At 45.1% G+C, this 68,997-nt stretch overlaps 2 protein-coding genes, 1 long non-coding RNA gene, 24 other non-coding genes and 7 pseudogenes across 29 annotated transcripts; 33 read left to right on the plus strand and 1 right to left on the minus strand.

Annotated features, from left to right (window-relative positions):
* Positions 1-22,423: 22,423 nt before the first annotated feature.
* On the minus strand, positions 22,424-27,904 carry LOC125552614 (J domain-containing protein required for chloroplast accumulation response 1). 2 transcript variants are annotated; one of them, XR_007303700.1, is made up of 9 exons: positions 27,394-27,904; positions 25,982-26,616; positions 25,503-25,813; positions 25,230-25,344; positions 24,896-24,981; positions 24,099-24,158; positions 23,931-24,008; positions 23,334-23,607; positions 22,424-22,764 (listed from the first exon to the last, which is right to left on the minus strand). XR_007303700.1 is itself a non-coding variant. In XM_048716224.1 (9 exons), the coding sequence occupies exons 1-9, from the start codon at positions 27,816-27,818 to the stop codon at positions 22,726-22,728; spliced, it is 1,926 nt and encodes a 641-aa protein (XP_048572181.1). In that variant the 5' UTR covers positions 27,819-27,904; the 3' UTR covers positions 22,424-22,725. The 2 variants fall into 2 exon arrangements, 1 of the variants encoding a protein (XP_048572181.1); XM_048716224.1 differs by having other exon boundaries at positions 23,431-23,607.
* A 268-nt stretch (positions 27,905-28,172) lies between these two features.
* On the plus strand, positions 28,173-30,950 carry LOC125552615. Of its 2 annotated transcripts, none has more exons than XR_007303702.1 (2): positions 28,173-28,280; positions 30,577-30,950. It is a non-coding gene; the product is annotated as an uncharacterized LOC125552615 (long non-coding RNA). The 2 variants fall into 2 exon arrangements; XR_007303701.1 differs by lacking the exon at positions 30,577-30,950 and adding an exon at positions 29,334-30,449.
* On the plus strand, positions 28,708-28,795 carry LOC125555107. Its single transcript, XR_007304548.1, has one exon. It is a non-coding gene; the product is annotated as a small nucleolar RNA R16 (small nucleolar RNA).
* LOC125555106 lies at positions 28,867-28,950 on the plus strand. The gene has a single exon (XR_007304547.1). It is a non-coding gene; the product is annotated as a small nucleolar RNA R16 (small nucleolar RNA).
* LOC125555176 lies at positions 29,022-29,106 on the plus strand. The gene has a single exon (XR_007304608.1). It is a non-coding gene; the product is annotated as a small nucleolar RNA U36a (small nucleolar RNA).
* On the plus strand, positions 29,151-29,247 carry LOC125555070. The gene has a single exon (XR_007304521.1). It is a non-coding gene; the product is annotated as a small nucleolar RNA Z223 (small nucleolar RNA).
* On the plus strand, positions 29,372-29,486 carry LOC125555095. Its single transcript, XR_007304537.1, has one exon. It is a non-coding gene; the product is annotated as a small nucleolar RNA Z278 (small nucleolar RNA).
* LOC125555063 lies at positions 30,212-30,307 on the plus strand (annotated as a pseudogene).
* On the plus strand, positions 30,864-30,947 carry LOC125555105. The gene has a single exon (XR_007304546.1). It is a non-coding gene; the product is annotated as a small nucleolar RNA R16 (small nucleolar RNA).
* Positions 30,951-30,987: 37 nt separating the features above from the next.
* On the plus strand, positions 30,988-31,071 carry LOC125555179. The gene has a single exon (XR_007304611.1). It is a non-coding gene; the product is annotated as a small nucleolar RNA U36a (small nucleolar RNA).
* A 52-nt stretch (positions 31,072-31,123) lies between these two features.
* On the plus strand, positions 31,124-31,219 carry LOC125555071. Its single transcript, XR_007304522.1, has one exon. It is a non-coding gene; the product is annotated as a small nucleolar RNA Z223 (small nucleolar RNA).
* A 319-nt stretch (positions 31,220-31,538) lies between these two features.
* Positions 31,539-31,612, plus strand: LOC125555092 (annotated as a pseudogene).
* A 209-nt stretch (positions 31,613-31,821) lies between these two features.
* LOC125555101 lies at positions 31,822-31,916 on the plus strand. The gene has a single exon (XR_007304543.1). It is a non-coding gene; the product is annotated as a small nucleolar RNA R64/Z200 family (small nucleolar RNA).
* A 198-nt stretch (positions 31,917-32,114) lies between these two features.
* Positions 32,115-32,188, plus strand: LOC125555093 (annotated as a pseudogene).
* Positions 32,189-32,388: 200 nt separating this feature from the next.
* LOC125555102 lies at positions 32,389-32,480 on the plus strand. Its single transcript, XR_007304544.1, has one exon. It is a non-coding gene; the product is annotated as a small nucleolar RNA R64/Z200 family (small nucleolar RNA).
* A 426-nt stretch (positions 32,481-32,906) lies between these two features.
* Positions 32,907-32,999, plus strand: LOC125555103. The gene has a single exon (XR_007304545.1). It is a non-coding gene; the product is annotated as a small nucleolar RNA R64/Z200 family (small nucleolar RNA).
* Positions 33,000-33,194: 195 nt separating this feature from the next.
* Positions 33,195-33,288, plus strand: LOC125555091 (annotated as a pseudogene).
* Positions 33,289-33,702: 414 nt separating this feature from the next.
* On the plus strand, positions 33,703-33,798 carry LOC125555062 (annotated as a pseudogene).
* Positions 33,799-33,979: 181 nt separating this feature from the next.
* Positions 33,980-34,074, plus strand: LOC125555069. The gene has a single exon (XR_007304520.1). It is a non-coding gene; the product is annotated as a small nucleolar RNA Z223 (small nucleolar RNA).
* A 137-nt stretch (positions 34,075-34,211) lies between these two features.
* Positions 34,212-34,326, plus strand: LOC125555094. The gene has a single exon (XR_007304536.1). It is a non-coding gene; the product is annotated as a small nucleolar RNA Z278 (small nucleolar RNA).
* Positions 34,327-34,667: 341 nt separating this feature from the next.
* Positions 34,668-34,765, plus strand: LOC125555155. The gene has a single exon (XR_007304584.1). It is a non-coding gene; the product is annotated as a small nucleolar RNA Z101 (small nucleolar RNA).
* A 44-nt stretch (positions 34,766-34,809) lies between these two features.
* Positions 34,810-34,890, plus strand: LOC125555157 (annotated as a pseudogene).
* Positions 34,891-34,951: 61 nt separating this feature from the next.
* Positions 34,952-35,045, plus strand: LOC125555154. Its single transcript, XR_007304583.1, has one exon. It is a non-coding gene; the product is annotated as a small nucleolar RNA Z101 (small nucleolar RNA).
* A 45-nt stretch (positions 35,046-35,090) lies between these two features.
* On the plus strand, positions 35,091-35,177 carry LOC125555156. The gene has a single exon (XR_007304586.1). It is a non-coding gene; the product is annotated as a small nucleolar RNA Z102/R77 (small nucleolar RNA).
* Positions 35,178-35,548: 371 nt separating this feature from the next.
* LOC125555153 lies at positions 35,549-35,646 on the plus strand. The gene has a single exon (XR_007304582.1). It is a non-coding gene; the product is annotated as a small nucleolar RNA Z101 (small nucleolar RNA).
* A 168-nt stretch (positions 35,647-35,814) lies between these two features.
* Positions 35,815-35,900, plus strand: LOC125555169. Its single transcript, XR_007304600.1, has one exon. It is a non-coding gene; the product is annotated as a small nucleolar RNA snoR8a (small nucleolar RNA).
* Positions 35,901-36,316: 416 nt separating this feature from the next.
* LOC125555118 lies at positions 36,317-36,411 on the plus strand. The gene has a single exon (XR_007304559.1). It is a non-coding gene; the product is annotated as a small nucleolar RNA snR60/Z15/Z230/Z193/J17 (small nucleolar RNA).
* A 105-nt stretch (positions 36,412-36,516) lies between these two features.
* Positions 36,517-36,611, plus strand: LOC125555143. The gene has a single exon (XR_007304571.1). It is a non-coding gene; the product is annotated as a small nucleolar RNA Z43 (small nucleolar RNA).
* Positions 36,612-36,934: 323 nt separating this feature from the next.
* Positions 36,935-37,021, plus strand: LOC125555170. Its single transcript, XR_007304601.1, has one exon. It is a non-coding gene; the product is annotated as a small nucleolar RNA U31b (small nucleolar RNA).
* An 88-nt stretch (positions 37,022-37,109) lies between these two features.
* LOC125555158 lies at positions 37,110-37,213 on the plus strand. Its single transcript, XR_007304587.1, has one exon. It is a non-coding gene; the product is annotated as a small nucleolar RNA Z107/R87 (small nucleolar RNA).
* A 1,009-nt stretch (positions 37,214-38,222) lies between these two features.
* Positions 38,223-38,343, plus strand: LOC125555209. The gene has a single exon (XR_007304642.1). It is a non-coding gene; the product is annotated as a small nucleolar RNA SNORD14 (small nucleolar RNA).
* A 229-nt stretch (positions 38,344-38,572) lies between these two features.
* Positions 38,573-38,668, plus strand: LOC125555061 (annotated as a pseudogene).
* A 799-nt stretch (positions 38,669-39,467) lies between these two features.
* Positions 39,468-39,552, plus strand: LOC125555178. Its single transcript, XR_007304610.1, has one exon. It is a non-coding gene; the product is annotated as a small nucleolar RNA U36a (small nucleolar RNA).
* A 27,928-nt stretch (positions 39,553-67,480) lies between these two features.
* Positions 67,481-68,827, plus strand: LOC125554113 (transcription repressor OFP7-like). Its single transcript, XM_048717720.1, has one exon. The coding sequence runs from the start codon at positions 67,580-67,582 to the stop codon at positions 68,423-68,425; it is 846 nt and encodes a 281-aa protein (XP_048573677.1). The 5' UTR covers positions 67,481-67,579; the 3' UTR covers positions 68,426-68,827.
* Positions 68,828-68,997: the final 170 nt, after the last annotated feature.

The raw sequence follows: 68,997 nt of genomic DNA on the forward strand, positions 1-68,997 counted from the left end.
GTCATCGTTGCAATTAATAGGAAGTAATAAAGAAAGAGAAGTTTTCACATATAAATATACTATCTTGGACATCTTTTATGGTTGTGAGCACTCATTAAAATATGACTTGCTAAAGAGTTGATGTTGGACAAGGAAGACAACGTAATGGGTTATGCATGGATCATCCAACATGTTGAGCTTGCCTTTCCCTCTCATGCTAGCCAATTTCTTTGCACCAAGTAGAGATACTACTTGTGCTTCCAAATATCCTTAAACCCAGTTTTGCCATGAGAGTCCACCATATCTACCTATGGATTGAGCAAGATCCTTCAAGTAAGTTGTCATCGTTGCAAGCAATAAAAATTGCTCTCTAAATATGTATGATTTACTAGTGCGGAGAAAGTAAGCTTTATACGATCTTGTGATGTGGAAGAAATAAAAGTGACGGACTGCATAATAAAGGTCCATATCACAAGTGGCAATATAAAGTGATGTTCTTTTGCATTAAGATTTTGTGCATCCAACCATAAAAGCACATGGCAGCCTCTGCTTCCCTCTGCGAAGGGCCTATCTTTTATTCTTCTCTATTAGTTCATATAAGAGTTGCGGTGATCTTCACCTTTCCTTTTTACATTTTATCCTTTGGCAAGCACAATGTGTTGGAAAGATCCTGATATATATGGCTAATTGGATGTGGGTTTTCATGAACTATTATTGTTGACATTACCCTTGAGGTAAAAAGTTGGGAGGCAAAACTATAAGCCCCTATCTTTCTGTGTCCGATTAAAACTTTATAACCATAAATATCGCGTGAGTGTTAGCAATTGCGAGAGACTAAATGATGGTTGAGTATGTGGACTTGCTGAGAACCTCATATATTGACTCTTTCCTATGTTATGATAAATTGCAATCGCTTCAATGACTGAGATTACAGTTTGTTAATTTTCAATGAAGTTTCTGATTCATACTTGAGTATGTGAATGAATTGTTACTTTAGCATAAGATATCATATGACTATATATATATTGTTGTTGTTGTTGTTGTTGTTGTTCTAAGAATGATCATGATGCCCTCATGTCCGTATTTTATTTTATCGACACCTCTATCTTTAAACATGTGGACATATTTTTCAATTTCGGCTTTCGCTTGAGGACAAGCGAGGTCTAAGCTTGGGGGAGTTGATACGTCCATTTTGCATCATGCTTTTATATCGATATTTATTTCATTATGGGATATTATTACACATTATGTCATAATACTTGTGCCTTTTCTCTCTTATTTTACAAGGTTTACATGAAGAGGGGGAATGCCGGCAGCTGGAATTCTGGGCTGGAAAAGGAGCAAGTATTATAGACCTATTCTGCACATCTCCAAAAGTCCTGAAACTCCACGGGAATTATTTTCAGAATATATAAAAAATATTGGGTGAAAGAAGTACCAGAGGGGGCCACCCACCGTCCACGAGGGTGGGGGCGCGCCCTACCCCCTAGGCGCGCCCCCTGCCTCGTGGGCCCCCTGGTGGCCCTCCGATGCCCATCTTTGGATATATGGAGTCTTTCATCAAGATAAAAATCAGAAGCAACCTCACGGGACGAAACTCCACCACCACGAGGCGGAACCTTGGCGGAACCAATCTAGGGCTCCGGCGGAGCTGTCTGCCGAGGAAACTTTCCTCCGGGAGGGGGAAATCATCACCATCGTCATCACCAACGATCCTCTCATCAGGAGGGGGTCAATATCCATCAACATCTTCACCAGCACCATCTCATCTCAAACCCTAGTTCATCTCTTGTATCCAATCTTTGTATCCAAACCTCAGATTGGTACCTGTGGGTTGCTAGTAGTGTTGATTACTCCTTGTAGTTGATGCTAGTTGGTTTACTTGGTGGAAGATCATATGTTCAGATCCATTATGCATATTAATATCCCTATGATTATGAACATGAATATGCTTTGTGAGTAGTTACGTTTGTTCCTGAGGACATGGGAGAAGTCTTGCTATAAGTACTCATGTGAATTTGGTATTCGTTCGATATTTTGATGAGATGTATGTTGTCATCCCTCTAGTGGTGTCATGTGAACGTCGACTACATGGCACTTCACCATTGTTTGGGCCTAGAGGGAGGCATTGGGAAGTAATAAGTAGATGATGGGTTGCTAGAGTGACAGAAGCTTAAACCCTAGTTTATGCGTTGCTTCGTAAGGGGCTGATTTGGATCCATATGTTTCATGCTATGGTTAGGTTTACCTTAATACTTCTGTTTTAGTTGCAGATGCTTGCAATGGGGGTTAATAATAAGTGGGATACTTGTCCAAGTAAGGGTAGTACCCAAGCACTGGTCCACCCACATATCAAATTATCAAAGTACCGAACGTGAATCATATGAATGTGATGAAAACTAGCTTGACGGTAATTCCCATGTGTCCTCGGGAGTGCTTTCCTTTATATAAGAGCTCAAGCTTGGGGATGCCCAAGGCACCCCAACTAAGTATTCAAGGAAACTCAAGCGTATAAGCTTGGGTATTCCTCGGAAGGCATCCCATCTTTCTTCAACAAGTATCGGTATGTTTTCGTCTTTGTTTCGTTCACGTGATATGTGCAAATCTTGGAGCGTCTTTTGTGTTTAGTTTTCATTTTTCTTTTTTGCCCCATGCTGGTATGAGATAGTCCATGGTTGATTTATAGAATGCTCATTGCACTTCACTTATATCTTTTGAGTATGGCTTTATAGAATGCTTCATGTGCTTCACTTATATCATTTGAAGCTTGGATTGCATGTTTCTCTTCACATAGTTGTTTGTAGACTGCTCTCTTTCTTCACTTATATTTATTAGAGCATGGTCTTTTGTAGAAAGAATTAAACTCTCATGCTTCACTTATATCTATTTAGAGAGTCAACATGAATTGGTCATTTGCATGGTTAGTCATAAAATCCTACATAAAACTTATGGATCACTGAATATGACATGTTTGATTCCTTGCAATAGTTTTGCGATATAGAGACGGAATATGTGGGAGGTACTAGTAAATGGTTGTGTTTAGTGGGAATATTGGTGCTAAGGCTTGTGATTCTCGAAGCATGCACGTATAGTCTCCCGTTATGCTATGAAGTTTAGAGGTCGGGGGCGCACGATGGTTAACTCCTACCAACCTTCCCCCTAGGGGCATACGTAGTAATACTTTGCTTCGTGGGCTAATAAACTTTTGCAATAAGTATATGAGTTCTTTATGACTAATGTGAGTACATGGATTATACGCACTCTTACCTTTCCGCAATTTGCTAGCCTCTATGGTACTGTGCACTGCCCTTTCTCAACTCGAGAGTCGGTGCAAACTTCACATGTGCATCCAAACCCCGTGATATGATACGCTCTATCACACATAAGCCTTATTATATCTTCCTCAAAACAGCCACCATACCTACCTATTATGGACTTTCCATAGCCATTCCGAGATATATTGCCATGCAACCTCCACCGCTTCCGTTTTGATCACTTGAGCATTCATTGTCATATTGCTTTGCATGATCGTAAGATAGCTAGCATGATATTTCCATGGCTTGTCCATTTTTTGATATCGTTGTTACGCTAGATCATTGCACATCCTGGTACACTTCCAGAGGCATTCATATAGAGTCATACTTTGTTCTAGGTATCGAGTTGTAATTTTTATTTATTTTGAGTTGTAAGTAAATAGAAGTGTGATGACCATCATTATTCATTATTAGAGCATTGTCCCAGTGAGGAAAGCATGATGGAGACTATGATTCCCCCACAAGTCGGGATGAGACTCATTACAATGAGAGAGAGAAAAGAAAAAAAAGAAGGAAAAAAGAAAGAAAGAAAAAAGAAAACAAAAAAAACAAACAAAGAGAGAAGGGGCATTGTTACTATCCTTTACCACACTTGTGCTTCAAAGTAGCACCATGTTTTTCATATAGAGAGTCTCCTATTTAGTCACTTTCATATATTAGCGAGAATTTTTCATTATAGAACTTGGCTTGTATATTCCGATGATGGGCTTCCTCAAATGCCCGAGGTCTTCATGAACAAGCAAGTTGGATGCACACCCACTTATTTTTCGTACTGAGCTTTCATACACTTATAGCTCTCAGTGCATCCATTGCATGGCAATCCCTACTCCTCGCATTGATATCAATTGATGGGCATCTCCATATCCCGTTGGTTAGCCACATTGATGTGAGACTTTCTTACCTTTTATCTTCTCTATATTTACCCCTATCATCATACTCTATTCCACTAGTAGTGCTATACCCATGGCTCGCGCTCATGTATTGCGTGAGGGTTGAAAAAGCCGAAGCGCGTTAAAAAGTATGAACCAATTGCTCGGCTTGTCATCAGGGTTGTGCATGATAAATACTTGGTGTTAAGAAGACAGAGCATGACAAGACTATATGATTTTGTAGGGATAGCTTTCTTTAGCATTGATATTTTGAAAGACACAATTGTTTGTTGGGATGCCCGAGTATTGATGTCTTTATGTCAAATTATAGACTATTTCTTTGAATCACTCGTGTTTTAATATTCATGTGATTACTAGATATATGATCAAGTTTATGCTAGGTAGCATTCTACATCAAAAATTATCTTTTTATTATTTACCTACTCGAGGACGAGAAGGAATTAAGCTTGGGGATGTTGATACGTCTCCACCGTATCTATAATATTTTATTGTTTCATGCCAATATTATACAACTTTTACATACTTTTGGCAACATTTTATATGATTTATTGGACTAACCTATTGATCCAGTGCCCAGTGCCAGTTCATGTTTGTTGCATGTTTTTTGTTTCATAGAAATCCATATCAAATGAAGTCCAAACGTGATAAAAATTTACGGAGAATTATTTTGGAATATGTGTGATTTTTTGGACTTGTAATCAACGCAAACGGGGGCCCACAGCAACCACAACCCACCAGGGCACGTAGGGCACCCCCTGGCGCGCCCAGGTGTCTTATGCCCTCCTCGTAAGTCGGTTGGGTCCCTTCTTTGGGCGCCAGAAAGATAATTTATGGAAAAAATCATGTAAAAATCTCAGCGTAATCGGAGTTACGGATCTTCGGGAATTTAAGGAACGGTGAAGGGCCAGATCTGGGGAACATGAAACAGAAGGGAACAGAGAGACATATCCAATCTCGGAGGGGCTCCCGCCCCTCCACCGCCATGGAGGCCATGGACAAGAGGGTGAACTCTCCTCCCATCTAGGGGGCAGGCCAAGGAAGAAGAAGGAGGAGGGGGCTCTCTCCCCCTCTCTCTCGGTGGCGCCAGAACGCCGCCAGGGCAAGGATCGTGACGACGATCAATATCAACAATCTTGCTACCGTCAACACCAACTTGATAACCCACAAGTATAGGGGGTCTTTTGTAGCCTTCTTCAATAAATAAGAGTGTCGAACCCAACGAGGAGCTAAAGGTAGAACAAATATTCCCTCAAGTTCTATCGACCACCGATACAACTCTACGCACACTTGATGTTTGCTTTACCTAGAACAAGTATGAAACTATTTTGCAAGAATAAAACTATGAGTACTTTGCGAGAATAAAACTATGAATAAATTGCAAGGTAATAAAAGTGGATAGCTTTTGTCAATGAGAAAGTCATTTGTCCCTAGGCAATCGATAACAAGTACTGGTAATCATTCTTGCAATTTTACATGAGGGAGGGGCATGAGCTAACATACTTTCTCTACTTGGATCATATGCACTTATGATTGGACCCCTAGCAAGCATCCGCAACTACTAAAGATCATTAAGGTCATGAAACCCAACCATAGTATTAAGTATCAAGTCCTCTTTATCCCATACACAACAACCCACCTACTCGGGTTTAAGTTTCTGTCACTCTCGCAACCCACCATAAGTGAATCATGAACGTATTGCAACACCCTGCAGCGTGGGGGCTGAGGGAGTCCTGGACTAAGGGGTCCTCGGGCGTCCGGCCTGTTATCCATGGGTCGGACTGATGGGCTGTGAAGATACGAAGACCGAAGACTACACCCATGTCCAGATGGGACTCTCCTTGGCGTGGAAGGCAAGTGGGCGACTAAATATGTAGATTCCTTTCTTTGTAACCGAATTTGTGTAACCCTAGATCCTCCCGGTGTCTATATAAACCGGAGGGCTTAGTCCAGAAGAGGTTTAGCCATTACGATCTCATGGTAGATCAACTCTTGTAATACTCATATTCATCAAGATCAATCAAGCAAGACATAGGGTATTACCTCCATAGAAAGGGCCCGAACCTGGGTAAAACATTGTGTCCCATGTCTCCTTTTACCATCGACCTTAGACGCACAGTTCAGGACCCTCTACCTGAGATCCGCCGGTTTTGACACCGACATTGGTGCTTTCATTCAGAGTTCCACTGTGCCATCATCAAGAGGTTCGATGGCTCCTTCAACCATCTAAAACAATGCTGCCCAAGGGGGAGTCTTCCTCCCCGGATAGATCTTCATGTTCGGTGGCTTCGCTCTGCGGGCCAACTCGCTTGGCCATCTGGAGCAAATCAAAAGCTACGCCCCTAGACATCAAGTCAGATTTGGGAGCTTGAACTATGTTGCGGACATCCGTGGAGACTTGATCTTCGCCGGATTCGAGACTGCGGTTACCACTCCTGGTCACCCCGAGGGACATGACATAAATTTGTCATCGGACCGCATCCAGGAAATAGCTCCCATAACCGCTCTGACCCTAGATCCAGAGCAGACTGCGCCATCCAAGGACGGGAGGATCGACCCCACCACGGAGTCCAGAGATTCCACGGCGTTGGAGCCGCACAGAGACTTGATCTCACATGATACCTGTGCCACCGGAACTCCGGACTCGTTTCCGGCCGTAAGTTCCGAATCAGGTGAGCCCGCGGATGCCGAACTTGATCGTTTATCGATCTTCGAATTCAACGCCACAGACATCTTCCAGCACTCTCCTTTGGGCGACATGCTAAACTCGTTAAAGAACCTGTCCTTGGCGGAGGACTCATAGCCGAACTATATCCGGTTCGAACTAGGGGATGACGATGGAGAATTTTGCTCCCCACCCGCCACCCACTTCATAGCCACGGTCGAGGATTTAACCGACACACTTGATTACGACTCCGAGGACATCGACGGTATGGACGACGATGCCGGAGAAGAAGAGGCCCAGAACCCACCGTTCACCGGACGCTGGACGGCCACTTCCTCGTATGATGTATACATGGTGGATGCACCAAAGGAGAACAACGGCGATGACAAGGAAGATCCAGCTGAGGATAAACCTTCCGAAATACAATCCAAGCGCCGGCGTCAGCGGCTCCACTCTAAGTCACGCTGTAGCAAAGACAGCAACACCGGGACAGGAGAAGATAACACTCCAGGAGGTGCCGAAGACAACGAAGACCCTGTTGAAATAGCTAATGAAAAAGATGAACAGGAAGATGGGCAGGTTAGCCTTGGTAAATAGGCCACGCACGAAGACTCAGAGGACGGAAGTTATCTTCCACTCTCCGAGGATGAGGTGAGCCTCGGCACCGACGATTTCATTGTGCCTGAGGAACTTCTTGAGCAGGAGCGCTTCAAGCGCCAGCTAATAGCCACTGCAAGGAGCCTGAAAAAGAAGAAGCAGCAGCTTCAAGCTGATCAAGATCTGCTCAATGATGAATGGACCGATGTCCTAGCAGCCAAAGAATATGGCCTCAAGCGCCCAACCAAAAGTTATCCGAAGCGCAAATTGCTACCTCAGTTTGACGAGGAGGCGCCGGAATACATACCACCATCGTACAACGCAGCTGACTGACCACCACGTGGTCGGGACAAAACGGTAACTCACGCCGAACACCAGCCCGCCCCGCCTCATCACACAGGTAGGGGTAAATTAGCCCACGGCCATACATATGACCTCCGGCAAAACCTGAACAATAAAATAGGACATACTAGATCAATCTACGGATCTCGAGGACGTGCCTCGACACGTGACGACGGCCACCTATTCAGACGTGACAAACTTAGTCATGCGTGGGCTGAAAACCGCAGACGGACTCCATCAGAGCTACGTCGCGATACGGCCCGATATAGAGGCGCCGCACACCCTCATTGCTTCATGGATGAGGTCATGGATCATGAATTCCCAAAAGGGTTCAAACCCGTGAATATAGAATCATACGATGGAACCACGGACCCCGCGGTGTGGATCGAAGACTTCATTCTCCACACTCATATGGCCCGCGGCGATGACCTCCACGCCATCAGATACCTCCCTTTAAAACTCAAGGGGCCATCTCGGCACTGGTTAAATAGTCTGCCTGAAAATTCTATCGGTAGCTGGGAGGACTTGGAAGAAGCCTTCCTCGACAACTTCCAAGGTACATATGTCCGGCCACCAGACGCCGATGACTTAAGCCACATAGTTCAACAACCTGGAGAGTCCGCCAGTAAATTCTGGACTAGGTTCTTAACTAAAAAGAACCAAATCATCGATTGTCCGAATGTCGAAGCCCTAGCATCCTTCAAACACGGCATCCGCGACAAATGGCTCGCTCGCCACCTCAGCCAAGAAAAGCCAAAATCCATGGTGGCCCTCACGGCACTCATGACCCGCTTTTGTGTGGGTGAGAACAGTTGGTTGGCCCATAGCAAAAACAATGCAAGCGACGCCGGCACCCCTGAAGTTAAAAATAACAAAGACAAGTCTCGACACAACAGATACAAGCGTTGAAACAATAGTGATAACACCAAGGATATGGCGGTCAATGCCGGATTCAGTGGCTCTAAGTCCGGTCAGCGGAAGAAGCCGTTCCAAAAGAACAATTCAGGCCCATTCAGCTTGGACCACATACTTGATCGTCCGTGCCAAATTCATGGCACCCCGGACAAACCACCCAATCATACAAATAGAGTTTGCTGGGTTTTTAAACAGGCTGGCAAATTAAACGCCAGGAACAGGAAAAGGGACCGCAAAGCGAGGAGGACGACGAAGAGCCCCGGCAACCAAACACAGGGGGACAAAAGAAGTTTCCCCCTCAGGTCAAAACGGTGAACATGATATACGCTACCCACATCCCCAAGAGGGAGCGCAAGCGCGCGCTCAGGGACGTCTACGCGATAGAGCCAGTCGCCCCAAAATTTAATCCATGGTCGTCATGCCCGATCACTTTTGATCGCTGGGATCATCTGACCAGTATCCGTCACGGTGGTTCAGCCGCACTGGTCCTAGACCCAATAATTGATGGGTTCCACCTGACTCGCGTCCTTATGGACGGAGGCAGCAGCCTCAATCTGCTCTATCAGGATACAACGCGAAAAATGGGCATTAACCCATCACGGATCAAGCCCACCAGGACTACCTTCAAAGGAGTCATACCAGGTGTAGAAGCCCGTTGTACGGGCTCAGTCACACTAGAGGTTGTCTGTAACACCCACGATGCGACTATATCTCCGACGTGTCGGAGCACGACTTAGAGGCATAGCCGCATAGTAGGCATGTCGCAAGAGGGGTAATCTTTACGCATCCCATGTACTGAATAAGAAAGGGATAAAGAGTTGGCTTACAATCGCCACTTCACACAATACATAAATATAGCTTTACATCATCCAGATACAATCAAGGCCCGACTACGGAACCAAATAAAGAAATACAACCCCAAATGCGATAGATCCCCGATCGTCCCAACTGGGCTCCACAACTGATCGTCTGGAAAGGAAACATAGTAACGTCCTGAATCCTCGTCGAACTCCCACTTGAGTTCGGTCGCATCCCCTGTACTGGCATCATCGGCACCTGCATCTGGTTTTGGAAGTAATCTGTGAGTCACGGGGACTCAGCAATCTCACACCCTCGTGATCAAGACTATTTAAGCTTATGGGTAGGAAAAGGTAGTGGGGTGGAGCTGCAGCAAGCACTAGCAAATATGGTGGCTAACTGACGCAAATGAGAGTGAGAAGAGAAGCAAAGCATGGTCGAGAAGCTATAAAGATCAGGAAGTGATCCTACAACTACTTATGTTCAAGCATAACACGAGACCGTGTTCTCTTCCCGGACTCCGCCGAAAAGAGACCATCACGGCTACACACGCGGTTGATGCATTTTAATTAAGTTAAGTTTCAAGTTTTCTACAACCGGATATTAACAAATTCCCATCTGCCCATAACCGCGGTCACGGCTTTCGAAAGTTCAAAACCTTGCAGGGGTGTCCCAACTTAGCCCATCACAAGCTCTCACGGTCAACGAAGGATATTCCTTCTCCCAGGAAGACCCGATCAGACTCGGAATCCCGGTTACAAGACATCTCGACAATGGTAAAACAAGACCAACAAAGCCACCCAAATGTGCCGACAAATCCCGATAGGAGCTGCACATATCTCGTTCTCAGGGCACACTGGATTGTCCAAGATTCCGGTAGGCCAACCCAGAGTTGGTGGCCACCGGCTGCTGACAGGTTGGACCAGCACTCAGAGGAGCACTGGCCCGGGGGTTTAAAATAAAGATGACCCTTGAGTCCGCGGAACCCAAGGGAAAAAGGCTTAGGTGGCAAATGGTAAAACCAAGGTTGGGCCTTGTTGGAGGAGTTTTATTCAAGGCGAACTGTCAAGGGGTTCCCATTATAACCCAACCGCGTAAGGAACACAAAATCAAGGAACATAACACCGGTATGACGGAAACTAGGGCGGCAAGAGTGGAACAAAACACCAGGCATAAGGCCGAGCCTTCCGCCCTTTACCAAGTATATAGGTGCATTAAAGTAAACAAGATATAATAATGATATCCCAACAATAAACATGTTCCAACAAGGAACAAACTCCAATCTTCACCTGCAACTAGCAACGCTATAAGAGGGGCTGAGCAAAGCGGTAACATAGCCAAACAACGGTTTGCTAGGACAAGGTGGGTTAGAGGCTTGACATGGCAATATGGGAGGCATGGTAAAACATGTGGTAGGTATCGCGGCATAGCAATAGAGCGAGCAACTAGCAAGCAAAGATAGAAGTGATTTCGAGGGTATGGTCATCTTGCCTGCAAAGTTCTCCGAGTTGACGTAAGCTTGATCCTCGTAAGCGTACTCAATGGGTTCCTCGATCACGTACTCGTCTCCCGGCTCTACCCAAGGCAAGAACACAAGCAAAGGAAACACAATCAACCACGGTGCAATGCGCAAGCAACATGATGCAAAACATGACATGATATGCGGGATGTGATATGCAATGCATATGCGAGCTCCGGAAGGAAAAGATTGAACCAGGAATCAACTTGGCAAACCAAGTGCGCCGCTGGAAAGATGAGTTGATTTCGGTCGAAATCGATATAAAGATCACCGGAATCGGATGCACGGTTTGCAAATGGCAAGCAAAACAATAATGGCACAATTCTGCGATTAACAGCACGATGCCATCTAGAATGCAACAAGAAACTAAGCTATTGCACTCTAACATAGCAACAAAGCACATGGCAGTGATCTACTCAAGATGCTTGACAAAAGGTGAACACTGAGCTACGGCTAAATCACAACAATAGCAGGTTCAAACAAGCATGACAAAAGTGCAAAAGATATCAGCTTCACAGACTTAGTAAAAATACTAACATGCCAGAAATTAACATCAGGAAATGATGTTTAGAGCAAGATAACAACATGCTATAGGATCAGATCATAGCAATACAGGGCATGGAATGAATATAATCAAAGCATATAACAAAAGTCCCTTACTGACCATAAGCCAAAAGGGCACAGAAGATATGATGGCACCCATGTAAACATAGCAAGTTTCGTTAACAGATTCAGACTTAAGCAGAAAACTGGACATGGCAAAAACAGAATTATGTAGGCCCGTTTGCGAGCTCGATGCACTCAACACAAGGCATTGCATGACAAACTAAGCATACTAACAGCAAGAATACATGATCATGAAGCCAAGCAAAGCAATAACAAGTTCATATCATGCATGGATCAACTACAACAACCTTGGAAAAATTGATTAACACGTAACCAATCTGCCAGGAACATTTTGTAGCAAAAGTAGAGCAAGATTGAGTCATTCTAAGGCACTCCATAAATGAAAAAAGGGGCATGGATGGATAGAGCACAACCATATGTCAAAATCACCCTTACTGAACATACTCAAAAGAAGCATGGATCTCTCTGTAGCAACATGAATACATGGCATTAAAATAACAGCAGGGAAATGACTTAGTGAAATTCTAAGTCCCTGAAATCAGCAACATCACGAGAGCTACTTTGCATGCTTGTGATAGTCACCACATTGATCACAAAAATACATGTCATACACCCCTTTAAAGATGGCTTGGCATAGCCCAAAACACATGTAGGGCTCAAGTTCATATGCAGCACACATTAATCATGGCAAAATGACAAATACTCATAATCTGATAAGAATCAGGAACTAACATTTTATAGCACTCTTGCAACAGTTATTTGGGCATCAAGATGGACTCAAACAAGCATGGTGAAATGGAACAAAATGAAGAGGACAACCATATGAACAATTCGATATATTGCACGCACAAAACGGAGCTACGGATGCGGAGTTATGGCATGATGAAGGGGGCATCAAAATATTGCAGACTTGGTAAAAATACGAGGTCAACCTAGGGTTTCCAGATCTGGATCGGGGCGCGTGGATCGAGGATCACTGGAGATGGCGCCGGAGTTGGCAGGGGGCGGCGGCCGGAGTGGACAGAAGGAGCTCACCGGCGAGGAGCTCCGGATCCGGTGACGGCGGAGAGCGGCGAGGGCGCGGTTGCCGGGCGCGGTGGCGCGGCGGAGATGGCGGTGGGCGACGACGTGCGGCGGTCGGTGGACGAGGCGACACGGTGAGGGCGGCGGCCGGCGGGGTCCTCGCGTGGGGCGGCGGTGCCCGATCCGGGCCGGGAGGGCCTGCTGCGGGCCGCGGCGGGCCGGAGGCGGAGGGGCGGCGGCGCTGACACGTGGCGGCGCGGGGTTGGACGGGCGGCGGTGGCAGACGCGTCCGGCAACGGCCGGACGTGTCCGGTGGCGGCGGGAGGAGGTTAGGGTAGGTTTTGACCGCGAAATTCGGAGGGGGAGGTCTATTTATAGGTAGAGGGAGTTAGGAGAGTCTAAATGGAGTGCGGTTTTTGGCCACGCGATCGTGATCGAACGGCCGAGAGGATGGAGGGGGTTTGGATGGGTTATTGGGCCACTTTGAAGGGGTGTTGGGCTGCAACACACACGAGGCCTTTACGGTTCCCCGATTAACCGTTGGAGTATCAAACGGACTCCAAATGGCACGAAACTTGACAGGCGGTCTACCGGTGGTGTATCAAGGCCGCTTGGCAAATCTCGGTCCATTCCGAGAAAGTTTAAAACCCGCACACGATAAGAGCCAAAAGGGGGCGCCGGAAGACATAGGAGTGTCGAATTGCAAAACAGACAACGGGGAAAATGCTCGGATGCATGAGACAAACACGTATGCAAATGCGATGCACATGATGACATGGTATGAAATGCATGACACGCAAACAAATGACAAGGCAACAATAGCGAATAACTGGGAGACACCTGGCGCATCGGTCTCGGGGCGTCACATTGTCTTCGGATCTCCGGACAACTTCCGAAGCGAGGAGGTAATCTTCGATATCGTCCCCTTCTGCAACGGCTATCACGCACTGCTCGAACGAACTGCATTTGCTCGATTCAACGCAGTACCACACTATGCTTACCTCAAGCTCAAGATGCCCGGTCCACGCGGCGTCATAACAGTCAGTGGAAATATGGAACTCTCCCTCCGTACAGAAGAGCACACAGCTGCCTTAGCAGCAGAAGTACAGAGTGGCCTTCTTAAGCAGAACCTTAATTCGGCTGCCGAGCCCACGGACACTGTTAAGAGGGTCCGAACTACTCTGCAGCAGGAGAGCTCGGCTCGTCAGGAGCTCGACTAGCAATCCGGCCTCCTTCTCAGTCCCGATAAAGTGGCGGCATTCGTGCCGCACGTACATAACTACACACTCAATATCCCATGGGCATCAACGGAGGCATAGCTAGCTTGTGGTCCATAGTACGGCTCAACCGACATCGGATACACACATACTTTCACTTTTACTTATTTCCTTTGCAGGTCTCAATCCCACAGGCCCCATCTGGTGGACTGGTCATCGGTCCTTCTGAAGGATAAACACACCAAGACGGCGAGAAACGCAGACATATGGAGACTTTTTAGGTGATTCTATTAATGATAACTCTCCCTGTTTTTCAGGACCCACATGCAGCTCTCCCTTGGTTTCGGCATGTCAAATAGCCTGTTGCTTATCGCACTACCTATATCAATGCGCCTTGATGTACTAATTAAATTACAATGAGAACAGTTTGCGGCTGGAGCTTTAGGACCCCAGCTTTTTACCTTTGTACCTTTTCTGTTTTAGGACCCCAATTTGCGGCTGGATAAACACACCAAGACGGCGAGAAACGCAGACATATGTCAGTAAAGGCTATACCTTGAAAACACGAAAGAACTAACCGAATTAGCCTGGCGTTTTAAGCTGAGCCCGCGATCCTCGGTCGTAGGCGGTGGTGTCTTGCCGGCCTTGAAGAGCACATTCCAGATGTCTTCGTGTGTCGTGCCGAAGAGCTCTAGCAGCGTCTAATGCTTGGCTGGATCGAATTCCCACAAATAGCAAGTCCGGCATTGGCACAGAAGGATCCGGCGAATGAGCATAACCTAGATCACGTTCACAAGTTTGATTATCTTGGTTATCATGTTCTGGACGCATGTCTGGAGCCCAGTTAGCTCGTTCGAAGAACCCCATGTTAGCCCCTTCTCTTGCCAGGAGATGAGCCGCAGCGGAGCTCCGGATCGAAATTCGGGGGTCGCCGCCCAGTTGGTGTCGCGCGGCTCGGTGATGTAGAACCACCCCGACTGCCACCCCTTCACCGTCTCCACAAAGGAGCCTTCAGGCCATGTGACGTTGGGCATCTTGCCCACCATGGTGCCTCCGCACTCTGCTTGTTGGCCTCTCACCACCTTCGTCTTTACATTGAAGGTCTTCAGCCATAGGCTGAAGTGAGGTGGGATACGGAGAAATGCCTCGCAAACGACTATAAATGCCGAGATGTTGAGGATAAAGTTGGGGGCTAGATCATGAAAGTTCAGCCCGTAGTAAAACATCAGTCCGCGCACAAACGGGTGGAGAGGGAATCCCAGCCCACGGATGAAATATGTGAGAAACACAACCCTCTCATGGGGCTCTGGGGTAGGGACGATCTGTCCCTCGACCGGGAGACGGTGAACGATCTCCTTGGCCAGGTATCCGGCCTCTCGGAGCTCCTTGATGTCTTTCTTCTTAACAGAGGAGGCCATCCACTTGCCACCAGCTCCGGATCCGGACATGGTTGGAGTGCTTTCTCCGGCGGGGGAAGCTAGAGCTTGGGCACTGGAGCTCAAGAATGGATGGGCGGAGGAAGAAGAAGGCAGGGGTGAGTGAGGACGAATCCTTATCACCTTATAAAGGCCGCGAATGTCAAACGCCTTCCTGCTCGCCTTAAAACTCGCATATTCCCAAGGGTTGTGTAAACGACACGGTTGAGTTACCCACGCATGTTTGATGAGAATCTCGTAATAAGGGGACACGATCTCTGCTTTGACAAGACGTGCCAATGGCAACCACGTCTCGAAACGTGGAGCGGCAGATGAAAACGATTCGAAATTATGACCGGACAGATGTGATGTCATGTTGGACTCGTGTAAAATTATATTCTCTCTGCGCTTGTGTGTGGTGTGTGTTACAGGTTCGGACACGTCGATACGTCCGAAGACTATTGTGGAGTTCGGAAGGAGGAACCCGCCTTGCAATGCCGAAGATAGGCCTACGCGTCGGATACCTTGTCATTCAAGCCAGGTTCAGGGGCTACTGAGGGAGTCCTAGACTAAGGGGTCCTCGGGCGTCCGGCCTGTTAGCCATGGGCAGGACTGATGGGCTGTGAAGATACGAAGACCGAAGACTATACCCGTGTCCGGATGGGACTCTCCTTGGCGTAGAAGGCAAGCTGGGCGACTAAATATGTAGATTCCTTTCTTTGTAACCAACTTTGTGTAACCCTAGATCCTCCCAATGTCTATATAAACCGAAGGGCTTAGTCCGGAAGATATACATTATCATAGCCATACAAGCTAGATCTCTAGGGTTTAGCCATTACGATCTCGTGGTAGATCAACTCTTGTAATACTCATATTCATCAAGATCAATCAAGCAGGACGTAGGGTATTACCTCCATAGAGAGGGCCCGAACCTGGGTAAAACATTGCGTCTCTATCTCTTGTTACCATCGACCTTAGACGCACAGTTCGGGACCCCCTACCCGAGATCCGCCGGTTTTGACACCGACAGGGCCCTCACATTTGCGCGAGACAGAGGGCACCGTAGGATAGTACCATAAATAAAATATACAATCATACCAACCAAGATCACGATTAACCCATAGGACAAAACTTATCTACTCAAACATCATAGGATAGCCAAATATTATTAGGAAATAATATATGGAGTTGAGCACCATGTTTAAGTAGAGATTACAGCAGGGAGAAGTAGTGTTACACGGCTGCATAGAGGCGGCGACGACGACGACGACGATAACGACGACGACGACAGCGGCGGCGACTACACGCGGTTCTACCGCCTCCTCGGCATGTAGAACTGTAAGGGCGGCGGGCGGCGAGGAGCAGCCTAGTAGCGTTTTTTTTTCTTTTTTGTAAAATATTTTAAATATGTACGAACTCGCCGAAGTTTGGTTGAATTTGCGCCGTGTTTGTGCCGAAATTAAAATTTTCAAAAAAATATGGGCGCCGCGACTAGGGGGCATCACGCCCCCAGCACACGGTTTGCGCCGGTGCGCTTCCGGAGGTGATTTTTAGCGCCTCCTGGAAGGCCAACAACTGAAAATGCTCTTATAATCAATCGGCTAGCTAGCTATCCTGGTGCGTCCGAAGAATCGATCTACTCCATGATCAATCTTTGCTTGAGACATGTGCTACTCGCTCGAAAGTGTATTCGGCAACCATCGAGTCGATTAAAGTGTGCAAAATCACTACAAATAATTAGTGTCCGTTTCCACCCGGTGCGCCGGCCGAAACATTACGCCGGACACACGCGGGCGTAACACATGATGGGGCCGAGCACCGCTTTTTCTTCTCCCAATCCCTTTATCTCTTCCAGCTTTTCACGCTGCATGTTTGCTCTCCTCTACTCGTTCCCCTTCCTTCCTCTATCTTCTTTTCCCTTCCACTTTCCACGCCGGAGCACAAGTCGGGGTTGTTGCCGCTTTTTCTCGCTGTAGGCTAAGGCCGTCCTGAGCTGCGTCCGGCGAACTAGAAGGGGTGGCGGCGCTACAGATTTGGAGCAGGAGAGCAGTGCTGTGGAGACCACTCCAAGATGCGAAGCGAGGCTGGGGAAAGGAGTTGCAATGTTCTGCAATCGGTGGAGCTAGAAGCTCAACTAGCAGGCGCGCAACGACGCCGGCGACTCCTCGATGTTGCAACTGGCGGAGCAGAAAGCTTCTACCGGCATGCTAAAAAGCTACGACCGGCAATGGCGAAAGCTGCAATCGGGCGGCCATGTCGACCTCGCCGGCGACCACCAATATTGCAACTAGCAGAGCTGAGAGCTTCTACCGGTGAGCTAAAAAGCTACGGCCGGCAAAAACAAAAGCTGCACTCGAGCAGCCAGGCGAACCACAAGAGGCGATGCAGGGATGCTGCAACCGGTGCCAAGGAGGCTACAACGGGCACGACTGAGAGCTGGAACCAGCCACCGGGGATGCTACGACCCACGCAGTTGCAACTTTTTCGATGTGGGAGGAGGCACAAAGAGATGCTGCAACCTGCCACCGGAGTGCTACAACGGGCATCACCGGAAGCTGGATCCAGCAAAAAAATTGCTACCATCATCTTTTTTTACTAGAAACAGCTTCAGGTTTTTGCTTCCATCATGTACTGTTTTTGCTGGATGTGGTCATTGTTTTTTGCTTCCACCACGTTCTGGGCTGCGACTGTGGGGGAGTCGCCGGGCTGCCGTTGGCGAGTTGGCTGGTGCTGCAGTAGAAGCATGCGAGGATATGGGGAAGGAGGAGGTCCAGGGTGCAGGACATGGCCACGGGGGAGACGATGGGGGAGCTGAAGTGGAGAGGCGGCGACGGCGAACTCTGGCCCGCGGCGGGGGCAGCGACCTGCATGGTGGGCGGGGCAGGTGGTCGGGGATTGACGGCAACCCAGGGTGCAGGGGGGTGCGCATGGAGGGTCGATTTGGTGGGGCGAGGGGAATTTTTTCCCTACTCGTGGGGAACGATGGGAACGAAGTAGGGAAAAAGATGATGGAGAACGACGTCTATCGACAGCTGTGCGGGATTAATTAAACGGCTAGGGCCCGACCGGCCCAAATTTGGGCCGGTGCGCTGGCGCCTAGCGTTGGCCTATTCCCATCCACCGGTGCCATCTTAAATCTACTCCCTTCGTTCTTCAAAGAATGTATTTTCAACTTTATTGAAGGCTGAGTTTGTGCAAAAATTTATTAATGTTTGTGAAACCAATTAAAAGTATGATGAAAATATATTTTATTATGAATCTAATGCTACTAATTTGATGACATAAATGTTGATGTACTAACTAGGTGATACCCCGCGCGTTGCTGTGTGAATTTGTTGTGATTTTCTTATTGGTATATAGAAAAAAGTTTGAACAATGTCATGTTACATTAGCATGCCAAACTATGTAAAGATACACTATATTAGAGTTTGAGGAGGCAAAGAGAAGAAAGCATAATACAGAGGGTACATTGCGAAAGCTTTTGACCTTGTCCATACAATTGACTTTTTTGTTGAGCGTACAAACAAATAACATATTGTATTTCATCCCTCAAAAAAAAACATATTGTATTTCAAATCCATCATTCAATTTAGGGTCCCATCTATTTTCTATGAATGGCGATACAGTCAAGAAGGCATTCGACTTGTCAACTCCCCGGAACAACAACAAATGTGAAATGACTAAAAATATATGAACTTAGTTCTGGAGCAAAGTCACGCTCAAACACCTTGAGGAAACCATAAATATGCCATCTTGATTAAACCCCGAAGTAGCATGTTTTGACGACAATCTCTAACAAAGTAGTTGACACACTATTATTCAATTGCATAAATTCTTTGTTATTCAATTGGATAAATTCCGATGAGAGAAATATGTTTACCTTTACATATGAGAAGATGGCAATAGGGCCAGTCAGAAGTTATTAGTTGCTTCAGTGTAAATTTTTAAGGTATATGCTGCAATAGTTTTTGGATGCAGAATGTGCAATCATGATAAAAAACATATTGTATGCATACTTCTCCCAAATATCTCCAAAGTGAATAATTTTATTCACATCAACTGAAACAGTAATGCTAATGAAAAAATAACATCATAACCTGGGATTACCTGGCCCGGTGACTTGAGAATCAATAATGTAAAACTCTTAGAATAAACAATCTTACATCAGATATATTGATGACCTAGACTGTTGAATGCCAATGTATTTTTTCTTTTCTTGTTGAATCTAGAAAAGATCAAGATGGACTGCAATACTTTGGATAACATGTTATCAAGATAAACATGGTTTAAACCATGCACTTTTTTCCATGTCCAAAATCCTACAGCGAAAATTCTGAACACATGTCCTTCAGAAAAAACAATTACAGGATCTGTCACCTTCTCAAACTGTATATGGTCACGATTTTACAACACTACACAAAATTGCAAGAAGATTGGCAGGGGATCATCGCAGCTCCTTGCCATTGATTCTAGCGATCGCGAGGGCTAGCGAGGTCAGGTGCGGAGTCATAGCCGTCGGGTAGTGAAGATCTGAAGGCATCCGCCGATTCATAGAGGAGAGGGAGAGATGAACTGCAGACCAAGAATATCGATCAGACAAAGATATAGTTGGAAAGATTTTCAGTTGCGGCAAACCATGACAATTACCTTGTGATGAGACAGCGTTGATCCACTCGATCTCCATTAGAGAGGAATGCGTAGCTGGTGCCCCCCGTGGAAGAGATATGTAGGAGGGGGGAGAGAAAGAACCCCTTTGCGCATCTTCCTCACCGCCTTTTGCACGATCTGGACGTCACATGTGCGACGGCGTGGTCACCAGTATAGTCGACGACCTCCTCTGGCCCCTGAACATGCCCTACCCCAACGCTGCCACGCACCACCGCTACGCACCTCCACCGGAGTAATCTGGAGCGGGGAGTTGTCAAACACGGCCGGGTAGGACATGAGGGTGATGCCGCATGCAATGGCTGCGCGGCGGAGGCAGTGTCTCCCACAGACAGCCGACTGATCCTATAATACTTGTGGGAAGAACAACCCCATCTATTACTACCCCATTTATTCGGTGGAGAAGAAGAAACGGCAGCCATATAGAGACGGAGAGATTAATGGAAAATCAATCAACCGAGGAATTAATTAGCGCTCATGCTGGTTCGATTCGAGTGGCCGAACGCCAAAGAGTTATCTCTTCAATAAGGGTTCAAGTTATTACAAACTTTAATGCCTCTTCTGGTTTGGTGATTTTAGGCTGGTCGTAATGGTAATATCATAGGTAGTATCATGCATGCCAACTAGGCAAATTTGATGAGGTGGCATAGAATTAAATGAAGAAAGAAAGGGTTGAGTATCATATCATGATACCGTATATATTAAATTGTGTGCTACTATGTGTCATGCATGACAATAAATGAAGTTGGCTATGATACTAACTTAGATACTATGCACTATGGATATAGTATCATATACTAATATCATGCATTACGACCAGCCTTAGAAATGTTTCTTTTAGTTATTACAAACTTTAATGCCCCTTCTGGTTTGGTCTCACGGGCCAAGCCAGCCAAAATAATCATTGGGGTCGTCTTCATAGATTATAAGGGTTCAAGACTAATATCTCTTCAATAAGCAAAAAAAAAAGTACTTGTTTTACCTAATTTCATTGGGGTCAGCTGACCCAATGCTATAGTGCTAGCTTCACCCTGTTTCGTCTCAATTTGGTAACTACAGTTAGGTATAATCGCATAGAGATGAACTCCGACAACATTGTGTTATAGAGACAATGAAGAATGTAGGTTGCTTTTTCGGTTTATCGGCGGCAGTTTTTATTTTTGCGAAAATCGACGGCAGTTTTTGAGGATATATTTCACCATGCGTGTGATCTCCTGCATATTATTTTTGAGCATGCTCCTAAAGAGACTAATTGTGTTGTCCATGATTTAGCTAAGTCAGCTAGAAGTAAGGTGTGTGTGGGGTGGATAGAAGATCCCCCCGTAGAGATTACTGATACTCTTGTAAAAGATAATATGATGATCCTACTGTCTAGATCTGGCGATTCAAAATTCAAATGACATCAAGTCTGATATTGTATAGGGTGCAGTGTGTTGATGATGAGAATGAGGAAGAGGTTGCATTGGGTGAATTTGTTTAATTCCCTGGTGATACTTAAACAATTACATCAGGGCTATACATTTGCCTAGGCATAAGTGCAACTCATCACGACGGCCAAATACGGATCTAGTCTCGGCGTTAGGGCATCTCCAATGGTTGTAAGATAGTTGTTGATAGACTTTGCCACATATGATTTTTGATGATGTGTCATACAATAAATGAGGAAAGAGAGGAAGGTTGTATGTATATGAACCAACACCCCTTATACAAGCTCCAATGTAGAATGAGAGAGCACCTTATTTATTATCTCACATGCTATTGAGCAAACTAGATACAACCCATTGGAGTTGTTTTATGTTAAGGTGCTGGTTGATGACATGACATATTTTACCAACAAGCTAACATACAGACTGTTGAAAATGCCCTTACTTGAGGGCATGTAATACGCGTCGCCCCAGACCTAGTGCTCCATCGTCCAGCCAGGTTCGGATGCCAGCGTGGTGTTAAAGTGGACGCCTCGCAGGTGTCAAAGTCTCTTCTGCAAGAGACAGGTTGAAAAATGAGAGGGAGAAGTCGAGTGGAGGGGAAAGGTAGAAGAAAGAGAAGTGAGATTTGAAGAAAGACAACGTTGAGATGGGGTCCGCTAGGGTGCAACCCCCGTTGCCCAGGAGAATTCAGATGCGGTGGCCTGATTACTTTTTGCATAATTGGAGAGCTGAGGCACTAGGGTGGTGATGCCTCCACAAATCATGCCCGGCCATCGATTTTCGCTAGATTACCGGATGTGGGGCCTGAATGTCATCACACCACATGCCATCCTTTATGGTGGTCTGTTTGCTCATCTCAGCAGCCTCTAATCAACATTTATTGTTTTAAAGATGTGTATTACATTACATGCTTAATTTGTCAGGTTATTTTGTTCTTGTGTTGGATCTGGCAATGCATAAGATTCCGGTGAAATCCGTGAACAAATAGAATCTGCATTCACGCTCGAAATTTCAACATTTCAAGACTCAGTAATCAAGCAAGGACCAGGCTTCAGGTACATAGGCATAGCATATGGAGAATTTCAATCATCAAAATACACCAGAACCAAACACAGTTTAACCTCTAAAGTCTTTTTTTTGGCAAAGGGCAGCATTGGTCGGTTCTCCAGATTCACACTTGCATTTACACCAAAACAAGTTCAAAAGGCGCAGTTTGCCAGCTTAAAAGATGTCCTTGTGCCATGTCTACACATTATCGTAGATAAGATTATTTACGTCCATTTTGGCACCATCGCAAATAGTGTAGACATGCTGAACAAAAGAAGCTACGAAAGACTATCCAAAAGTGACTGAATTGAATTCCTTCCATGCCTCCTGCAGAAACAAAAGGGGGGATCACATAAATTATTTTGGTTAATTGAAACTGTTTTTCTTCACAACAATGAATCAGCATGAGAAATGGTCGCAGCCATCACAGAAGGTATTATTTTGTACAAAATCAACTAGAAATGAATACTACAGCACATAAGAGTGAATAATACCTGCAAAACGTTCACACAGGTTTGATACTTAACTTCAAATGATTTTGAGATGGTTTAGAGATGATTTTGAAAACCACCAACAGATTTGAGTGAAATCAGATTGGAGTAGTACGTAAAAGGCGACGACAGTGGAGCAGAATTGCACAATATCACTTTTGCCCTCCACTGTCAGTTTTGCTTGTAAACAACATACCAAACTAGCTATCCCAACCTCTAATCGAGCTCGTATAGCGTTTCACAAAAAAAGGAAAAAAATTGATATACAACTAGTGCCCTGACAAAAGTTAACCACCTGCTGTGAACTCCACCTGCTCATACCAAACTAGATATCACCATTTCTAATCAGGCAAGCATAGAGTTTCACCCTAAAAAATGATATTAAAAATGGTATAGAGCAATTACCCTGAAGTAACTTAGCCATTTGTTGTGAACTTCTAGTCAATCCATAACGTTATTTATTTTACTTTTACATGAAGGCATTTGGGATAATCCATGCTACCTGTAGAATCTCAAAAACCTTTTCTGCTATATACTTTTGATGCATGGCAGCTCCTCGCTGTTGCAACTTATCTGGATGAAGACATAACAACGCCTTCTGATAAGCTTTCTTAACCGCTGCTCCTTCAATTATGTTAACCAATGGAACTGGTTTCCATCCACTCTCAGGCCAGAGAACCTACAGAAGCACATGAAGTTAAAAAAAAAGAAGCATAACCCTGGTATCATCATGTCATACTCTAAAGAGAAAAAAGGGAGGAAAGCTTCGTTTAACAAAAACAACACCTGTTCAAGAGATATCTTTCTTTATGTATATAACTTGGCATTGACCTTCTAATGTGCCAATAAAGTAGGAAGAAGATAGTAATTTATTTTAATAATAGGTTAGTGCAGAAGACGAGTCAACAAAAAATTGCAAATGTGGATGTGAAACATTGCCCTGGGGAATTCAGAGATAGCATACACTATGAGATTACATGCAAACGATGCTCTTGCACTTACATATTGCAGTGTAGAAAGCAATGACCGAATATTTCCTTCTTTTCCCTTTGACCACTCCCGGATTTTGGATTGAGATATCTACATTGCAACAAGCAATAGAGCTAAGAAATAGAACATGAAGTACATGGGAAAGAAGCAACAAGTTGTGAACTCTATTCCGCGTGGTACCTTTATTTGTTCCTTTTCATTGTCATCCTGAAGAATCTGATCTTCATCCAAATGCTCAACCTGGTTTGTAAAATAAGAGACGGCAAAACATAAAAAAGAAAGGTTAGAGAAAACATCTAATGGGCTGAACAGCTTTCATACTTATCTTTTGTTAGAGGCACACACTTTTATTAGTCTGGTCTCCAAAATTTATGACAAACTACTCATGTCTAAATGTAACACTTAGGTAGCCAGCTTTAACTGAACAGCATTACCATAAGTTAAATCAGAAATATTTGGGTGTTACAGTTAGGCCTATCCATGCCATTATTCGCAAAAAGAAAGGGCTATCCATGCCATGTCATTCTGAGATGAGGATGTAAATGGTTATGGTCAGTGTACGTGTTGTTTGCGGATAGGCATAATGGTTCATAACAGGACCTGTTAAAAGTGAGAAAGTTTAAAACGTTGAAACAGTCAACATGGCTCTGAAGAAGAGCAAGAACTGGCCAATTCCAAGTTGTCATGGGCTTGTGTCTCAACCTTTGACAGTGTCTTGTTATAAGACGTGTAGGTTAGCAAATTAACTGGCTCTAAACTGACATGGTCAGCTTGCTTAGCAGAACAGCAGTAATACTATATACCAGTCCAATGATGGAATTTCAACTCTCAGGGTCCTTGGAGTTTATATACCGATTATAGCAAGCAGGGTTAGCATGGCTGCTCAGTATACAAACCAACAATAACAATTGTATTTTCTTATACCTACAAGGCTAGAATAATTCATATTTTGAATAACAGAAAGACTTTGCACGTACCACACATTCTTCAAGATTTTCCATGTGACTTTCCTCACGACTTGTTGTGTCACGCACCTTTTCCTCTGTTTCAACATGGAACGACTCTAGGAAACACAACAAGAAGAAATACATCACAGATGAGTTCTTGGAGATTACGCTAGCGACACCATACTGAGTATTGCAAGCCCCAAAAATGTTACAGAGGACATCCAGAGACTAGAAAGAACTATGTGGGATTTATGGGCTGCAGGATTATTGAAAAAACAACCAATGGTTTAACCAATTAAAGTTATTTCTAGAAAGCAAAAACAATTCACAGGTTTGATTCATTAATTCATTCAGGTATACTTACTATCAGAAGATGGAGGTTTAACATCTTCCTTTCCAGAGAGTTTGCCTGTTCTTGTGAGCATTTCATCATCGACTGTAAGGACGGGTTTCTCCATCCCACCTTGTACGTCTCTCATCTGAATGAAAGTAAAGGTTAATCTAACTGGTGTATCTATGTAATGTCAAACTGCTTATTGTTTAAAGATAGTACAAAGGAAAATATCACACATTGATAATTCAGAGCTTGATCAGCATTCAACAAAGTATCCAGGAAATATACCCAGATTTGACTTACTTGAGCAGCCGCAGGGGAAAATGCATTCTGATTGTTTGTTTTATCCGTCTTAATATCCTCACCAGTCTCCAAATCCGAGATGCTAAATTTATCTTCAACTCCACCTTTGCTTCCACTTTTTCCACTGGACTGATCTTGAGCCTCAACTGCCACTTTTCGCTTTGGTGAAACCTCAGGACTGAAGATTTTGATGAAATCTTTTAGCACTCTGCTACCACGACTTTTCTCTCCTGAAGGTGGACGTGAACTTTGAGTTCTGGGGCTCCCTGCTGATACATTGCTCTTTGCATTATTGATACTCTTCTTTGTTCCTGAAGAGAGAGAGCACCAGCTTCAGTAAAGTTACATCAAAACGACACGAAAACAGTTTATATTACTGTCCTAGAAAAGAGGCATGCCGTTTACTGGTACAGAAGTTACATAAGCTGACAGACTACATACTTAATGACATGCGAGCAGCGTTCTAAATAAAAGGATACCTGCTTCTTTGGATTTATCACCCTGCAGGTACTCATCAAACACTGAAGATTCCTCCTTGGTTGTTGAGTTTATACTGTGTTTTCTTTCAAAGAAGCCATCCTTCCCAGGTTTGTAATCTTCATAGTCGGTCTGACTTTTTGATGCAGGCGTGGCGGTTGACATGCTTTCTTCCTCATCAATTAGGTCAATGCCTTGCACAACTACTTGAGGGAAGCTTCTAACCCCAATAATATTTCCATCTTTTTCTTGCACACTAGCTGGCAACATCAACAAAGCTCCTTTCCCTGCCCACTTATAGAATGAAAAATGGAACTTGTCACTGCTGATGAAGCTTGCTGAGCTAATAGGAGTCCCTTCACATTCACTGTCCATAGAGTTAACATGTTGAGAGGTGTCCTTCTTATCTCCACTTGAACGGAACCGGGATAGGAAGGGATATCGATGCCACGAAAAGGGATTCTTCTTCGAATCTTGCTGGGATACCCCCTGGGCAAGAGAACTATTCGTGGATGAATTCGGTGAAGCTGGAACACTGTAACCATAAGATGTGTCATCATCATTTCTGCTGGATATATGCCGGGATGGAGAAGTAGGCACTGAACTGTCCACACCTCTGGTGAACTTCATGGAGAAGCTGCAAGAAGCAGATATAAGTAAAATAAAAATAAAGCATGATATGTAGTTCTGTGCATTCCTATGTGGAGTGAAATTTCACAAGGTGTAATCAGATAGTGGTTATTTACAAGATAATGCAGGGGAAATGGACATCAATCATTAAATATAGCATATTCGAACAAATCAATTAAAATAGAGAATAACGGCTCTGAGCAAAAAGAAAAGAAAAACTGCACTATGGCCACGAATCAAAGCAGATAGCCCAATCCACTCGCCCCAGCCGTGCTCCATAGGATGAAATGATCTTTGATCATTTGGATGACGCGGGACAGCGGCGCAGCCACATCGTTGAAGGTATTGTTTCCTTCCTTACGTCATGACATCAGAATGACGAAACTGTCGATACCATGCCTGCACACCTTATCAAACCACTCTCTGGCTGCATCCACCAATCCTTGAACACTGAGTGAAGGGAGGGCGCCCGATGAGTATAACCCAACCAGTCCATCAGAAACGATCATATAACTCCCTGATCGGCGCAGCCAACCAGGAGATGGCCAATATCTTCAGTGTCACCCCAAAACAGTGCAGTCAATTTGGAGTAGCTAGATAATAGGGTCATGTCCAAATGCTCTATCATTTCTTTGTTTAAATTCCACACTAGAGAAATAAACGGTATACAATGTCGCATTTCTCAGCGTGACAGTATCTATAATCGGCAAGAACAATCGGCACCGATATATCAGTTCAGTAGTTCAGTATGAAAATCTCGCAGAGCACTAACTGAACCAAATACCTGGACCGCGACAGCAGGCGGCTGGTGGACCCGCCGGGCGACGTGGGCGCGCCGAACACGTCCCGATCGCCGGAGGCGCCGCCCGGCCTGGGCGACGCCGGCGGCTCGGCCCCCGGGAAGATATCCTTGTAGAACTCCTGGCCGAGCTGCCTCCGCTCGGAGCTGGTGCGGTCCCCGAAGACGGGCCTCTCCCCGGGCCCGCTCTCGCCGCCGCTCCGCCGCTCCCTCGACGCGAAGCCGGAGCTGGTGCGGTCCCCGAAGGCGGGCCTCTCCTCGGCCCCGCTCCGCGCCCTGGACGCGGCGCCGGAGCCGGAGGGCGAGTCGAGCGAGGAGCGGCGCCCGCGGTCGCTCCCCGACGAGCGGCGGGGCGGGCCGCCGAAGACGTCGGCGAAGTCGACGTCGGACCTGCGCGGGGCGCCGGCCATGGCGACGGACGCGTGCGGGTGTGGCAGCGGGGAGCGGCCGAGCAGGTGGCGGGGGTTTGTGGCGGGGAGCGTCGCTGGGACTGGGAGCTTCGCATGGCTGCGGTTTTCGCTCGCTCGGACGTCGGACCCTCCACGTCGGCGTCGGTGGGCCGGACTGGGTTGTCCGTTGCGACGGCCGCCTGAGATTTCACTCGCGTCGTTTTCGCGGGCTGGCGGGTCGCGATCGGCCCAGTTCTGGCGATGGGCTTCTCTTACCTCCCAGCCCAGTTAATGAAGTTTCGGCCGAAGGCCCATATTAAGGTTTATTTCCGTTGCCACCGAAACCTAACCTCCCTCCTCCTCTATATAGCCGCTTTCCTCCCAGCCGGACAGCCCCCGCCCCCGCCCCCGCCGCCTCCCATCGAAGGGCGGAGCCGCTCCTCTCTGCGCTTCCTCCTCGTTTCTTCTCTGTAGATAGATGTGGTACGTTCGTGTTGCTTCTGAGTTTTTGTCGTGGGATTTGATGGATTAGAATCATCAGATCAGATGGTCTCTGTTCCGAAATCTTTCTCGATGACGAGAGTACAAGCAGACGGGCGGTCTGAACTGATGCCATGTTGATGTGTCTGCGTCATCCGTGCCAGCCCTTGTGGTTGGCATCCGAGAGAAAACACTAGGGTTCTGATCTTTTTTTTTTTCTTCTGTTCATGCTTGCGCTCGGCTCATATTCATCCTCTTAGACGGAGTTCAGTTTTTTACTGGGCTCGGATCTAATGGGGGCGGAGCCGGCGCGGATAGTGAGATGGTTTACTTACCAACCCTTAGCAGCGTTTGCCATTGCTCTTGGGTCAAATAGACTAACCGAGATTTTTTGTTTAAGCATAGTTTTCGAGTTCTTTTGTTTCTCCGTGCTGGCAAGTGATGAACAGATATCCTACACTCTCAATGGAAAATTCCACGTGTGGACTAATAATCTCCGCTTATTATCTGATGCCTTGCATTAAAACGCTGTATTTGTCACCTTAGTTTTTTTCCTTGCAAATTTACCAATCTTTGTGTGCAAATCAAGGGTGGCAAGTGATGTAAAACATGATATGCTAAACACTGAATCTTTGATATGTTTACAAAACTCCGCTTATTATCTGATGCCACCCATCAGTTTGAACCCACTTTACAAAACTGCTGTGTTTTTGTTTAACTCTGTTGTGAATTTTGTTTGATTGATGGCAGTGATTTGAATCTTACCCGCGCTTCTGATTAATTCATGAAGTACAAGGGAAAACATGGTTGAATTTCTTAATATGAGCCATAAAAATATAAAGTCCTTCTTTAGATTTGTGTTTTCTGGTTTGAACATGGCTGTGATGATAAACACTTTCAGCAAACATGCCAGTTCTGCTTCTGACAATTCATGACTGAAAAACCTGTTAATACAATATCTGAGCCGTTGCAGTTCAATTTTTTTTGTTTTCCTATTGTTGATAACTGAAAATTAATGATTGATTACCTTGGCCTGTTCCTTGCATTCTGAATCAGGATTAGTGGCATGTGATTTGTTGTGAAACATCTGAATTGCCGATGATGCTGTGCCCAACATTTGGAGGTGCAGATGGCTCTAGGATCCTGTTTACAGGATGAACCTACCTGGAGGCGCTGTATCCACGTGACATTGATGGGAAAGTCTGAGTTTCAGATGAGACTTTTGTTGCTGTTCTCAATTTGAGTTCTGCTATTTTTGAACTGAAAACAAGTTGAGTTTAACTATCCTCTCACAAATATCTCTGGTTTGCGGAAGAGGCTGAAATCAGCTTTGTCTCTTGATTCTATTAGACGGGAGTTAAATAATGGCACGGGATCTGCTCATACATTCCCTGCCTTAATCATCTTGGCAGCAGAACCTGCTGCAAGATATCTGAAGAAACAAACTCTGACGTTTGTCTGTTCAGAATATCAGTCTTGTTTGCCTTCAACAAAATTTTAAACACTCAACGATTTATTTTAATTTTACTTCGTAATATTTAGATTTAGCAGCTCTATCATCATTTGTGGTAAAGCTAAGTTGGATCACAACAATGATAAATGATCCACCTATGGTTAGCATATCTCCTAACATGCTGAATACAAGAACCTCTATTGGGGTGCCTTCAGGCATTGATTTCTCCCAACACCCAGGAAATCACCAATAGATCATGAACTTGCGATCTGTTTGTGCTTCATCATCTGGTCTTTGGGATGATCAGTCTCTTGAGTCTGATCGGTTCCCACTGGACTCGTTCCCTTGAAGCAAAAGTATCCTGTTGTATCCTTGGTTCGCCCCTCTTGTGTGCCCTCTGAGTTTTTTCTCCCAGGGCAACAGCGGCTCTTACATACATGCACATATGCCCGTCAACATACTTTCTTGGTATTTTGATTTTGACAACCGTGATGAGCCAATTTTACAGTTACAGACCTGTAATGACTCCTGTGGAAATGATCGCATGGTCAAAGAACATCTAAGGGACTGAGTTGTCTTTGAATTTTGGATCTTTGCTGTCAGCAGTTTAGATGTTGCTGCCTTATTTTTTATCTGCTTTTCTTCACCGTATTTGTGCTTGTATGTAAACTAATCCATATGGTTCTTGGACAATGAGAAAATGTTGAGCAGAAAGCAAACGATCCTCTCGCTATCCAGTGTGGAATTTCTTGTGATGTGATTGAACGTTGAGGAATTATATTGATATCTCTTTTGATGAATTTGATTGAACTTTGTATTGTCTTCCAATTCGAACAACCTCAACAGATATAAATTGGAACGACAAACAAAGCGTTTGACAAAAGCAGCCTATCCAGAGAATGGACTACATGGTGGTGGTGGAGGAAGGTCCAGAGGAAAGAGGTGTGGTGATAATGGAGGGTGGGGTGGTTTACTTACCAACCCTCTGCACTGTTTCCCGTTGCTCTGTAGTCAAATGGTCTAACCAAAATTTCCTGTTTCAGATGTTTTCTCAAAAAAATTGAGCCATACTGCTGGCCTCTTCTCTTCTTTTTTCCCCTTGTGAATTTATTTATCTTCCTGTGCAAATCAAGGGTGGCAAATGATGTGAAATATGGTATGCTAAACACTGAATCTTTGATATGTTTACAAAACTCCGCTTATTATCTGATGCCACCCATCAGTTTCAACTTTCAACCCAGTTTTTGAAGAGGTTAGCTGCGTTGATGCCATCATACCTGTGTTTCTGATTAATTCATGAAGTACAAGGGGAAATATGGTTGAATTTCTTAATATGAGCCATAAGAATGTTAATTCTTATTTTTGTGCTCTTTAGATTTGTGTTTTCTGGTTTGATATGGTGGTGATGAAAAACACTTTCAGCAAACATGCCAGTTCTGCTTCTGAGAATTCATGACTGACAAACCTGTTATATTGATCTTGACCCATTGCAATTGATAAAAGCTGTGTACGGAAATAACTGGAACATTCTAATGGTGCAGTTGTTTTGGGAAGTTATTTGAACCTAATCAGAGAGATGGTTTACAAAAACAATTTTGATGTGCACTATCCCAGTTTGTTATCTAGAAATTCATGATTAATATAGCTGTTAAACCTTTGTATCTTGCATGTGTTCTTGTTGATCCTAATTTTTTTCTGAAATGCCAGTGATGCTATGCCCAACATCTGGAGGTGCAGATGGCTCCAGGATCCTGTGTACTATCCCAGTGACGACTTATTCTTTTTAAGTGATAAAATTAAGCCTCTGTGTATCAAATGATGAGAGAATACTGCAACAATATGATCCATGATCTGATTCTTAGTATTTAAGTCTCTGATGATCACTTTGCCAAAAAAAAAATCTCTCTTGTTCTTTTTTCTAAAAGTTGATCCTCATGGGGTGTGATGAAGAAAAGTTGGTCCGTGTTTCTGATGTCCTGTGACTGATAACCATCTTTAATTTCCTTCTGATCCCTCGTGCAAGTGCATCTTTGTTCATCCATTTTTTTTATTGTCTTTTTAGATGTTTTCTTGTATTTGCCTAGTTTTGTGGCATTGCGTTGATGAACTGTGAATTTTCGCATGTCAGACTTCAGAGATGCCTCTGGCGTCAATGAGAAAAGTCATTTCATATTACTGAGCAATGAAATACCATCTGTAATGTTTCAGGACTGCCTTACCCTTGTCCTTGTTCCTTGCAACCGTGATTCTTAGTATTTAAGTCTCTGATGATCACTTTGCCAAAGTTGTGTTTTTTTTTGTCTCGTGTTTTCTTTCCAAAAGTGGATCTTTTGTCGGATGTGATGAAAAGTTGGCCCGTGTTTCTGATAATACTAAGTCTTTGTGTACCAAATGATGAGAGAATACTGCAACAATATGATCCATGATCTGATTCTTAGTATTTAAGTCTCTGATGATCACTTCGCCAAATTTTCTTATTTTCTCTGTTGTTTTTCTTCATTGGGTGTGATGAAGAAAAGTTGTTCTGTGTTTCTGATGTCCAGTGACCGATAACCATCTTTAATTAACTTCTGATTCCTCGTGCAAGTGCATCTTCGTTCATCCATTTTTCTTGTAATTGTCTTTTTAGATGTTTTCTTGTATTTGCCTAGTTTTGTTGCATTGCATTGATGAATTATGAATTTTCGCATGTCAGACTTCAGAGATGCCTTTGGTGTCAATGAGAGTAATTTCATATGACTGAGCAATGAAATACCATTTGTAATGTTTCGGGACTGCCTCACCCTTGCAACCATGATTCTTAGTACTCCCTCTGTTCCTAAATATAAGTCTTTTAAGGGATTACAAAATGGACTACATACGGATGTATATAGACATATTTTGCCGTATTTAGTCCATATTGGAATCTCTAGAAAGACTTGTATTTCGAATGGAGGGAGTATTTAAGTCTCTGATGATTACTTTTGCCAAATTTCTTTTTTCTCTCTGTTGTGTTTTGTGTGCAAAAGTATATCTTTGTGGGATATGATGAAGAAAAGTTGGTCCGTGTTTCTGATGTCCAGTGACTGATAACCATCTTTAATTTCCTTCTTATCCCTCTGCAAGTGCATCTTTGTTCATCCATTTTTCTTGTAATTGTCTTTTTAGATGTTTTCTTGTATTTGCCTAGTTTTGTGGCATTGCTGTGATTAATTATGAATTTTCGCATGTCAGACTTCAGAGATGCCTCTGGCTTCAATGAGAAGTCATATCATATGACTCAGCAATTAAATACCATCTGTAATGTTTTGTTACTGTGTCCTTGCTACTGTGGTTGCTTTTGCAATTTGTATTGATGGAAGGACTTTCATACGCCCTGCAATAAAGTAGAGTTTGCACAATTGACGAAAATAACAAAAAATTGATGTACATATTATTGTTTCACATATATGAAGCTACATGTAGCACTGCTCCTCAGAAATTTTTTGGATGTGAGGTCCCTTTCCCAAATTATGGACTATATACTGTGTGCAACTGTAATTTTTGTTAAGAGGATTCAAATCCAAAAGTATGATCCACCTTGCTTCGTTTCATTCTATTTAATATTCCTTTTTGGATTTTCATTTCTTAGAAGTTGAATGGGGATCCTTTCCCCCAAATTTGACTACTGGGCGCCCATGTAATACACCAGAGGGTTCCAAGGCATTTGAATTATAGGGTTACATTTACTCTGAATTTTGGGTGCTTCGTCATCTGGTCTCAACTTGCGATTTGTTTGTGCTTCGTCATCTGGTCATTGGGATGATCAGTCTCTTGAGTCTGATCGGTTCCCAATGGACTCGTTCCCTTGAAGCAACATCACCCTGTTGTATCCTGAGTTCGCCCCTCTTGTGTGCCCTCCGAGTTCTCTCCCCGGGCACTGGCGGCTTTTACATACATGTACATGTCACACACACAAAATCCCTGTTGATACTCTCTTGGCGTTTTGATTGTGACAACCGTGATGAGCCCATTTTACAGTTACAGACCTGTAATGACTCCTGCGGAAATGATCGCATGGTCAAAGAACATCTAAGGGGCTGAGTTGTCTTTTTATTTTGAATCTTTGCTGCCCCCCCCCCCCCCCCCCCCCCCCCCCCGACCCTGCAAGCGGGAGCTACATGCACCAGGCATCTTTCCTGCCAGTAGTTTAGATATTGCTGTGTTTGTTTTGATTGCTTCTCTTAACAATTTTTGTGCCTGTAAACTAATCTCCGTATTTTCTGGTTTGATATGGTGGTGGTGATAAACACTTTCAGCAAACATGCCAGTTCTGCTTCTGAGAATTCATGACTGAAAAACCTGTTATATTGATCTGAGCCATTGCAATTGACAAAAGCTGTGTCTTCCCAGTGGTGATACCTGGAAAATCATGATTAATGTTTCTGTTAAACCTGTGTATCTTCCATGTGTTCTTGATCTAAATTAGGAGCTTGTAATTTGTTCTTAAAATTGTCTGAAATCCCGATGATGTTATGCCCAACATTTAGAGGTGCATATGGCTCCAGGATCCTGTTTACAGGATGAACCTACCTGGAGGCGCTGTATCCACATGACATCCACGGGCAAGTCTGAGGTTCTTGATGATCACATCGAACTTTTCTTGCGGTTTTCAAGTTGACCTCTGTTTTTTAACTGATAAAACTAACATCATTGCTGAGTTTAACTATCCTCTCACAAGTTTGTCTGATTTGCTGAGTCTATATGCCTAGTATCTCTGATGTAGTTTCTTGTAATTGTCTTCTTAGATGTTTTCTCATATTGACTTGTTTTGTGCCATTGCGGTGATGTAGCTTCTTGTAAAATGTAAATGTAGATGTGATTGCGTTTAGCTATCTCTGAGGCTGAGTTTAGCTACCCTGAGCTGTGTTGCAAGAGCTGTCATTCTTTGCCCATCTGTCATTCTTCGGTGAGCATTGTTGATGCAAATGATCAGACAGAAGTTTTATGGGTAATTTGTGTCTGAGGCATCTCTGTGATGTTACACTCTTTTCACCTTGGAGCTCTGATGCATCCTGTATAATATTCTCACCCTTTGTTTTTCCCTAATTTGATTCTCGTGGGTGAAATGAGGATTAAATAATTTTATTGATGAACGGTATGATGTCCATTGAATCATGTATTAGCTCTATCTGATCATTCTCTACTGAGTTTTGTTCTTTCAATTTTAAGAATTTCTTCTTTGTTGTTTGAACGCCTGTTGTTGATGCAAATGTGGAAACACGAGTTTATGGGTAATTTGTGTCTGAGGCATTTCTTTGATGTCACTCTTTCACCTTGGAGATCTGATGCATCCTGCCTCCCTTTTGCGTTCAAAATAATATTTGTTTTTTGTTTTAATGAGATGAGATGATGAATGAGATTAATTTCCCTATTGGTTTGATTGGCTGATATGATGTCCTAAAGTACTGAACCGAATCTGATCATCTTCTTGCTTCCTAGAAAAAATCGAGCAGTTTGCGAAGTCACTTGCCTTCAAAATGAAACGAAAGGGACAGTCTACCTCTCCCTTCCCTTTAAAAAAAGTTTGCCCGTTGTTTGTCCCACTTAATACTCAATTTTTGGAGCTCTGTTGCCTTGCCTTGTCATATTTGCGGTTGTTTGTTCTATGTAGAGTAATATCATCTATTAATTTTCTAATTCAATCTGTGGAAGTGAGATGATGAATGATTAATTTCTTGATTGGCCTGCATGATGGCCTAAATACTGAACCGAGTATGATCATCATCTCTTTCTTTTCTTGATGTTCTTTTGAAATCTTGTTTTATCAAGTTGTTTGCTGTTTCTGGGAGGAGTATTATTGATGCAAATGATGAGACACAAGTTTTATGGGTAATTTGCGTCTGAGGCATTTCTGTGATGTCACACCCTTTTCACCTTGGAGATCTGATGCATCAAGCTCCCTTGCGCTGTGTTCTTCCTTTGTGTTTCCTTTATTTGTCTAGATCGATCTTGGGTTATGCTTGCCCCCAAATTCCAGTTTATCCTATGTGCTTCTGTAATTTGTGATGCCTTTTTATCTAGTTTAATTCAAGTTCTTGTGGTACTGATTTAAGTTGAACCTTTGCTGGTGCAGTGATTATAAAACATTCCTCATACTGATGGGAGATCCCTGTGAACGACTCCTATACACCCATAGAATCAGAGCACCAACAATATGGTTTCATTAGATTCTTTGTCCTGAGATTGTTTTGTGCTTGGACTCCAAACAAATGTTTATAAGAATTCTGTCATATATCACCACCATACTCTGATTCCATAGTCTTTTTGTTTGTCTGTGCCGAGGATTAAACTAATTTATAGACAAGCATATGTCTGAATTCTTGTCATGTGGAGCGATCTAATCTTCTCTATGAGGCCAATCTTATTCATTTTTTTATCTGCAGTGTTATTTGATGTGTTCTGATGTTGTGTGATGCTGCTAATGATTAGCGTGAACTTTTCTCAATGAAATCACTAATGATTACATAACCTACTGACTTCCTTCTTAGGCATCATGAATCGTGGAATTCTTCTGTGTTTTTTTCTGTTAATTCGTTTTGGTTTGCCTGTTGATTCAGTGGTTTGCCCAGGTCGAATGATGATCACAAGTGCATAGTTCATATGATCAAATCATGATTACTTGAACAAAAAATAGTCTTTCGCTCCTATCTGATGACCTTTCATCCTCACCCTTTTCAGGAGAATCAAACAATAGTTTTTTCGTCTTTTTTGCATTTACATGTAGAACCCTACATTATTATGGTGTAGATGTATAGATTCCTTAGAGGACGGTGAAGATTGATATTTGGTCTCGTTCTTGTAAATGGCATTTATTTGCCTTGCCGACCATCCTGCTATATCACCACCCATATTCTGAGTACTATCTTGGGTTTTCATGTTAAATTTTTTTGTATTTAGCTTATGATGATTAAACTAAACTAAATAGAGAAGCAATTTTATCTGCTTATTAAATATGTTGAATTTTTGTACAATAAATATGATCTTCCAGATGTGATTAACAGTTGCCACGTTTTTAATGAGTTCCTATTTGTTTGCTTTTGAGATATCTTCTCTTGTTGTTGTGATCTGTTCACTAATTTTCTAAATTATCTTTTTGGGATTAGTTTCTTCATATCACTTTAAACTTTGATTGCGAATGCACAACAGATACTTTGATGCTTGCAATGATTTTCCAAACCAGTTTGAGGATGATGATTTCATATTTGTCGCCCCAGTCTTAGGGTCTGCATTGCTGTATCTGTGCTGATTGACATACTTCTGAATCTGACTTGTAGATGGTGATATCATATATGCGCTCTGTTAGTCATCTTCTCTAGTTGGTTGATTTTTCTTTGCAGAGTTGGTTCTTTTTCTTTGGTGATGGCAGTGACGATTTGCAAATATTCAAGCTCAACAGACCTAATCACAGATTTTCTCTCTGGAGTTGATTTGTATGCTGATTACCCCGCTGAACCGAGCCATCTGATACCTGATTTTCTTTTTCTGTGGTTCATTGTTCTTTTCTCTCAATGTATCTTTTGTGTTTGATTTTCTTTTTTTCTTTTGGGGGATGTAGTTGCGATGAGGATAATAAGCTCCCTCTTCTGAAAGCATTGACGACAACTCTGTATCTTCGAACAATCTCTCTTGGCTGTTATTGATCATTTGCTTCTTCTTACCTTCCAGTCTACAGTATCTGTTTGCATTGTTAGGAGTTATTGATGCATAGTTCTAATCTTGGTACTCCCTCCGGCCGGGTTTATTAGGCCCCCTTTCATTTTGAGCCAAAGTTTGACCATGAATTTTAACTAATAAAATATAAAATACATGTCACAAAAAGTATACCATATGAAACCTCTTTCAAATACAAATTCAATAATATACTTTTTGTAGCATAAACTTTATATATTTTTAGTTAAATACATGGTCAAAGTTGAACCCAAAATGAAAGGGGGCCTAATAAACCCGGGCGGAGGTAGTAGTTGTCCGTGGATGAAACCTTGAATCTTGGCATCTGAACCCATCAGCTTTTTGTTTATTTCGTTAAGTGTCCGTGGATGAAACCTTGAATACAATCTTTGGACACTTTCTGCCACAGTGCTTATTTCTCCTGTGAAAGCATTTACATTCTGATGATAGACCTTGAATTTTTTAACCACAACAACCGTTGGCCAATCTTGTCTTCCAAATTGGATACAGAATGCAATTACCGTTATATCCAGATGATGATATTTTTGCTGCTTTCTGAGGTTTAAAACAGCTCAGGTCTTTTGCTTTTCTATGTTGTAAACTGCAGCCACTAATCATTACTGATAGTGTCCTCCTCTGGGTTTGCTCTTTACTGGAATCTCTGTTTGCATGTGGTTTGATTCAGGTTATTGTGTTATTTAAGTTGGTCCCTGAGGGGATTCCTTTTGACCTTTGATTGATCGGTTGATGTCTTTGTTTCATGCTTATTATGCAATATGATTTCATCAACTGGGGAAATGATATGGCACTGATGATAAATTTAAGGCTTGTTTCTCAAAACATTTGCAGTTGCCGCCTAAGAGCTTTCGCCCAGCCAGGCTTGAGAGCTAATGCTGCTAATTCCTTCCTTGGATGTCTGAGCCTTGTTAACATCCCCATTGTTATCATTGTTTCTATTTTGGTTTGTTGTCTAAATTCCTTGTTTTTTTGCATTGCGCAAATGTTGACAGTTGCTGCCAAAAGTTTTTGCCCTACCATATTTGAGAGCTAATATTGCTAGATCCTTCCTTTGAATCTCTTAAGAACCAACAACAAGAGAAGCCTTCAATGTTGAAATTTTCTTAAAAACATTGATACTTGGTGCTCTGATTTTGACAACTGTGATGAGCCAATTTTACAGTTACAGACCTGTAATGACTCGTGCGGAAATGATCGCATGGTCAAAGAACATCTAAGGGACTGAGTTGTCTTTGTATTTTGGATCTTTGCTGTCTTGTATTAATGGTATTCAAGCCTGTAAACTAATATCTATGGTTCCCGGGCAATGAGAAGATAGTAAGCAGAAAGCAACCGCAGTCCAGCGCAGAACTTCTGACGTGAATAGATGAAGGAACTGTATTGCTTTCTCTTTTGATGAATTTGACTGACTCATAACAACAAAAATGCAATACGATGGGATGGGATGTTAAAAGCATGTAAATGCAATACGATGAAGGAACTGTATTGCTTAGCTTCTATTTCTCATTCCAAGTTGTTATAATTGACAAACGCAACAATTCAAACCACAACTCTGGAGAAGCGCAACAAGGATATGGAAGTTTGATTTATGAAACCAGGAAACCACGCCTCTTTACAAGGTAGGTTCGGAAAAATAGAGCCAGTCCTTGTAGTCTAAGCATGGATCGACCGTGGTGGCAGAGAAGGAAGGTCCAGAGGCTGATGCTGTGGTGATAGTAGAGGGAGGAGTGATCCTTGTATCTCCAGTTTTTTGCTCGACTGAGGTCTGACGGGGACGCTCAATGAAAAATTCCGTGTCTCCTTTTTTTTCCCTCGTGAATTCATTAATCTTGCTGCGCAAAGGTGTCAAATGATGTAAAATATGAAGTAGCTGGTTCCCTTTGAAGTTTGGTATGTTTACAAAACTCTGCTTATAATCTGATTCCCCATCAGTTCTAGCTTTAAATCCAGTTTTTTTAAGTGCTTATCTGCGCAACCGTTGTACAATGCCATGTGTTTGTTTGACTCTTCCGTGGTTTCTATTTGATTTATGGCGGTGGTTTGAATCTTACCCGTGCATCTGATTAATTCATTACGTACAAGGGAAAACATGATTGAATTTCTTAATATGGGCCATACAAACTGAAGATTTTATTTTATCTTCTGGTTTGATATGACGGTGATTTTATTAATGCACCACTAGCCTCGATCCGATCTGCACTGAGCAAAAGAGCACAGCATTTTGGGCCAACATTCACACATGGTTTCATAAACACAAGCATTTCGTGCCCTACTCTCAACAATCGATGGTACACCATCCAAGAGGCTGTCTTGAAGTATTGCGATCACTTCATCTCATCGCATGGTGGACTAGTGATGCATAAATCACCGAGCAAGTAAGTTCATTTGGTCGGGTATGCATAGTTTTGTTGATTACTAGTTGGATATGCATGGTTTTGTTGATCACTAGTCGGATATGCATTGTATCATCAGTGTTAGCGGATTGGTCCCTCATGTCCGCATGGATGTCGAAGCCAGTTTGTGGGCTAGCGTTGGAGATGTCTTGAGGGTTGTTCTCAAAAACAAAAAATCCAGTCCTGCAAACCAAACATTCTGTAGATGTGCCGCAGTTGATTTCCTCCGCATTGTCGTGCCGCACCATCAGATAGCGTCGAAAACGCGTGAAGGTACTGTCTGTCTACCGTGGCGTTTGGCTGTGGCATTGAATTTCAAGTTGACAGACGGCAGTACTAGTGAAGTTCATCGGGCCGAAGGTGACCATTATGTCCCGTCGCTTTGTCCTCGAGAATAATAAGGCAGAGATCAAGGAGGACGAGCAAGGCCTTAACAGGTGGTGAAGGTGGAGTCCGGTGACGAGGTTTTTGAGATTGGCTGGGATGACCTTGCGTGTGAGAGTGATGGTAAGGAGAGTGACGAGTCCGATGAGATTGACTGGCACAACTAGGGTGTTCGTAGGAGTCAATCGTAGTAATGTTTAGGGTGATCTAGTAGTTTGGATGTCTGTTTAATCTATGTAATGTTTGGATATTTAGCTCGTTGTTTGTTTAAACCTTGCATCTTTAAGTTTGAATCAAAGTATGCAATGCATATTTGTTTTAGAAATAAGGAGTTTTGATGTTTTTGTTGCCCTATTTTAGGGAAGATGTTGGAGACGCTCATTTTGCCATGCCCTAAAAACACACTTCCTATATTTTTTTACTTCAAACACTTTTTCGTCCTCAAAATAGGGTAATTGTTGAAGATGCTCTTATGATGAATCTATTCCTAAAAATAAACATGTGATGAATCTTACATGAATTTTTTTCCTCCCTTTGATTCTCTTTATATACTTCTTCCAAACTCTCCATTATCGAATATATACATGGGTACAATCACTAAGACAATTGGAAAGGTTTCTTTAGAAGACATTATGTGATGTGCACAAAATAAAGTTAAAATGTACTCCCTTTGTTTCGAATTATAAAATGTGCTAATTTTTCTTTGAAATGGGTGTGTTTGTTCACTCAACTGGAGAGCTGCATGTACCAGGGCGGCACGGTCAACGACATTGTGGGTTCGAGCCTCCGGTGGCGGCGTTGTTGGTTGGGGACGCTAGCGGTGGTCGATGGTGGTTGTTCGACGAGGCAGAAAAGGGAAAAGGAAGAGAGCAGGTTGAGTAAGGTTGGGATGTCTTCGAGATATTAGGCGCGGTCTCCTGTGCTCAGTCCAACGTGGTGGACACATTCGGGCCTCCTCATATCCGCTCTACGTGTGGATTGAGTATTGGGGGTGGGGGGAGGGGGGTTGCTGGTTAGCCCAGACGTTTGGGTTGAATATGCGCGGTCTCATTGGATTGCTTTTCTCTATCCGAGCGAGGTGGACATGCTCTAATATGATGACCTGCAAGTTGTTTGAAACTAATACACTGAGAATGCTACTATTTAAGTTTTAACATGTAAAGCTACGCTATTATCTTCTCTCCTCTTTTACTCAGGTCATAAATGGTCATGTTATTTTATGAAAACTCGCATGAGTAAATTTCTAACCAACACCTATGCGCATGATTGTTTTCTGGTTTTTCAACACATAGACATTTTTTTTGAAGGTTCAACAGACATGATATTATTATTTGGCCAAAAAAAACATGTCAAGATCAATACCTCAAAATCATTAATTAAGGATTATTCGTCGCAAAGAACACTCCACCTTCTTAGGTCACGACAAGTGGCGCACATGCAGCGTGCCACTTATCGCAGCCTGGAAGTTTTCTCTTTTTTCGTAGATCTGTTTATTCAAAACGTTTTATTTTTTAAACCATGCGTCCAAATCTCAAACCGTTTTTACCATTGGATTCCTCGCATCGAGATCTTCAAAACTAAATACAGTGTTGATAGGTTTTAACGAACATTTTTTCAGGCAAAAAAACCAGGCAAAAAAAAGGAATCCAGGAGCACGTTTTTTTTAAAACCAGGCAAAAAAACGAATCCAGGAGCACGTTTTTTTTCCCTTTTCGAAAGAGGCACGCCCGTGCCTCTCGCGAAATCACAACCGTGCCTCTCGTGGAAACAAAACCGTAACTCTCGTGAAAGAAAAAAATAAACAGAAAACGTGTTTTTTCCCTTTGCGAAAGAGGCACGCACGTGCCTCTCGCGAAAGCAATACCGTGACTCTCGCGGAAGGAAAAAAACAGAAAACGCGTATTTTTTTCCCTTTCCAAGAGGCACGGCCGTGACTCTCGCGGAAGAAAAAAACAGAAAACGCGTTTTTTTTCCTTTCCGAGAGGCACGGCCGTGACTCTCGCGAAAGCAAAACCATGCCTCTCACAGAAGCAAAACCGTGACTCTCGCGAAAAATATAGAAAACGCGTTTTGTTTTTCCCTTTCCGAGAGGCACGGCCGTGACTCTCACGAAAGCACAACCGTGACTCTCGCGTAAGAAAGAAAAAAAAAACGCGTTTTTTCGTTTCCGAAAGGCACGGCCGTGACTCTCGCTAAAGCACAACAATGTCTCTCGCAGAAGAAAAACCGTGACTTTTCACGAAAGAAAAAAAAGAAAACGCGTTTCTTTGCGTAAAATTTTTTTTTAAATTTTTTTTATCGAAAAGCTAAGGAAGACCAAGGGAAAACCAAAACGTCGAAAAAACCCGTTAAAAAGCCAAAAACGCGTGCGGAAAAATTTTAAAAATAAAATCTGAAGGGAGCGTCCAGAGCACGGCACGTGCTGAATGGATGAGAGTGCGTCAAATGGTGCTGATCGTTGCGAGGCTCCCGAAGGAGCGCTCGTTAACTAGTTGCTCTCTCAATACCTAGGTACATGGAACCCGGTACATAAAACTTGGCAAAAATAATCATATCATGTCCAAAAAACCACCACCCCCCCTTTCCCAGAATAATAGCTTGTCACTATAGTTGGTTTGGTCACCCAAGTGGATCCTCTAACATCAAGAAAAGAAGTCACCTAAGCTACAATTCTCTAACTTTTCCTCCTTCACATTCATATGATTAAAGCTAAAATGACTTAAATTAATTTGCAAATTACAAATCTATGGTATACATTTACAAAAAATACATATAAACAAAATTATGATGCAATAAAATTAATTTTAAATTTATTTACATGAACAGTAACCACGCACATAACCTGCTACAGTAGATAATTACATTATTTGCTACAATGCCTCTGACTTTCCTTCTTTGTTTTGCACTAGATTATATTGTAGCTTAGGTGATTTTCCTCCAAAATGTTAGAGGATCCACTTCCCAGCTCCCCTGCTTGCAAGTTGACCCGAGGACTGATCTCGACCGGTACTCGACAGCTGCGCGCGAAATTCTAAATTTCTCAGGCATACTACGCCACAATAGAGAAAGCATTTGTGCAGTGCGGTTCATGCAAACGCACGGCGGTTCTCCCGCGGCAGCCTGGACTCGGAATCCGGAGCTCCGGACGGTGACCCGGTCACCCGGCGTACCATCGTCACGAACCAACCCCAGGGCCCGGGGGTGACCCACCCACTGGCCCGGCCGGAAGCTGTCCTCTCCCCCGCCGCGTCCACTTGGAGCACCGCCCGCGCGCGACAAGCGAGCGCGGACAAGCGCCCCGGGACAGGTCATGGGCGGGCGTCAGCGCGCGCGCGCGCACGGGCGCCGCTGCCACCTGCTCCGATCAAATCCATCCGTCGCAGACCCGCAGCCGCGCTGCCCGCACGTAGAGGAGTACTACGCTCGCGCCACGCCGGGCCATGGCCACTCGCTCTACTGCCCGGGCCCCGGGACATGCGTGCAGATGCAGACGCCGCGCCTGTTGCGCTGCAGGAAGCAATCTCATCTCCCGGACTTGCGTGCACCACTCTACGACGCACTCGTGCATCAATGATCGACCGGCCCCATTGTTTTCACCGTGAGACGTCTGCGCAGCCATGTGTGTGTTCGGGTCGGAATTTTGTCCACCCATTTGCCGGATCCCATCTTTCGGTACAGCTACGGAGCAAGATCCAGGACACGATTGAAGTAGCAAACCAGTACGTACAGTACGTGCGGTGAATGCAAGGGGTTGAATGGCCATTGGCGCGGGAGCCCTTTGGGTTTCGAAAATCGCCTGCGGGGATGTTGACGATTTGCCGGCGAGGCAATCCGGATCGTGGTGGTAGGTACCACTATTAACCACGGCGAGGCAGAGATGGGAGGTACCATTACCACAATTCACTGAATGCGAGTAAGCTGCATGGAGCAGATGGTCGATGGACCAGCCTCAAACGATGTCTCGCAGGGAAGCTCGTCACCTCTAGTGCGGCGAAGGCTTCAGTTTGGACTTGGAAACACACGAAATTGTGCTCCCTGTCAGTTGATGACTCAGTCAGCCGATCGCCGAAGACCAAACCACACGACCGGCTATGGATAAGCCGGTGCGACTGGTGGCACTAGGGAATGCAATGCAATGCAAGCTGCCTTTGCATGAATCCAGCTGAAAGGAAGCATGGAACTGCGGAGGGCATCACGTGCGCCAGATTCTCTGCGCCACAGGTAATAACAAGACAAATGAAACGCTTCGGCACGCCAACTAAGTTTTTAATTAGGGCGTGTCTGCGTCAGTTCTGCAGCTTGCATTCCCGCCTCCTCGGCAGCCACTCTTCTGTTTTTTTTCCTTAATGTTGCAATTCGCAATGTGCTAAATGTTGAATGGTGGGATCAAACTGTGGTTACATCAGTACCAACAGATTAAAAAGTCAAACTTGCCTTAACCATGTTTTTTTTCTGAGAGAGAGTTATTGGCATGGTGAAATTGAAGGGTGGATTATTTGGCACGAATATAATAAAATTGTGGTGACATGCAAAGTCACATTTCCTTCCAAATATTAGGGTTCAGGCCATTGCCAATTTGTCGTTTTCAACACCGCAATTGAGAATTATAGTGCAACCTTTCGCGCAAAGTAACATAAATCCTAGAAACTTAAATATTTTTGTTGGATGGTTGTTAATTTTGGTTTAGTTTGTTGTTGGTGGATTATTTTTTGTGGTGAACTTATGTGGGTTTAACAAGACGAGATTAAAACCATTTACTGCATTACAAACTGCAACATAAAGTTACTTTTTATCAAGCTAGTATTCATTAGCTAAAGAATTGGAAATTATTTCTTAAAGGGGCTTTGTTATTTCCAATTGCGTGGCGTCCTTGTAAATTGTAGCTTCGAGCCTAAAATTGCATTCTAAATAAATACACTCCCTCCTTCTCAAAATATAAGGCGTGCTTGACTTTTTTCGGTCTTCATCACACAACTTTGACTATTATTTCTACTTATTGCATACCTACAAAATTAGTATTAAGTCATATGAACTAGAATTATTTTGCAAGACAAATATGACAATGTCATTTATACAAGTTCAATCGATGCACTTTGCTATATGTTAATGGTGAAAGTTGTGTACTCCCTCCGTTCCTTATTATAATGCGCATAGACTATGGCTCTAATACCAATGGATGTGCTAGTCGTTGTACTTTGGACGAGAAAGCCCAACCTCCATCGCATGTGACCCACGCCCCATGTGCATGCTATCGCGGGAGTAACTCCTCCAGCAATTTGATTTGAGGTTAGTTTGGTCCAAACTTGCAAGGGCACACTACAATCTAGAGCTTTAGAAAAAAAAGTTATATGCACATGTTTCTACTTTTTGGGTAGGTTCATTGTTGGAAATATGCTCTACAGGCAATAATATTGTATTATTATATTTCCATATTCATACTAAGAGTTTATGTTTCATGCTATAACTGGTGTGATACTGGAATATGCGTTTCAATGAAAAACTCATATGCACGTGTGAAATGATAAATGGTAAAAGAATAGATCCCTTGTCTTGCCTCTGAGATTGGCTCAAGTCTTATTGGTGATCATATTTTATGGATCTTAGGATGTCGTTAAGTGTAACGATAGTCCTAAAACAACATTGAGAGTATGACGTTAGAAGAACGATCATACTGAATCAACCCAATCTTGTTTGTTATACTTTGAGATAATATTGTCTAAAATCAATTGTTATAACACGGAGTGTTAGCATGTGATTTAGTTCCTCGGGCCATGAGAGTATCATAGTCACTTCCTACCATACAGTGGACTTTGGGGTTGCTCAAACGTCACCAGTAACACGGTGATCATAACGACAACTTACGGATTTATCGGAAAGTTTGACAAGAGACTAGATAGCTCAAGAGTGGGATTTCCTCCTCCAACGATGGAGAGATATTCTTAGGGCCCTCCTGGTATGATGACATCCATCATCGTCTGGCCAGACACATGTGACTACGTCATGGGGATGCCAGAACACTTCAACGAGAAAGAAGAACAAAACCGACAACGAGATCAACGGTATAGTGAGCATGTGCATGACTCAGGAGGATACTGATGCATCATGGGTTTTGTAAAGTATCTCAAAGCAAAGGGAGTATCACATGATAACCAAAGGTTCACTCGTATGTCATTCGTGTAATCCTAGGATCGATATGGACATCCACGATTCCACTATAGGTCATTGAACGAAGGGTTTTTGTTCATGTCTATGATTTACCGAACCTACGGGGTCACAAACTTCAGGTAATCACGATTTGCTGAGTGTTAGTAGGATGAGAGTATTGAGGACTTTTTTGTCAAATAGTTTCGTTAATATTTGGAATAGTTCCGAGAGGAACCGGAAGCGGTTCGGGGTCAACGGAAAGGTTTCAGAGTTTATCAGGCAATACCAGGTATTCCTGATAATTAATATATAGGTGGAAAATGTCTCCGGCGATGTTAAACTATATATAAAATGGTCTAATAATTATTAGAAGGCTTTATATTTAATTAAATATCAACGGGTCTTAAAAGGCCAAGAGGTGAAAGACAACTTGGGTCACAAGGGCCCCAAGTGGAGGTGGCGCCCCCCCCCTTCCTTGTGTGTGTGTGTGGAGGGAAATCCTACTAGGGGAGGAGTCCAACTCTTCCCCTCTTGGCCGGCGCCCAAAGGAGGGAATTTCCCTCCTTGGTGGCTGCTTCTCCCTCCCCATCTAACCTATATATACTTGAGGCATTGACCACAATTGAACAGACAAGTTTAGGAGCCTCCTCTATTCGGTGCTAGTTGACTAATTAGAGCTAGACCTAGTTCCTCTAATCATCATAGTTAGAAGCCCAGTTGTAAGGACATATTTATCCCTAAGTGTTTTGGTGATTGATGACAACGCATTTGCGGACTAATCGTGTGCCATGAGTATTCCAGACACTTCTTTGCTAGGCACAAGACGATTGGGTGCCCCTCGAAGACTGACGAAGACGGCGTCTTTTCTACGTTTCTTTTTGGTGGATTTGAGTCGTAGGAAAGCCGTACTATTAAGAGGGGGTCCGCGTTGGAAAGGTTTGGGTGGAATCATCACGTACACGTCTCCTTTTATCCCCTCCTTCTTCCTTGGAGCTTCCTCCGTTTTCCTGCCACCTGTGACTGGCTGCTGTTCTGGTTGCGGTAGTACTGCTCCTGGATCAACGGTAGTACCGTAGGCATCCACGGTAGTACCGCTCCCCTAGAGCCGCACTACCGCTGCCCACCAGGCTAGTGCCGCCCCTTTGCGGTAGTAGGAGCGGATGTAATTTTTTACATCCGCACCTGCCGCGGTAGTACCGTTTTCGCCGTGCGGTAGTACCGCGCTATGCGGTCAGGCAGTAGTACCGCCCCTCAGCAGTACTACTGTGTCGGGTTTTTGCTACTTCCGTTTTTTGCGGAAGTAGTCACGGAAGTTTCCCTTCCCCCTGGCTGGGACTTTTGCCTTGCGGTAGTACCGTGCGTGCGGAAGTACCGCCCCCAGCTTCTGTGCGTCTGTTTCTGTGCTGGGGTCGCGGCAGTACCGTGGGTCGGTACGGTAGTACCGCACAGCCGTGCGGTAGTACCGCTTGGTTGCAAGCAGTAGTACCGCGCGGCCTTGCGGTAGTACCGCTGGCCGCGGGCTGGTTGGTGGGTAACGGTTGGATCTTTTCCACACGCTATATAAGGGGTCTCCTTCTTCCCCGTTGACTTACCTCTTCCACCATTAAAGCTCCATTATTGCTCCAAGCTCCATTTTCGCCTGATCTCACTCCCTAGCCAACCAAACTTGTTGATTTACTCGGGAGTGGTTGAGAAGGCCTCGATCTACACTTTCACCAAGAGATATTTGATTCCCCCCTACTAATCCCTTGCGGATCTTGTTACTCTTGGGTGTTTGAGCATCCTAGACGGTTGAGGTCACCGCGAAGCCATAGTCCATTGTGGTGAAGCTTCGTGGTGTCGTTGGGAGCCTCCAATTGAGTTGTGGAGATTGCCCCAACCTCGTTTGTAAAGGTTCGGTCGCTGCCTCCAAGGGCACCAATAGTGGAATCATGGCATCTCGCATTGTGTGAGGGCGTGAGGAGATTACGGTGGCCCTAGTGGCTTCTTGGGGAGCATTGTGCCTCCACACCACTCCAACCGAGACGTACTTCCTCTCAAAGGGAAGGAACTTCGGCAACACATCCTCGTCTCCACCGTCTCCACTCTTGGTTATCTCTTGCCTTTACTTGTGTAGCTTATTTGTTTCATATATCTTGCTTGCTTATGTTCCTATTCGTGTTGCATCATATAGGTTGCTCATCTAGTTGCATATCTAGACAACCTACTTTGATGCAAAGTTTAAATTGCTAAAGAAAAGCTAAAAATTGTTAGTTGCCTATTCACCCCCCTCTAGTCAACCATATCGATCCTTTCAATTGGTATCAGAGCCTCGTCTCTTTATTAAGGACTTTACCGTCCAAAGAGTATGGTTGATACCGTAGACGGTGCGGAGGAACACTCCGGTGTGAATCCTATCTCGTCTACGGCGATGGGGGAACCTCGGTCTCTCGTGAGGAGTTCAATGTGGCCTTGGAGACATTGAAAACCTCCATGACGACCAAAGTTGAGAGCATGTTTACTGAATTTCTTGAGGGGCTTAAACTATCCACCGCACCGTTGAAAGTGGGTGATCCCGCCAACAAGGTGACAGATGCTATCCCCGACAAGGGGGAAGCTAGTAGTGAAAAGGCTCCTTCTTCTAGTGGTAAGAATGGCACCGGCATCTTTACCCATGTGGAACCACCACTTGTTTATGGTGGACCGATTCCTTCCACTCATTTGAATCATGCCGGTCCTCCTCCCAAGATTGTGAAAAATGAGGACTTTGATTCTTGGGTTTACCGCTTTAAATGTCATTTAAATCATGTGAACACTAACCTTTGGAGAATCATTGAAGAAGGTTTTTATCCGCATGATCCAAGCAACTTCACTCCTCGAGAAGCCGCGGATAATCAATTCAATGAGAATGCTCTCTTCATCATTCAAGATGCAATTCCACCCGAAGACCTACCTCATCTTCGTCCCTTTGCCTTGGCCAAAGATGCATGGCGTTGTGTTGTCTCTCTCTATCGGGGAAGCCCAAGCATTCAACGCTCCAATTATGAAGTGGTACAAGATGAGGCCGATGAGTTTGCAATGAAAGAAGATGAAGAACCTCGTGAGCTTTATCGGAGAGTAACCAAACTCGCAGTCTCACTACAAGATCACGGGAGCAAGGACACGGATGACAATTGGATCAAGCACAAATTCCTCAAGGCAATGATGCCCTATCACAAGGCCATGTCCTCCGTCATTCGTCAAAGACCGGACTTCCACACTTTGACCTCAAGCGAAGTGTTGGATGAGTTTGTGGCCATGAACATTTTGGACAAGACCGCCGACAATGCGGTGCTCCGTTCTCAACGGGCAAAGAAGCCTAACCTAGCATTGAAGGCCAAGCTCACCGTGGAAGAAGAAGAAGAGGAAGAAGAGGAGAGCAACCCCGAAGATATGAAGTATGCATATCATGAACACATGGCACTTGCTTCAAGGCAATTTTGGAGCAAGAAAAACTCGAGGCCAAACTTTAGCAAAAGCAACTCGAGTGGCACAAGGGGCAAGCAACGTGTAAGGACTTGCTACAATTGCGGCAACGTGAATCATTTCGTTGCGGAATGCCTGTATGAGAAGAGGGAAGACAATGGTGGCAAGCTCATCCGAAAGGACAAGGCCAAGTCGTTCCCCAACAAGAACAACTTCACCAAGAAGACTCCTCCCAAGGCTTTGGTTGTGCAAGAAGAGTACAATGAGGATGATGACGATGATGAAGATGGTGAGTCGGTTGCCATGGCCTCCGTTGCCATTGCAACAACGTCATGGGTGTCTCTCTTCGACTCACCCAATGAGAGCATCACCACCAAGTGCCTCATGGCTAAAGCCACCAACAAGGTAACCTCCAACATCAAAACTACCATCATTAATTATCCTTCCCCGACGGATAGCATTAATGAACTTGAGGGAGCTAATGTGGAGGCTAACGAGTTTGAGGCCTTTATGGGCAAACTCAAGGGAAAATCCAAGAAGCACTTTGTTGCTCTCTTGGAACAACTTGGTGAAGCCAATGACATGATCGAGGCTCACGAAGACACCATCTCTAAGATGGAAGGGTATAGTCGTGACTATGTCAATGAGATTTCGGATCTTTCCAATACTCTTGAGGAGCGTGGTCTTCGTTTGGCTCTTGAGGAGTCACACAACGTTGATCATGCTAAGTTAAAGAAAGATTATGATCATGTCCTCATTGTTTCTCGTGTGCTAAATTCCGAGAAGGCCAAACTCGGGGTTGATCTTGCTAGACTCAAAGAGGAGTTTGATATACTTGACAAGGCCCACAAGTCCTTGAAGGGTATTCACGCTAGTCTCAAGGAGTCTCATGATCAACTCCAAGTGAAGCTAACTAAGGAGAAAGCAACTTTTCCTCATATGGTTTTAATTGATAATGCAAATGCTACTAACCCGTGTTGTGAGCATATACATCTTGTTGTGGAAAATGCGAAGTTGAAGGAGCAACTTGAGAGAGGTCTTGCGACTTGCATACAAGGCAAGAAGAACCTCAACGATCTCTTGATCAACCAAAAGGGAGGTGTGGCCAAGGAAGGGGTTGGGTACGTGCCCGATTCCAAGAACAAGAAGAAGAATGACAAGACCAAACGACCTCCTCCCCTCATGCAAACCTTTGTGAGGGAGGGAGAGAGTACCCCCGAGGAGAAGAAGAAGAACAATGTCAAGAAGGGCAATGCCACCCCTCTCAACAAAGCCGGCGATTTTAACCCTTCTTATGTGTTATGCCATGCTAGTGATGGGCATGTTTATGCCAAATTTGTTGGTTCTCTTCATGAATACATTGAATGGTCTATTTGGGTTCCAAAAACCCTTGTTACTAACATCAAAGGACCCATTACAAAATGGGTACCTAAAACCAAGCATTGATCTCTTGTAGGTGTTTGCTTCCGGTGGGGGATCATGGTTGCTCGATAGCGGAGTTATAAATCATATGACCGGAAGCAAGGACTTGGTGGTGGACGTGCACAAGGTTCCATCTATGCCCACCAATGTCGAGTGGGGTGACGCCTCATCTTCTAAGGTATTGGGACTTGGCAAGGTGGTCATCTCTCATGATCTCACGATCGAGAAGGTCATGCTTGTTGAGTCCCTTGCATACAATTTACTTTCCGTTCGTCAACTTGCTATCATGAGCTTTGCCACTTTCTTTGATATCGATACCGTGGCCCTCTTGTGGAGCAAGACTCTTAAAGTAGCGTTTGTTGGGCATGTCGAGAACGGTCTATATGTGATTAACTTTTCGGAGCGACCCACTAAGACCGCGACATGCCTAATGGCTAAAGTTGATGTGGGATGGCTTTGGCATCGCCGTTTAGCCCATGTCAATATGAGATCTTTGCAAAGTCTCCTCAAGGGGGACCATGTCCGTGGACTAACGAATGTTAGTTTTGCTAAAGATCGTGCTTGCAGTGCCTGTATCGAAGGAAAGCTACATGAGAAGGCTCACCCTCCCATGACTATCATTTATTCAAAGAGGCCTTTGGAGCTCCTTCACATGGATCTCTTTGGGCCTCCATCCTTCAATAGTCTTGGAGGTAGGAAGTATTTCTTGGTGATTGTGGATGACTACTCAAGGTACACGTGGGTGTATTTCTTCAAGAGGAAGAGCGAGACCCAACAAACCGTCATTGACTTTGCAAATGAAGCACAACGTCAACACAATGCAAAGATCTTGACAATAAGAAGTGACAACGGCACCGAGTTCAAGAACTACACCTTGGATGAGTTTCTTAGTGACGAGGGAATCAAGCATCAATATTCCGCACCCTACGCCCCTCAACAAAACGGTGTTGCGGAGAGGAAGAATCGGACGTTGATGGATGCGGCAAGGACCATGATGGCGGAGTTCAAGTCTCCGTACAACTTTTGGGCCGAAGCCATCAACACCGCTTGTCATGCATCAAATCGGCTCTACCTCCGCAAGGGCTTGAACAAGACTCCATATGAGATACTCACCGGTAACAAGCCCAACCTCAAGTACTTCCGGGTATTCGGGTGTAAGTGTTTCATTCTCAAGAAAGGTGTTCGGTTGTCTAAATTTGAGGCTAGAGCTTATGAGGGCATATTTGTTGGTTATGCTACAAACTCTCATGCTTACCGTGTCCTCAATAAATCTAGGGACTTATTGAGGAGACGTGTAACGTGGAGTTTGATGAGAATAACGGCTCCCAAGTGGAGCAAAGCGGCACTTGTGATGTAGGTGATGAAATTCCTCCTCAAGCCATAAGAAGAATGGGTGTTGGTTTTATCCTACCCATTGAGGAACCCCTTGTGGCCGAAGGAGAAGGACAATGCTCCACTCAAGTGGAGCCATCACCAACCCAAGGCCCACACGCTTCCGAAGAACAAAGTGAAGGCCCTCAACCTCATGAACAACACCAAGGGCATGATCATACTCAAGACGGTGTGGACACACCAAGTGATTCCCAAGGTCAAGTTCTCTCCCCCGAGCAAGTTCAAGATCAAGAACAAGTTCATGACGGCGCTCAAGATGATCAAGTAACAGCTCCTCAACTCACCACCGAGGAGGAATTAGAGTGTCGTGCCACCAAGGTTGCTTCCAAGCTCTCCACCAAGGATCATCTCATGACGAATGTGCTTGGAAGCTTAAGAAAGGGGGTAAGCACTCGTAGACAATTAGCAAATTATTGTGAGCATCACGCGTTTGTCTCTTGTGTGGAACCCCACAAGGTCTATGAGGCGCTAGAAGATCCGGATTGGCTCAATGCCATGCATGAAGAACTCAACAACTTCGAGCGCAACAAAGTGTGGAGATTGGTGCCAAGACCGACCGGAAATCACAATGTCATAGGAACCAAGTGGATATTTAAGAACAAGCAAGATGCCCATGGGATCATCATTCGCAACAAGGCTCGTTTGGTAGCACAAGGCTACTCCCAAGTCGAGGGTATCGACTACGGTGAAACCTTTGCTCCCGTTGCTCGTCTTGAATCCATTCGCATGTTGATTGCATATGCTTCTCATCATAACTTTAAGTTACAACAAATGGATGTGAAGAGTGCTTTTCTTAATGGTCCCATTAATGAATTGGTTTACGTCAAGCAACCCCTTGGGTTCGAGGATCCCTACTTTCCCGATCATGTGTATCAACTCGATAAGGCACTCTATGGCCTTAAACAAGCCCCACGTGCGTGGTATGACCACCTTACCGAGTTGTTACAAGACCGTGGTTTTGAAGTTGGGCTAATCGACCCCACTCTTTTTACTAAGAAGGTTAAAGGGGAGTTGTTTGTGTGCCAATTATATGTTGATGATATTATCTTTGGTTCTCCTAACAAAGCTTTCAATGAGGAATTTGCCGCTCTCATGACCTCAAAGTTCGAGATGTCCTCCATGGGAGAGTTGAAGTTATTTCTAGGGTTCGAAGTGAAGCAAAGAAGAGAAGGAACCTTCATCAATCAATCCAAATACACTCAAGACATGCTCAAGAGATTCAAGCTAAGTGACGTCAAGCCGGCTTCCACTCCAATGCCCACCAAGTGCCAACTTGACTTAGATCCCAATGGTAAAGTGGTGGATCAAAAGGTATATCGTTTCATGATTGGATCCTTGCTTTACCTTTGTGCATCTAGACCGGACATCATGTTGAGTGTGGGAATTTGTGCATGATTTCAAGCCGCACCTAAGGAAAGTCACTATGTGGCGGTCAAACGAATCTTTCGATATTTGGCTCATACCCCGAACTTTGGCTTATGGTACCCAAGAGGGTCAAACTTCAAGCTTGTAGGGTACTCGGATTCTGATCAAGTGGATAGGAAGTCCACTTCCGGAGGGTGCCAATTCCTTGGTTGCTCGTTGGTAAGTTGGTCTTCTAAAAAGCAAAGTTGTGTGTCTCTCTCGTCCACCGAAGCAGAGTATGTGGCGGCCGGTAGTTGTTGTGCACAACTCTTATGGATGAGGCAAACTTTAAAGGATTACGGTGTCACTTGTGACAAAGTGCCTCTTTGGTGTGACAATGAAAGTGCCATCAAGATCTTTCTCAACCCGGTGCAACACTTCAAGATGAAGCATATTGAGATCCGGTATCACTTCATCCGGGATCACATTAGGCGAGGAGAGATCGAGCTCAACTACGTCAACACTCATGATAACCTTGCAGATATCTTCATGAAGCCCTTGGATGAAGCAATATTTCGCGAGTTAAGGCATGAGCTAAATATCATCGATTCGAGCAATGTTGCTTGAACCCTTGCACACCCCACCATACTCAACGTGTTGTCCTATTTAGATGTAGGCATGGACATAGGGGGAGTGATGTTCTCTCAATGAACTCTCCCTCCCCCCATTATGCATAAATCAATCAAGTCTTTCACATTAGCCATGTTTGATGGTACTTGTGCTTCAAAGACGAGTTTTGGTCATGGACCCAAGGATAATTCTTCGCGGTGCCATACCAATTGACTCAAATATAGGTGGCTACGACCACCGCCCTCTCTTTTGGAGAGGTGGTGTCTCATGGTTGGTTCGTTTGTCGTGTGCCTTTCTGGTTTTGTGTGTTGCGTGGTCTTGTGGTGTCGTGTTGGCTCGGAGTGGTTTGTGCAAAGATCCAGTTTTTCGCGCTCGAAACGTGCATCTTCTTGAGCCCACGGTACTACCGCGTCTGGGCGCGGTACTACCGCTTTGGGAGGCACGGTACTACCGCGCCACAGCACGGTACTACCGCTCTGGTGCGGTACTTTGGAAGTACCGCACCGGGCGGTACTACCGTGTCTGGGCACGGTACTACCACGCCGTCAAGGGCGCGTGGGGGTTATGACTCGGGCAGGGGAGTTCCAACTCCCCATACCCATTCATTGTCTCTCTCTCCATGTCTCTCCCTCTCAAGAACGGTGCCGGAGGCCCTTGCCGGATCTCCGTCTCCGGCCACTCTCCTCGGATTCCGACCGGTGGGATCGTTCCCCACCACTTCCTCTTGCCATGGACCAAGGTTTTTCCCCAAATCCCTCTTTTTCTTGGCTGTTCTCTTGCTTCTAGGTTTTTGGGGAGAAACTTGTCGTTCTTGAGATTTTAGGCCAAATCTATGCAAGAGTAGGATGTAGGAGAGTCGTGATGCGTAGGAAACATACTTGATATGCTGTCTTGTGGTAGCTTTGTCCAACCGTAGTACCGCCGTGGTTTCGCGGGCTTTTTCAGATTTGAACCAGTTCAGATCTGACGCGGTGCGGTACTACCGTGCCCGATGTGCGGTACTACCGCTCTTGCGGTACTACCACCCGTCAGGTGCGGTACTACCGTACCGTGCAGTACTACCGCTCTGCAGACGCGGTACTACCGCGCCGGCCGCGGCGCTAAGGTCGTACTACCGCTCCTACACCCGGTACTACCGTGCTCTTGCACGGTACTACCGCGTCTAAGAGCCGTACTACTATCTTAGCTCCGTAGCTCTTGGCAGTACTACCGTAGGGATCAAATCTCTCTCTAGGCATTTATCATGTGTGCTTTCTGCTTGTTTCACTTGCTTGGTTGTGGTCTTTGCATTAATCTCTCTTGGCCGTTGTGGGTGTTTTTGCGTTGTGTGTCTCAGGTGGTGGCTCTCGCCGTTCCAATCCCAGTCCTGACACTGGCTCCAAGCATCTGCGCAACCCCCAAGATGAAGCCCCAGAGGGATCCAATGCCCCCAAGCGCAATGTCAAGACCACTGCCAGCAAGCAAAAGGAACCTGCTAAGGGCATGGACGAGATTTCAATCACTGAGTATGTCGAGCGCCGGAAGATCAATCCCTATGTGAATCCTCGGGCTATCCTCAGAGGCAACGAGTTGTTCTGGACCAAGCAACAGGCTCTCATCTATCTGGATGTGATCAAGAACAAGCAGAATACCTTTGTGGATGTCAAGTGGATAGACATGCATCACCTGCGGAAGGACAAGTTTCGTGACTATTTTGGAGAGGCTCTGGACTTGGTGGAGCAGTTTGCTATTGAGCCGGTGATCTCTTTTCACCTTGACTATGACCCTGAGCTCATCTGTCAGTTCTTCGCCTCAGTGTAGTTTCATCCCGGGGAGGAGCGGAGGATGACTTGGATGACCAATGGCCGTCAGCTGTCTGCGACATGGAAAGAGTTCATGGATCTGCTGCACATTCCTGATGACGGGCTTCACACCCCCGTTGGCGTTCGCCCCCATGCCAACTCTGAGTCTACCAACAAGAACCAGCTTCAGCCCTTCCTTGTTGAGAAGGTACTCCCCAATGGCAAGTCATCTTGGGTGTTAAACTCCTTTCTGGATATCATGCATCGCATCTTCCGCAACACTCTGTTCCCACGCATTGGCGACAAGGACAGGGTACATGCATATCTAGTGGACATGTTGCTCTTGTGTGCAGAGGCACGTTCTTCTCAGACTCAGCCACTTGATGTCTCACACATCATGTGGTGTGAGCTTCGGTTTACGGTGTTCACTCGCAAGGTACCTATCTATGGACCGTACCTGTTTCTGCTGCTCTCCACCACTTGGGAGAAGACGTATCTAGGTGATGAGTTCCTTGCTCCAGACTGGATTCGCCATGAGTCCATCAGCCTCCGCGTCAAGCCCAACTGGGCCAACACCACTACCCGTGCTGAGGCATCTTCTGCTAGGAGGGCTGCTGGTGAGGGGGAGGCTGCTGCTGCTGAGACTGTTGCTGAGGACCGTGCTGCTCGGTCTACCACTTCTTCCTCTGAGCCGTCATGGGCCAAGAAGCTGAAGGACAAGATGAAGACTCTCTTCTGCATGCAGACGAAGGGACAGTACAGGGCTCACGTGGCTGACAAGGAGAGTCGCCGCTGTGACAAGAAGGTGATGAGGCTCTTTGAGAGGATGTGTCTGGCGGGTCTGAGGATGTCGTCACACCTGAGGCTGCCTGGATGTCAAAGCAGGGCTACAAGTGGACCAGTTCAGAGGATGACCTCGAGGAGACTATCCCCGCCGCTGAGTCTGACGAGGAGCATGAGGAGCAGTGGGACGACTTCTCTGCCTGAGCCACCCTGTGTGTGTAGGTGTCCTCTCTGCCTTTTTGGCGTCTCGATGCCAAAGGGGGAGAGAGAGTAGGGATTTGCGTTGTGTCGTGCTTGGTGTGTTTGTTTGCTTTGTCGTTTGGACCTCGTTTGCCTCGTTTGCTTTTGTTTGGTTTGTGCCTTCGAGTCCTATCCTTCATATGGTGTAAGACATATGCACTCTATCTATCTTAGTTATCTTATGTTTATACTATCTTGTCTAGTGATAGATATGCCTTGTCTCTATAATATAGGGGGAGCTCTGTTCCTAGTATTCGTGCTCATCTAGGTGGCACACATTTAGGGGGAGCCCATCTATATTATAGAGAGGAGGGGTTTGCATTTACTTAATAGTATTTTCTTTGTGCAAATCCCGTTTTGTCATCAATCCACCAAAAAGGGGGAGATTGGAAGGACATATTTATCCCTAAGTGTTTTGGTGATTGATGACAACACATTTACGGACTAATCGTGTGCCATGAGTATTCCAGACACTTCTTTGCTAGGCACAAGACGATTGGGTGCCCCTCGAAGACTAACGAAGACGGCGTCTTTTCTATGTTTCTTTTTGGTGGATTTGAGTCATAGGAAAGCCGTACTATTAAGAGGGGGTCCGCGTTGGAAAGGTTTGGGTGGAATCATCACGTACACGTCTCCTTTTATCCCCTCCTTCTTCCTTGGAGCTTCCTCCATTTTCCTGCCTCCTGTGACTGGCTGCTGTTCTGGTTGCGGTAGTACTGCTCCTGGATCAACGGTAGTACCGTAGGCATCCACGGTAGTACCGCGCGGTGGCGTGGTAGTACCGCTGGTGCCCACGGTAGTACCGCTCCCCTGGAGCCGCACTACCGCTGCCCACCAGGCTAGTGCCGCCCCTTTGCGGTAGTAGGAGCGGATGTAATTTTTTACATCTGCACCTGCCGCGGTAGTACCGTTTTCGCCGTGCGGTAGTACCGCGCTATGCGGTCAGGCAGTAGTACCGCCCCTCGGCAGTACTACTGTGTCGGGTTTTTGCTACTTCCGTTTTTTTATGGAAGTAGGCACGGAAGTTTCCCTTCCCCCTGGCTGGGACTTTTGCCTTGCGGTAGTACCGCATGGGGGGCGCAGTAGTACCGCGCGTGCGGAAGTACCGCCCCCAGCTTCTGTGCGTCTGTTTCTATGCCGGGGTCACGGCAGTACCGTGGGTCGGTACGGTAGTACCGCACAGCCGTGCGGTAGTACCGCTTGGTTGCAAGCAGTAGTACCACGCGGCCTTGCGGTAGTACCGCTGGCCAGGCGCGGTAGTACCGCTGGCCGCGGGCTGGTTGGTGGGTAACGGTTGGATCTTTTCCACACGCTATATAAGGGGTCTCCTTCTTCCCCGTTGACTTACCTCTTCCACCATTAAAGCTCCATTATTGCTCCAAGCTCCATTTTCACCCGATCTCACTCCCTAGCCAACCAAACTTGTTGATTTACTCGGGAGTGGTTGAGAAGGCCCCGATCTACACTTTCACCAAGAGATATTTGATTCCCCCTACTAATCCCTTGCGGATCTTGTTACTCTTGGGTGTTTGAGCATCCTAGACGGTTGAGGTCACCGCGAAGCCATAGTCCATTGTGGTGAAGCTTCATGGTGTCGTTGGGAGCCTCCAATTGAGTTGTGGAGATTGCCCCAACCTCGTTTGTAAAGGTTCAGTCGTCGCCTCCAAGGGCACCAATAGTGGAATCACGGCATCTCGCATTGTGTGAGGGCGTGAGGAGATTACGGTGGCCCTAGTGGCTTCTTGGGGAGCATTGTGCCTCCACACCGCTCCAACGGAGATGTACTTCCTCTCAAAGGGAAGGAACTTCGGCAACACATCCTCGTCTCCACCGTCTCCACTCTTGGTTATCTCTTGCCTTTACTTGTGTAGCTTATCTGTTTCATATATCTTGCTTGCTTGTGTTCCTATTCGTGTTGCATCATATAGGTTGCTCATCTAGTTGCATATCTAGACAACCTACTTTGATGCAAAGTTTAAATTGCTAAAGAAAAGCTAAAAATTGTTAGTTGCCTATTCACCCCCCCTCTAGTCAACCATATCGATCCTTTCACCAGTGCAGTTCTAATCTCCTCCCTCTAATTCTCCGACGATAATTAGCCATGGACGACGAAGCGTTGTTAGATCGTGAAGACCGTATGCTTGCAACCAAGTAGAGAGGCCATGCATTTGCTCTTTTATTCGAGGGATTATTTGAGGACGGTCCGCGGGACTCCAAGCACGATCTACACCGACTCATCTACTTCCGCTGCACTCCAGAGTCGGTAACGATCATTGATCCAAACCCTTTATGCATCTTCATATTGTTTGTGGGTGTTCGTGGGGCAATTTTTTCCGATATTCATCACACAACTTGACCATGAACCAAAATTATTTTGCAAGGCAAATATGACTTTGCCATTTATACATGTTCAATCAATGCACTTTGGTATCTACTAATGGTCAAAGTTGTGCATTAAATACCATGAAAAGTCAACCACACCTTATATTTTGGGAAGAATGAAGTAGTAACTTTAACAAAACCAGTTAGGAATTTATGGCATATATGTGTTTCTAGGTAGGTTCATACCCTCCAAGTATCCATCATCCTATAACTTTCATTTCACCTCGTCTTTTTAGTTTCTACCATGGATTTTGTTTTGAAAAATAGTGTTGAAGGGACGGGATAAATGATAACGATTGGATGTTGATTGAAATGCTTTCAACTATGATCACTTAATTTTCAAATAAGAAAAGTAGACAACTTAGAACTAGGGCCCAGATGAAACTAGCAACTATTCAATCAAATCTATCATGACCAAGCTTTCAAATCTAGGATGATACGACGGATATATAGGCCAATATATGAGTTCTGGGGCTCTGCCGACATAAATATAATATATTATTGTAAATATCATTTTCGCCCATATCATCGGTTATGGCCCAAAATATCAACTGATATGGCTGATATGTGACCCAGTCAGCCCGCCATTATAGGCGGTACTTCGGTGAACACAATTTTTTATGCGAAAGCAATGAAAAAAAGATTAAATATTTAGAACTTCATTGTATTATTAAAGTCATGCATAATATTTTGTGGATACACATATATTTTTTCTAATCCTAGAGTAAGGATTTTGTGAATCTGTCTCAAATAGTTCATAAATTTGGAATCTAAATATGTTATGCTAGAGCATTGGCATCATACATTTCATTTTTACTAAAATATTTTTTTGAACAAAAATATTTTAAAAATACAGATATATTTTCCCCCATATATCTACATATCGCCTGATGTTCACCCGATATCCGACATTCAATATGTTGATGCCAAACAGATACAAACCCGATACACAATAGTTTTGACTTTAGTTACGATGCCATAAGTTTTACATTCCCACAGTCACATCCACAATGTTCTTTTCCAACATTACTTTAGCTTATAGTGCAACCTTTCGCACGAAAGAAACATTAATCCTAAATTTTCAAGTATCTATGTTGGATGGTTTTCAATTATGATTTACCTTATTGTTGTTGGGCTATGTTTGCGGTGATTGTTTTCTTCTTAAATTGCTGACAAAAATAGCTATTGTTGTGAAAAATGGTTTATAATCTAGCATTTCTTAGAAAATACGTTGACCACAAGGATGGATATATCTTTTCTATTTCCATGTTAACCTGGATGGGGTGTCCATACTATTTGTTGTTCCAATTGCACCAAAAAATCGTTAACTATACAATGAAACATGTAAAAAGTGGTTAACTAGACAAGTTTAACATGATTTACCGCATTACAAATTGCAACATAAAGTGATTTTTTTATCAAACTATAGTATTCATTAACTAAAGAACCATAAATTATTTCTTAAAGGGGGATTTGTTACTTCTCGGCTATGTGGCATCCTTGTAAATCGTAGAGCCTAAAATTACATTCCAGATAAATGTACACCCTCCGTCCGAAAATACTTGTCGGGGAAATGTATAAAAATAGATGTATCTAGAACTAAAATACGTTTAGATATATCCATTTCTCCGACAAGTATTTCCGGACGAAAGAGTAGTAATTTAGGAAAGCCGTTTAGCAACTTGTAATATATTTTTTCTAGGTAGGTTACTACCATCCAAGTATCTATGATTTTTATCTTTAGTTTCTTTCTTTATTTTTAGTTTTCCACCGTGATTCTTTTTTGATAAATGGTACCGATGGAACGGGATAAATCATAATAATTGGATGTTGATTGAAATGCTTAAAACTCTGATAACTTAAAAAAAAACTCCCTCCGTATCAAAACCATGACACTTATTTTTGTAACGGAGGGAGTAATAGACAACATAGAGATAATCTCCACATGAGAGTAGCAACTAGTCTATCAAATCAATCACCACGCCATAAGTTTTACAGCCACATTTGCATCATGGATGCCATTCGAACATTAATTAAGTTAGCAAGTCTACTACGGCGGATGGACCTTTCCGTGTTGTAAAATTTGATTAGACCCTTGCAGACCTTTCTTTAGGGCATGCCTCATAAATTTTTATTCGATTATAATCATTAACTATTACTTATGAATTTAGTCTTCTGAGGGAAAAAATACACTCCTAGCAAAATTCCTATGGTTTATCTTCACGTGTCCTAAATTTCATAGAAATGTCAATGTGCAATGTAACTTTATTTACACATTTTTTAGGCTGAGACGCTACATGTTTTCCCTCTATTCAACCAACTGCTTATAATTTATTATACTTGCATTCTGCCAAGTTTTAGTGGGTTTTTTAAATTAATTTTCTTTCATCCTCGCAATTCAAAAAGATTCGAACATAGTTACATTGAGTTGGTTCCTTCTCAAAGTTAACAGTAATAGAGAACCAAGCACGGCTTGCACGGTTAACAGAAGTAGCCATACAATCAATTATATTTTGAGGTTTGATGTCTTGTGTGTCCGTCTCGGTCGATAGTAGACGAATCACTTGTTAAGAATAGATGTCCATGATCCTTTTTCAGTCTAGGGCCTCTTTGATTCACAGGATTCTAAGAAAGCACGAATAGAAAATATAGGATTGGAATAGCATGCTCATCACAAATGCGACATGAGTTTTGGTTGTTTGAGCATCATGGAAGAAATAAAGAATTCTCTTAAAAAGGGTTGAGTGGATGCTAGAAATCCTATGAAAAGTAGTACAAAAAAGTAGGAAAAGGTTTGAGTGGATTCTGGCCGATCTGTCTTCTCAACGTAAACTTTAAGATTTTCACCAAGGTTGGCATGAATAGGTTGACGCGGATAGCCCATTTGGTAGTTCAACCAACCCAAACTGCTTTCATGCCAGGGCGACACATCCTAGAAGGGGCTGTTGTCCTACATGAAGCTCTCCATGAAATCCATACGAAGAAACTAGATGGTGTTATCTTCAAAGTGGATTTTGAGAAAGCGTATGATAAGGTCAAATGGACCATCCTCCAGCAAGCCTTACGTATGAAGGGGTTCAATGAGTCTTGGAGGTCTCAGGTGGACTCATTCATACAGAAAGGCAGTGTTGGGATAAAAGTAAATGATGACATAGTGCATTATTTCTAGACACATAAGGGGTTAAGACAGGGGGACTCCATGTCTCCCATGCTGTTCAACATAGTAGCAGATATGTTAGCAGTCCTTATTGGTCGGGTTAAAGAGATTGGCCAAGTAGGAGGTTTTTCCCCCCACCTTGTAGAGGGGGGAGTCTCCATTCTACAATATGCGGATGACACTATTATTTTCATGGAACACGATCTCGCGAAAGCTCGGAATATGATGTTTGTGTTATGCCTATTTGAGCAATTGTCTGGACTACAAATCAACTTTAACAAAAGTGAATTGTTCTACTTTGGGAGAGCGAAAGAGGAACAAGATGATTACAGAAAATTGTTCGGATGTGAAATGAGATCCTTGCCATTTAGTTATCTAGGGATCCCAATTCATTATAGGCGATTAACGAACAAGGAGTGGAAATGTATAGAAGATAGATCTGAAAAAAGACTAAGCTGCTGGAAGGGCAAGCTAATGTCTTACGCAGATCGGCTGGTTTTGATAAATTCGGTTTTGACGAGCTTGCCGATGTTTCTTTTATCTTTCTTTGAAGTGCCGGTGGGGGTACGAAAAAGACTAGACTTCTATCGATCCCGTTTTATTTTGGCACTGTGATGAGGCTAAGAAGAAATGCAGATTGGCTAGATGGGATATTATTTGCAGACCAAAGGACCAAGGTGGGTTAGGGATCGAGAATTTAGAAGTAAAGAATAGATGCTTGCTTAAGCTATGCCGAATCTAATACTATTGTGCAACGTAAGAAGGATTATGTCGCCATAGTATTAAATTTGGCATAGCTTAATATCCAATTTAGGAGATCTCTAGTGGGGGAACGTTGGAACGCTTGGTTGCCCCTGGTCTGCAGGTTGATAGATGTTTAACTATCGGACCATGTTGATACGATTCACTGGAAGTAGCTACGAATGGATCCTTTTCAATGAAATCTATGTATTTGGACTTAATTGATTCCGGACCATTGTCAAGGTCATTGCATATATGGAAGATTAAAGTTCCGCTTCGAATTAAAATCTTCATGTGGTTTGTACACAAAGGAGCCATACTGACAAAAAATAACTTGGTGAAAAGAAGTTGGGTTGGTAATTCCAGATGTTGTTATTGTGATCAAAAGGAAACGATTAAACACTTCTTTCTCCAGTGTCCAATTGCAAAATTATTATGGCGCTCAATACATAGTAGCTTTTAACGTTCATCCCCCAATGAGCATAAACACGTTATTTGGGATGTGGCTTTATGGAGTGGACGCACATATAGCGAAACATTTTAGGATAGGTATATGTGCACTATTTTGGGCTATATGGAACACTAGAAATGATTTGATTTTTAATGGGGCAAACTTCACTAATTTTCTGTAGGTTATCTACAGAGCTACAAGTTGATTCCGTACGTGGTCGTTACTCACTCGTGCGGACTCCAGGGACTTTTTGGTTATTGGGTGCAACGTTGGAGACGGTAGCACGGACCATCTTCAAACGATTTGGATGTCGAACTAATAATAGGCTAGGTGTATAGGTATCATAGCATGTTCTTTATCGTCGGATGTGGCATCTTTTTTATATGTTCTCTTATTTGCGTTCAGGTTGTGAGCTATTTATGGATCTAAGACTTTGTTACGCTACTTTTTAATAACATGGTTGCATGCATCGATTGATGCAGAGGCCGAAGACTTCCATCTTTTCAAAAGAAAAAGTACAAAAAGTCTTTAAAAAATTCCCATCCTATGAATCAAACAACCAAAAATTACTAAGGATCAATTTCCTATAAAAATCCTTTGAATCAAAGGAGCCCTTAAACTCCATGAAATCAGTTTTGGTATGTTATATGTTTGCAATGGTGTGTGTTTGTGCGCCTCACTGTTCGACATTTCTTGTGAAATAGGAAGTCTTAAAGCAATTCCAATGGGGCGACCCATTTCGTCCATCCTCGTCTGGTGCGGACAAAAATGAAGGCCCAACACACCGACCTAAACTTAAATTGTGTCCGCCTGACATCCGCGCCGACCCATTTTCGGCCCAAATTTGCGCCTGGAATGCGTTGACACGGACGCGAAGCGGACGCGCCGCGCGTCTCCTCGTCGTCCGTCGCGTCCCCACCTGTAGGCCACCCAACCGTCACCGGTCGTCTTATTTATGACGAACATCGACATCGGGCCCACGCGTCAGCTAGTGGAAACGTCCTTTTTTAACCACGCGTGCGGCGGGGGGCAGCCTCATCCACTTCTCCCGTCCACATCTGCCCCCCCCACCACTCCCTTTGCTTCCTCGTCGGCGACCGCAAACCCTAGCGCGCCCATGGGCCTCTTCGGCAGCAGCAATGGCAAGGGCACCCCCGACGCCTCGTCCTCCAGTACTCCCCCTCCCCCTCCTCCTCCGGCGGCGCCGCGTTTCCGCCCTGGTCGCCGGCGCCTGCACATCCCGGTGCACCAAGCGCGGTGACACTGGGAGTACAGGCAGCCACTGCCATACCCCGATGTCACGCTTCCGCACCATTGGCATCTGGATCCGTAGCGGATCCCGGTGCCGGCGGTTCCACGGTACCAGCGGGCGCACGACGACGAGGTGCGCAGGCGCCGCCCGCAGCTCACGCCGGAGCAGCGTCGGCTGCCAGAGTACGCCGCCGACTCCTCCAACTGGGAGGCATGGTTCGCCCTCGAACACGACGAGCAACGGCGCTCGGATGTCGACGCCGTCCCGTCACCGTTCCCACTGCCGCCCCCGCAGGTAGAGCTCGAGGACATGGAGGCGGAGGCGGAGTACCAAGCCGTTCTCGAGGAGGACCTGCAGCACGCGCTGGAGGCTAGCCGCCTCGAGGAGGACGCGCATTGGGATGGGCTGGAGCAAGCCCTTGCCCTGTCGGCAGCGGGGCCTCCGCCCACACCCCGCTCTTCGAGCCGCCACCGTCACCGCCCGTCCAGCACAAGCCGGAGCCGGAGCCGGAGCCAACACGGAAGCGCTCCCCGCCTCCACCCACTTGGCTGGAGGAGGCCTACTCGTGGACGGGTCAGTACCGCGAGTGGGTGAGCGCGCCTCCCGTCCACTTCACCGCGACGCCAGAGCAAGAGACGGCCCACCTCGAGCGCTGGAAGAAGCACGGGCTCCGCCAGGAGCATGCCGACGGCGAGGAGCACATGCGCTACGAGGCCATGCTCCAACATGACGCGGAGGCGCTCCGGCTCAAGGAGGAGGAGGAGGAGCACGCGCGGCTGGCCGCAATGCCGCCGCCCCAGCAGACGCCGGAGGAGGCTGCCCTGACAGCGTACCAGGCGGTGTTCGGGTGGGCTGACCCTGCTCCGGTCTTCATCGACCTCACCGACGACGGTGGCATCGACGGCAAGGGTAAGGGCAAGGCCGACGACGTCTAGAGGAGTGTACGGGACGGCAGCAGGCGGGCGCAGACTTTTTAATATTTTATTTAATGTTTAATTTAGGGATGGCAATGGGTAGGGTATGGACGGGTATAACCTCCTTCTGCCCAAACCCATACCCACAGAAACTTTCTATACCCACCCACTTCAATACCCATGGGCATAAATTGACACCCATGCCCATACCCATCGGGTATCCTATACCCAATGGGTACCCAGTGAATATAATGTGTAACATTTAAATTTTAAAAAGATGGACAAATGTGTTTAAAAATTAAGTGATGATGGTTGAGCAGTATATCACTGCCACGGCCTCCTCATGTGGGTGGCCCCTTGGGAGCATAGGGGAGTATGAGCGGCAGTTGGTGGAAGCCGACATAGTGGCAGGCGGTGGTGGGAATTGGGGATCACTTGATCGAGAGTTGGACGACAGTCCAATAGACAAGATTTGCTATTTCATCTTTTTGAGGGGATTTAGAGTTGGGCCATAGAAGTTGGATGTTGACCAACGTGACATAGGAGTTATTTTTATTTATTAGTTTTTTCTGAGTATCCATTGGGTTACCCATGGGCACAAGTTCATACCCATACCCTACCCATATATTTTGCGGGTATGGATACCCATTACTCATGGGTATAAAATCTCTCCAAGTCTTGCCCATACCTATTGTTTTCGGGTAAGGTACCCGCGGGTACCCATGTCCATGGGTAAAACTGCCATCCCTAGTTTAATTAGATTTATGTGGACTTTGGCCGGCGTTTAACCGGCCACTTATGTTTAATTATGTTATTATGTTTATTTCGTGCAATTTATTTATTTATTTATTTTCACGTCCGTATATTTGGGTCGGCCTTTCCGTTGGACGGTCAAGTCTACCCATTTTAAAATGCAGACGCACATGTCCACTTGACCGATTCAAACAGACAAAATGTGTATAACGTGCGCGTGCGTTTGGGTCGTCCTGCTCTTAGTGACAGGAAATCCGCACAATCGTAGAACAATTTAGCAACATCAGTATTTCCATTTATTTTAACAAGACTCAACATCAGTATTGCACGGAAAACTCCACAAACGCTGTCGCTGTCACTGATCATTTCCCACCCAGTTCCAGTCCACACCACTCTTGCGTTGCCGGCTCGTCCTGACCTCCTCCACCCTCCCAACCCCCACCCTCGCGTCACACATTTCGCACTATAAACTTGCGATCCCGGCCTCATTTACGCCACAACACACTGCACCGGCCGTGCGCGTCGCTCGTCACCCATGGCCAAGCGCCTCTTCCACTCTTGCCGCTCCCCGTCCGCCGCCGCCGTGGTCACCCCTGCCACCAACCTCCTCGCCAAGCACCACTCGCCGGCCTTCACGCCCCCCGCCGGCGGATGCTGTCCACGCGGCCTCACTCACCGGCGGCCGCTGCCACCGGAGACCTGCGGCGCCATGCGCTGCGCTGCCGACTACACTGCCGACGACCTCCCTCCGGCCCGCGGAACGCCCGCCTACCGCTGGCTGAAGAGCTCCCACTGGCACGTCATCGAGGCCGCCACCGACGGCGACGACACGCCCCGCCTCAAGATCGACGCGCGGCGCCGGCTGCGGCGCTCCCGGCGCCGCCGCCGGCTCCACCGCAAGGCGGCCATAGAGAGCCTGTCGTCCGGCGACAGCGGGTGGTTCAGCAGCAGCGAGGAGCCGAGCGCGTACAGCAGCCGCAGCGTCGAGGCGGAGGCGACGCTGGTCACGTCCACCGCGACGGAGACCTCGTCGGGCGTGAGCGGGAGCTCCGGCGCCGTGGCGGCGACCGCTGAGGCGCGAGCGGAGGCGGTGGTGGCCGGGAGCTTCGCGGTGGTGAAGCGCTCGGACGACCCCCGGGCGGACTTCCGGCGGTCCATGGCGGAGATGGTGGTGGGCCGCGGCATCTACGACGCCGACGGGCTGGAGCGCCTGCTGCGGTGCTTCCTGGCGCTGAACGACCAGCGCCACCGCCGCGACATCGTCGACGCCTTCGGCGACGTGTGGGAGGCCGTGTTCGCCAGCCCGCTGCCGCACGGCGCCGTCACGTCCGCGCCTGCCGCGAGCTGCCGCGCGGCCGCCGCAGGGGCGCCTCGTCAGTAGGAGTGCAGAGCACGCATGGCCACCCTGTAAAATGTGATTATGTGTGGTACATGTGGTAGACTAGACGTACGTACGTATGTAAATTACTACTCTATGTTCGTTCTTCTTTGGGTTTGCGGCCGTGGCCGCCTTCCTCCCGGTTGCTTGCATGCCACTTCATCTTTGCAGTGTGGAAATGGGCGCGCGACTACTCGGATGGGATTGGACGTGAACAGGGAGCGTCTCTCTGCACACATGCCTATTTCTCGATCTCAGCTCTCAGCTCTCAGCTCATCTCCGAATTCTGTAAGAATATAAGTTGCTCTGGTGAATCATATTTTACTACATCCTGCAATTGGGTTTTCCAGTTTCATGTTGGAAAAAGAAAATGCTCACTATCTAACTATGCTTCTTGCTCTTCTATTTTTGTTTAGTTTTTTTCATCATATAACTCATTTTGTCTTTACCGAAAGAAAAACGGAACTCATTTTGTGTGGCATGGAAAGGTGTGGCGCAGTAGTACCACCACACGACTCGAGGAAATAGACCTAGTACTCGTTGGATTGTTTGTCTCTTCATTTATTAGCGATTTT

The sequence above is a fragment of the Triticum urartu genome, chromosome 4 (genome assembly GCF_003073215.2).
Source record: "Triticum urartu cultivar G1812 chromosome 4, Tu2.1, whole genome shotgun sequence".
Lineage (NCBI taxonomy): Eukaryota > Viridiplantae > Streptophyta > Magnoliopsida > Poales > Poaceae > Triticum > Triticum urartu.

Excerpts from the sequence above, each read along its gene's own strand:
- LOC125554113 (XM_048717720.1), top strand. The coding sequence starts at position 67,580 with ATGGCCAAGCGCCTCTTCCACTCTTGCCGCTCCCCGTCCGCCGCCGCC.
- LOC125552614 (XM_048716224.1), bottom strand. The coding sequence starts at position 27,818 with ATGGCCGGCGCCCCGCGCAGGTCCGACGTCGACTTCGCCGACGTCTTC. Across the intron at positions 23,608-23,930 it reads TGCTTTCTACACTGCAATAT|GTTCTCTGGCCTGAGAGTGG; the intron begins GTAAGTGCAAGA and ends GTGCTTCTGTAG. Across the intron at positions 22,765-23,430 it reads AGGTTTTTGAGATTCTACAG|GAGGCATGGAAGGAATTCAA; the intron begins GTAGCATGGATT and ends TTGTTTCTGCAG.